The sequence below is a fragment of the Phalangium opilio genome, unplaced genomic scaffold, assembly GCF_054372755.1.
Source record: "Phalangium opilio isolate 3A_F unplaced genomic scaffold, DU_Popi_V2 ptg000032l_1, whole genome shotgun sequence".
Classification (NCBI taxonomy): Eukaryota; Metazoa; Arthropoda; class Arachnida; order Opiliones; family Phalangiidae; genus Phalangium; species Phalangium opilio.
Genome location: NW_028324159.1, coordinates 4,233,284 through 4,305,372, shown reverse-complemented (window position 1 = coordinate 4,305,372; position 72,089 = coordinate 4,233,284). Strand labels below are relative to the sequence as shown.

Sequence of the window (72,089 nt, the reverse complement as noted above, 5' to 3'; positions counted from 1 at the left end):
CAAGGTTAGGCATCATGGTAGGGGCGCCAATGGAGCCGCATGTTGCTTTAAGGGTCTAAACTACGAGAAATAGGCTTGGGATCCTTGGCTAAGAAACCCACATATGGCTTGGGATCCTGTACTAAGAAACCTAAAATTAGGCTTGGGATGCTGTACTAAGAAACCTAAAATTAGGCTTGGGATCCTGTACTAAGAGACCCACTTAAGGCTTGGGATCCTTGACTAAGAGACCCACACAAGGCTTGGGATCCTTGACTAAAGAACCCACATCTGACTTCAAGATTTGAAAAAAAAATGGTAAGTATCATTATTGTAATTGACGGTCATATAAGTTTGGTATTAATCCATTTAAAAATATGGTATATTTTATTAGTAACCTGGAGGATTGGCGTAGTTCATGAGTAGCCTAGAGGATTTGTGTAGCCTAGAGGATTTGTGTAGTTAATGAATACCCTAGAGGACATGCGTAGTTCATGAATGCCCTACAGCATTGGTTTAGTTCATGGGTAACCATGGAGGACAAGGTCAACGAAATTGTAAACAAGGTATGTGATAGTGATAATTAGTTAATGGGGATAATCGTTGAGGTGATTTATTGTGGTTCTTCAGAAAATACGTCGGCAAATATATCTCAAGGCTTATCCTTAGGCTTAATAAAGGTGAAATACAACTCTGAAAACGTTAAAATGGTTGCGTCAGATGACTGAGATCTGGAGCGGCAACTGTGGGTTCTTGTAAAGGCGGACCACTGAACAAAGTGTAAGTGTTGCACCAAGTTTCATAGGTTTCGTGAAGAATGGAGCAATTTTGTATAGCGTACTTTAAAAATGTTTTAGGTATGGCGAAGCGGAAATGACTGAATAATCGGCGACAATTCAACAGTCCTAGTCCAAAATCCCCTTTTTTCGGCAAAACGCGGCCGAGGTGATTTTGAAAATGTTCCTGGCGGCGTTATCTGCCGTTGGTAACACTGCAGCGTCCTCAAAAGTTGGCCAACGCTCAAAGCGGAAGTTGGACTGCGCCGCAATTTATCGACTAGAACTATAGTTCTAGCACGTTCAATGTTATGGGAGCAGCAAGTAGAGCAATACAAGGGCGGGCTGCATAGCGGTCTAGCAGTGGAAATACAGAAAGGAGAAAAACTTAACGCCAAGAGGCAGAGTTTTCCTATTTTGTGGAACTGGAGTCGTCTTGGTCTTTGTTATCAGAAACGTACAGCGCCAATACACTTATGTAATAGTTTCGAAAAAACGAAACTTTATGAACTACGCCTCATCTACTAGGTTATTGCTTTCTTTCGGACGCTATCCACCAAACATTCATCCTTAAACAGTCTGAAGAAGTTTTTAATATTAATAGTCCTAATTTGATTGTGGTTTTTTCCCAAATGGGTTTTCCCAGAGCCTTTTTTCCCACATGCGCTGTGGGTTTTTATGGCTCGAATTAGCTTGTATTATGACATGAATATTTGACATCCATTGCATCGTTCGATAATGCTATTAATAAATTTATTCGTGGATAGCTTAGACGTCAGAGTGAAAAATCAACTCACAATATAAAAATAAGTGTTTTAATATTAATAATTCAACTGTGATTATGGTTTTTTCCCAAATGGGTTTTCCCAGAGCCTTTTTTCCCACATGCGCTGTGGGTTTTTATGGCTCGAATTAGCTTGTATTATGACATGAATATTTGACATCCATTGCATCGTTTGTTAATGCTATTAATCAATTTATTCGTGGATAGCTCAGACGTCAGAGTGGAAAATCAATAATTTAAAAATAAGTGTTTTAATATTAATAATTCAATTGTGATTATGGTTTTTTCCCAAATGGGTTTTCCCAGAACCTTTTTTCCCATATGCGCTGTGGGTTTTTATGGTTCGAATTAGCTTGTATTATGACATGAATATTTGACATCCATTGCATCGTTTGTTAATGCTATTAATCAATTTATTCGTGGATAGCTCAGACGTCAGAGTGGAAAATCAATAATTTAAAAATAAGTGTTTTAATATTAATAATTCAACTGTGATTATGGTTTTGTCCCCAAATGGGTTTTCCCAGAGCCTTTTTTCCCACATGCGCTGTGGGTTTTTATGGTTCGAATTAGCTTGTATTATGACATGAATATTTGACATCCATTGCATCGTTTGTTAATGCTATTAATCAATTTATTCGTGGATAGCTCAGACTTCAGAGTGGAAAATCAATAATTTAAAAATAAGTGTTTCAATATTAATAATCCCAAATGGGTTTTCCCAGAACCTTTTTTCCCATATGCGCTGTGGGTTTTTATGGTTCGAATTTGCTTAATGTTAAATTATACTGAAGGTTCCAATATATAATGTTAAATAACTATTCAATGTTGTATATAGATAGAAACGTTGAAGTATTATAAATACTGTTCTGTTAATGGTTTTTCAAGAACCTTTTGTTCCCATATGTATTGTGGGTTTTATGGTTTTAATTAGGTTATATTTAACTTTTACTGTACAGTTTAATGTATTATGTTATTTATTTCTTTGTATATATTGAAGTATTGTTGAAGTGTTATAAATACTGTCTTCTGAGCCTAATGTAATATTATAAATACTGTCTTCTTAGCCTAATGTACTTTCAGAATGTTATGGTCTTGAATTAAATGAAAAGTAAATAAAGTGAACGTTAAAATATATGACATCGTCCCTATATTATGTAAGATGAACCTCGTTCGGCCGTCGAAGGTAATTTAAGACAAGTAATGATGATAATATACATGTATGAAGTCGATAAGTTTTATAATATAAGGGGGGGTAGAGTTTCCACAGCAAGTGAGAGATATTGAAAAGGCTTGAACAATTGACTATTTTAAAATTGAATTCCTGCACTTGCAAAGAATTAAAAAAAAAAAGCGATAGATGCATATATTTAGGTTGTTTAAGGGGTAGTGATAGTCATCTCCACTCGGAGAGGTAATATTTTGGCTTTCCCAACTTGTTACCTCTCCGAGTGACGATGACGTCACGGAGAGGTATTACACTGGAGTGTCTGTCTGTCTGTGTTTGTCTGTCTGTCTGACCTCACGTGACCGCGTTCGCAGATTACAAATCGGAGCAAACAAATACCCGATTTCCGGAACGCCTGTTCTTGCTGGCTCGTAAGCACCACCATCTTCTGTTCTTCGTCAATCCCACATTGACACCAGCTTCTATGCACCACCATCTTCAGCTCTTTGTCCATTCCACATGGACGCCAGTCAGTACATTCTGGCTTCTTGCTTCTTTTCCTTCGTCATCGTTTTGTTTTAAGATATACGCGGCGATCGGCTAGGGTTACGAGAAACGTCTAGCCTCCCAATGGCAGGGCTTCCACCATCGGTTCACGAGAATGCGTTTTTATCTATTATCATAATGAAAACGAATCGTATATATACCCCAAAATTTGAAGAAAGCGGGCAAGAGGGGTACCCTTCACTTTAAACGTCAATATTAGCAAAGTTTCGAAAGATAATACGAACAACCTAATTTTAAACAATTTAACTATATTTAAAGTTATTTACTGGTGATTAAAATAATTAATAACATTTATATTTAATTAATTGTTTAAGATAAACTTATTTCTATGTAATGACTCAAGTGAGAGTTTATATTGAACGAGTAATGAAGATTGCATCCGAATCGAAACACTACACGCACATCAAAGTTAATATAAAGCGTGTAGGATGATAAGATCTCTTACAAAACGATAACATTTCCTTTTTGCAGAATATTAAATGGAAATATTTTAAATATTTTTCGTCATTACGATTCTTTAAGTAGTTGTGTAGCTATAAAGCTCTGTTTCATCTCAATGTTCCAAGAACATCTTTTGATATTAACATTTCAAATTTGGTGTTTACTTTTTAGTTCAGCTTTACTACATTTATATATAGTGTAAACGCATTTTTTATATTCATTAGATAATATGGATGTTAATTCTTCATCTATCCAGAAGTGTTTAAACTATTGGGTCTGTGAAATAAGATACCCTAGATTTAAACTAGAAATGACCTTGATTCGCCTCCTCTTAAAAGGAGGTGTTGACGGTTCAGAGTGAGCCGAAAGTTAAATACACCCTTCAGTGATACCTTTTAGGTCCTCATTAGAATTATTGAGGATACATAGGAAATTGTTAAACGCTCAAGCCTTTAATATTTCGCCAATTTGAAATATGTATTTCCGGTTTTTCTCATAGGCTGGTGGACCTGTGTTTAGAAAGTAAATTCGTCTCAGCTCGGAGAGGTTTATTTTGGTTTCCCAACTTGTTAACCTCTAGAATGCTTTTCTAAAACATTCGCTCCTTTAGGAACCCCCATAAGTGTTTTTCACCCACTTTAATTCGCTAATTAAGATCAAATGAATTTTATACGATATTTAAAAAATTTTTAACCCTCAGACAAAATAAAAAAAACGCCATTTTCAACTTTAATCGCTTTAATTTTAATGAATAAAGCGTTGAACGCACATAGATCTCCTTAAATAATACGGCATAAAAATTGGTTGTTAAAATCGTTGCCTGGAAACGTTAAAGTACGGAGAAAAAAAATTTAGTGCCGTTTTCCATGGAGTAGTTTTGCTGGGTAGAGAGTGAAAGTTTCCTTGTAAGTGACTTAAAATACAGCTACGTCACCTTAAATAGTGCTCCTTGGTGGAAGATTGCTAGCACCTATTGGAAAACGTCATGAGCTTCATTTTAGGTCCGCTTGAGAGCACCCTAGAGCGTGAGAACGTCCGGGTTGTATCTATATAGGGGTTCGCGATCCGCTCTCGTAGACAGTCTGTACTCCGTCACTCTTAGAGGATTCTTTAGTTGGTGAGGACACGGCTATCTTTTCTTATTCAAATTTACTTAATGGGAAACATGAATGCCCTCAAAATTGATAATCTTGTTGCTGTTCTGCTTACTCTCGAGGGGCTCACTATCGAAAGAGCACTGTTTAAAGTCGAGGAAATCGGGATTAATAGCCTAATTTTTATAAACATTGCGGTAAGTAATTACGAAGAACTTATTTTGAACTTAGTCCATCAAACTTAAAATTTTATTCTCTAAACGTAGACGGTGGAAAACATGGAGGAAAAAGAAAAACACAAGAAAGAGATTCAAAAACTAATTACGCAGTTGCGATCTTTAAGACGAAGCAACGCTATCCAGCACGTTAGGCCACAGCTAGTAGCCAGGACGGTGTCTGGTTTGAAGTCCATTGAGGACTAGAATGACCAGGACCACCTAGGACAACTTATTCGGACCTCAATTTCAAAAAGCCCTAAATAATTTAGAAGAGGCCACCAAGAAATTTGTAAGTATTAATTGTCTGAACAAAGTAATTTTATGAGCCTGTGTTTGGAGAAAATTTAAGAATTTTTTGGGGGGTATGGGATGTCTTTTAATTTAAGAATTTTTGGAGGTATGGGATGTCTTTTAATTTAAGAATTTTTTGGAGGAATGGGATGTCTTTTAATTTAAGAATTTTTTGGAGGTATGGGATGTCTTTTAATTTAAGGATTTTTTGAGGTATGGGATGTCTTTTAATTTTAGAATTTTTTGGAGGTATGGGATATCTTTTAATTTTAGAATTTTTTTGGAGGTATGGGATGTCTTTCAATTTAAGAATTTTTGGAGGTATGAAATGTCTTTTAATTTAAGATTTTTTGGAGGTATGGGATGTCTTTTAATTTAAGAATTTTTTGGAGGTATGGGATGTCTTTTAATTTAAAACATTTTTTGGAGGTATGGGATGTCTTTTAATTTAAGGATTTTTTGAGGTATGGGATGTCTTTTAATTTAAGGACGTTTTATATTACCAATTTACCGGGCGTAAGGTGTTTTGAATGCCATGAGTAAAGGAGTCTCATTATGGGGTGCAAGATATAATTACGGTCCATGTGTAATACATAACGTAAAAGGGCAGACATCAAGAGATAATGGTAAAATATTTTTGCCCACATGACGGAAGAAGAAGAGGAGAGTGAAAGTTATCCTGGCTCGCAGGAAGGTGGTAGGGGAAGAGGGGGAAGGGGCGGAAGATGAAAAAGAGGACGTTTCCAGAGCTACAGGCAAAAATAATTTTTTGGGTATATTTTTAGTAAACTTAAACTTTTTCTTAAATATAATTAAATAAATACGATTAAAATAAAAAGTCTTAACTGCAAATTTTTGTTTCATGATTTTAAAATGATTTGGCATATCTTGGGAACGACGAAACTTCTTACAAAGAAATATGCGTATAGGTAAGGCTGCATACATATATAAGGAACGTCACTTCGTTAATACTGTGTTTTATACGTCATCTAGGTAGGCCATTGAAATATACTAAGGTTTGAAGTTAGGGTCGAGAAGGTAAATAACATCTAAAAACAAGCAAATGAGGTGACTTTTACTCAGTATCATCCCTGAAATAATTAAAAAATTGATTTTACCAACGTGTGAATAAATGGTACCATCCTCGAAGTGTGAAAACTTGGTGTGATTTGCTATTAGGCCTATATCAAATTGAGCAGTTTGAGAATATTTGTTATTTATTGACACCGTCAGGCGGACCAAATACAGCATATGTACAGTCTGTTGTAAAAGTCTTTGCCCGTTGGTTTTTTTTTCGGAATTCGTCCATAACTCAAACACCGTTTATCGCAGTGAATTGAAACTTGAAACTATAATAAATTATGTTGTTTGCCATCAAATAAGACTCAACTTTCTGATAAAAGTTGAAGCACGTGCTTAAAAAGCCACAAATGTCCAAATTCTGAAATGTTTCATCTTTTCAAATATGAACTTTTGGAGAAAATGAATATGATTTTCGACATCAGCGGGGTCGGTTTATATTTAGAAAGTGTCGATATTTTCTTATTATCTTTAATAGTTTACGAGATATTATAGTTTATTAAAAAGCATAACATTAGGATTGTCCGAATTTGCATATTATGTGACAATGCAACATGTTAAACCGGTGACTAGAATTATCCCATGTAGGGGGTTTCCTCCTATTATTTTCTTCATTAATGACACTGCACTCTCACCCTTTTTGCATAAACTTGGGGGGAAAAGAGAGAATTTGAGGCGGGGTTTCAACTTAGCGCTATTTTCAGCGGAAAATTCAGCGTTGAATTCTTCAGCAACCTGCAGGGGAGGCTGGGTGGAAATGGGAACCGTTTATTGGTAGGCCCACCTGTGATGTCTATCCCTTAGTAACATGGGCATTTCTATAAACCAAGTTCATAATTTTAAAATTCAATAACTTTAAATCACGTCTGTCGATACTTATTACAATGGGCACGTTCCATCACACATAACACCTCACGACTAAACCTTTAAAATTCGACAACGGATTACATCAACCACCGTAACCTCGACAACAGCTATCCCTAAGACATAATCGGTAATACCAAAAACGGATTTATGGGATAAGAACGTCGGAGTTAGCGAATTCACTCCCCATCCTCGCATACTTTATTGAGAAACTTCGTCTGCTTATATTTTGACTCCACCCACAAATTCTGTATATAGCTACTTATAGAGATCGAATTTGTGGGTGGAGTCAAAATATAAGCAGACGAAGTTTCTCAATAAAGTATGCGAGGATGGTACTAGAGGCTAAAGCTATGATCCGACGTTCTTATCCCATAAATCCGTTTTTGGTAATACGGGATATATTGTTTAGATAAAAATAAATCGATTGAAAAAGCGCTACTTCACTGTTAAAAAGTGAGGTTCATCTTTGATTGCTTAGGCGTGCATAGCCCCGACACTGTGGTGGTACGCTTTAACATTCAAATATGAATAAATTCTTTGCGTTCAAATTTGAACAGAACACTATTGTTCAAAATTAAACGCTCACGCATTCATATTTGAACGGTGCTAAGAGGTTATAGTATATCGTGTAAATTTAAGCACGAAACCGCTCAAATTAAATTGGAAAATTAAACGTTTAATATTGTATCTTTATGCATTCATTATTGAGCAACATCGGAGAGTTTGATCAAGCGTTCATATTCAATTGCTTGCGTTTAAAATTAAGCAGTTCACCATTTAATAATACATGGTGAACAAGCGTTTGATGAAGCATTGAAATTTGACGTTTAATTTTGAATAGCCTGGAGAAATTTGATTTCAAATTTCATCGCTGAATGCCTTATGGTAAGGCATACTATATTAAATATAGTAAACACACTGATAAGGAAGAAATCTAATGTGCTTAAAGCTTGTACATCTTCTGAGGGCGGGTGAATTTGAAACACATAAACTATAATCGTTGTGTTAAATAATAATTCAGTTGTATGAAGAAAGTCTGCACTTAAGGAAAGCGTTCTTTCCGATTATAACGTTGTAGCAATAAGTTATATTATCAAACTATTTGAAGGACTATGTAAATATAAGGGAAAGGTGAAATACGCAATAATCCGTAACATTTCCTTTGAAATTATTGTATAATGATGTTTATACAGGCAAATATATATTTAATTCAAGGTAAATAAGCAAGTTATAGTAAATTGTTGAGAAGTTATTGTTTTTTAATGAAACCTTTGTTTGTAGTACAAATTAGAGCAGCGGAATCAAGTAATTTTAGGGCAGAATTAATTCTGTTTGGCACACCTTTTGCGATTGAACAATTTCGTTCTCGTGTGAACGCAAATATCGCTCTCGTTTCAACGCCCATATCGCATTCGTTTGAACGCCCATAATGCACTCGTTTGAAAGTCAAAAATTTATTATTTGAACAACTAAAACGCTCTTGTTTTAATACTAATACTAATACAATCCTATTAGAACGCCAAAACGACCGTATGTGAACGCTTCATTAGCCCAAGGCGGTTATTCAAAATTGAAATTGAATGAAATAAAGAATCATTTTTGAATGGTAATGTAAAAGTTGTTCAAAAATGAATGCTTGAGTTAAGTTTTGATCGACATGACGGTAGTTTGATCAAAAATAAATGCTCATGACTGGTTTTGAACGCCTAAAACACCCCTTGTTCAAAATTGAATGTCTCTGGTTAAATGTGAACGCGTCAATAGAGGCTTGTTCAAAATTGAACGGTCACTATCAGTTTTGAATGCCAAAAGCACGCTTATTTTTTACAGTTTTGGCTGCTTTAATTCAATAATTGGTAGCGGAAAAATACGGAAAATGGTCCAGAAAAATAATAAAATATAGCTCGGTCATTTTCCGGAAAATTTTCCGAGCGGAACATCTTCGGCGGAAAAGTTTCCCACTTACAACCCTATTTTACCCCATGCAAAACCGGGGCGGGCCTGCTAGTATGTCAAAGATGAATATGGGAAGCGAAATCTGTGAATTAGTTTTTAATATTTACTTTTGCATTTGTTTCTGTTTAGACACGTGCGTTTTTAATTATTAGTATGTTGGCGTTGCTACTCGGTCTAAAGATACGCTAATTAAACCTACAGTAAAAAACATTGGTTACTCGCTATATAAATGATTGCGCATTGCCCAAAAGTAATCAGTTTCAATAATGCCTCGAATCACGGAAGGACAACGTGTCGAAATTATCACGCTGAGAAGACAAGGATGGACTTGGGATGAAATCGCCAATCGTGTTGGGTGTTCCTGTAGAGGTGCTCGTTACACTTTTTCTCGATATGAAAGGTTCCAAAAGGGTTCAAGTAAGGTTTTGTTTAGAAATGTCGTTGTATTCGATTACGTAAGGTTAGATGAGTCTTAAGGTGATTTGTGTAAAATGAGGACTTGGATAGGACTGGTAGACCAATTGTTGGCAACGCTGGAGAGACTAGGGCTCTAATTCGGGACGCAACTAGCAACAAACATCTTTCAATAAGAACGCTAAGGGATAGGTGGCACAACGACACTGGTGTCAACGTTACACCACGAACCGTTTGGGACAAATTAAAGAAAGCGGGAATAAGGAGACGTCGATCGGCCAATAAGCCATTTCTAACGCCGGAACACAGGCACGCTCGTCGGGAATTTTGCCAGGAAATGTTAACTTGGCCACGGGAAGATCTAGAAAGGTTCATTCTCTTTTCGGATGAAAAAGTAAACATAATTCATTGGTAATACGATTAATTGTAATTTATTTTGCTTTTGCCATTTAATAGTCCTTTCAAAGTTCGTCCTCTTCACCGGTGGTATGGGTCACGAGGAGGGCAAATCAAAGATATGACCCGAATGTCAAAAATCACACTAAAAGGAGCGGACGTTTTAGCGTCAATGTTTGGGGATGCATTGGCGATGGCAGGGTCGGCACATTGCACCCGATTGAGGGACGTCTGAACGGACACACCTATATTGAGGAACGCCGCGATTTATGATGTTGAAGAGCAAAACCGGTAAATATATTTACACTATGCTATGGAACTTGCTGATTAAGCTCCTATTTATATTTCAGCCTGTGGTTCCAACAGGACAACTGTCCGGCGCACAATGCCCGAATTGTGGCCAACTTCCTGGAGAATGAAGGCATCGACGTGTTGGAATGGCCTTCTCACTCGCCGGACCTCAATCCCATTGAAACCATGTGGGCACACATGGTTAAAAACATGGAAAAGAGAATTCCGGCGAGTCAAGAAGATCTTCTCAACATGGTTATGGCTTCCTAAAACGCTTTGCCTCCTGAATTTATTAGAAAGTTATGTCTGTCCTTCAGAAAAAGGTTACAAATGTGTTTGCGCGTTAGGGGCAATTCACTGCCGTATTGAGTTTTCATACGTTTTTTATGTCAATAAATTGATTTTTGGTAAACTCTGTCATTTATTTCGCCACATTATTACTAAATGTCTGTTTCAAACACTCGAATATTTAAAATCTTTCTCGCTTTTGATGTTAACATACTAATAATTAAAAACGCACGTGTCTAAACAGAAACAAATGCAAAAGTAAATATTATAAACTAATTCACAGATTTCGCTTCCCATATTCATCTTTGTCATACTAGCAGGCCCGCCCCGGTTTTGCATGGGGTAAAATAGGGTTGTAAGCGGAAAACTTTTCCGCCGAAGATGTTCCGCTCGGAAAATTTTCCGGAAAATGACCGAGCTATATTTTATTATTTTTCTGGACCATTTTCCGTATTTTTCCGCTACCAATTTTTGAATTAAAGCAGCCAAGTAGCGCTTTTTCAATCGATTTATTTTTATGTAAACAATATATCCCGTATTACCGATTATGTCTTAGGGATAGCTGTTGTCGAGGTTACGGCGGTTGATGTAATCAGTTGTCGAATTTTAAAGGTTTAGTCGTGAGGTGTTATGTGCGATGGAACGTGCCCATTGTAATAAGTATCGACAGACGTGATTTAAAGTTATTGAATTTTAAAATTATGAACTTGGTTTATAGAAATGCCCATGTTACTAAGGGATAGACATCACAGGTGGGCCTACCAATAAACGGTTCACATTTCCACCCAGCCTCCCCTGCAGGTTGCTGAAGAATTCAACGCTTAATTTTCCGCTGAAAATAGCGCATAGTTGAAACTCCGCCTCAAATTCTCTCTTTTCCCCCCAAGTTTATGCAAAAAGGGTGAGAGTGCAGTGTCATTAATGAAGAAAATAATAGGAGGAAACCCCCTACATGGGATAATTCTAGGCACCGGTTTAACATGTTGCATTGTCACATAATATGCAAATTCGGACAATCCTAATGTTATGCTTTTTAATAAACTATAATATCTCGTAAACTATTAAAGATAATAAGAAAATATCGACACTTTCTAAAATAAACCGACCCCGCTGATGTCGAAAATCATATTCATTTTCTCCAAAAGTTCATATTTGAAAAGATGAAACATTTCAGAATTTGGACATTTGTGGCTTTTTAAGCACGTGCTTCAACTTTTATCAGAAAGTTGAGTCTTATTTGATGGCAAACAACATAATTTATGATAGTCTCAAGTTTCAATTCACTTCGATAAACGGTGTTTGAATTATGGACGAATTCCGAAAAAAAAACCAACGGGCAAAGACTTTTATAACAGACTGTACACAACTTCAATCTAGACTTGACCAACCAGATTTTTATGAATACATGGCGATGGAAAGCGTTCTGAGAATGCCTGATAACTGGGATGATTGCACAAAAAGTATCATCGAGAAGCGTGGGATTGACATCCAGTCAATTAAATTAGAGCTAAAGATGCTTTCGAGATTGCTTAAAAATAACGAAAAGATGACCGTCGATGGCTATTGCCAAAAGCTAAATCTTTTCACAATGAGACTAGAAGCTTGTTTCCCAACGTTGAGGGACTGCTAGAAAACCTGATAGTAATCCCAGCTAGTGCTGAACCATCATTTTCTATGTTAAGACGTTTGAAGACATAATTGCGAAGCACCATGACACAAACAAGATTAAACCATCTCTGCGCTTTAAATGTATATCCAAAGCACCTGGACAATATAGATCTAAATGTTGAGATGGAAGAATTTGTAAATAATGAGTTTGCGTGTTTGGTAAAATATATCAATCGAAATAAATAAATAAAATAGTATCAAATTAAACTCAGTCAATTTAGCGTGAAGGGATGAGCATACCGAATAATTTTCTTGTGTAGTAGATGGGAGGGAGGGGCCGAAAAAGGCTATATATTTTATATAAAAATTGGCATATTGATATCAGGGGACCAGTGGGTTGAACTTGTTAACTTGGAAATTGGAATTAAATGGCTAGGGGCATAGGGTATTAGAGGCTGAATGACACCGTACCAAAGTTTGCCACTTCTGCACCCCCCCCCCAAATGAAAAACGTTTCTGCGCGCCTGCTTCCCCGTCTGATCATGATAAGTCAGACGGGATAATCAGAGACAATTGTCCAATTCACCTTCTAGTTCATCAGCTGAACTTCTTCAACCTGAGCTTAATTCTCAATCGATTCGTGAGCCCTCTCGGTCACATTATCGGAGTCCATGAGAACTCCAAGATAGGGTTACTTTACCCGATGCATATTTAAAGACTTTTTGATTGGGATGGCGAAGAGAAGTGTGCAAAAGGGCAACGGTTAGGCCAGGAGGAAATTAATTAGATATATACTATCGACAGTAAAGATTACGGTCGCTATACGAGGTACAGTCCCCGACAAAAGTTTCTGGACATTTTCATTTGGCTGCCATTTAATTTCTATTTGCACTAGAGCAATAAAATAGGACTTTCTAGATAGATCTGCTTCACGAAATTATTTTGCACAGAAATATTGCACAGTTGCATAAATTGGGTGATAGTAATACCGGAAATGGTAAAGACCCCCGATAATGACATGACGAAATAATGCACCAAATGGGTCGACAATGGGGTCATTGCACGCGTCTTGCCACACAGAATCCAAAACTATTTTCATATTGAAAATCGGTTTAGAAAGTCAAAAGTTATGACCCAAAACGCGACGTCCAAAATGATGAAAAATAAGCCTAACGATTATTTTGTTGTATCAGAATCAACTTAACTCTGTAGTAAAGGAAAAGCGGAGATAAACAAGATGGTCAAACCCTACTAAATGTAATTTCACCCTGAAATTCAGAAATATTAAAAGCGATGACTTAACCACGTGACCAGCAAACCCTCAATAATTGGTTCGTGCCAACGGAAAAGAAAAACGCGCCTCGGGAAAATTCGCAAAAATAGAAATAGCACCAACAACGCAAAATCGCGAAATTCGCCAAAAAAGAGGAAAGGTTTTTCCTTTTCCGCAAAATAATGCGAAAAACGCATAAAATTCGCCCAGTGAAAACCGGGTGTTACGAAATAAGGGAAGAGACTAACATGGGAATGAATGTTCAGGGCGGTTTGGAAATTGAGAAATGTTTGAATTACAATTAGAGTTTGCATAAATGGTATTCAGTGAATTAAATATAATACACGAGTTTTGTGATAGGTTAAAAGTGAGAGGATTTTCGAGAAGAAAACGTTTCCAGAATTTTGCATGATGGTATTTGGCGCCTGGGAAAATAAATGTTTGATCGATACTATTTGGGTGGCTTTTCGTTTTATTATTAACACATTTAATTTTCTAAGAAGGAATGGAGAACAGGGTTATTTTGGCGCACGTCATAGTCCACGACCCCCCTTCCCCGCGACAGGGGGGGGGATGAAAGAAGAGGCGAGTCTTATTTTCCTTATAGCGAGTTAGCAACTAAGGCCCATTGGTATTTTTTGCCGTCTCCGTCAGCAGCGTTGGCAAAACATAGTTTAAGTGAGCCATTAAGATAATTTAAACGTTTCATTATGTGTTGAAGGGAGGGGCTCTATACAGGACTTACGAGGTTACCTCCCCCTTTTCGGAGAATTCTTCAGTCAAGGCTACAGAGGCACGTTTACTCACTCTCCTTGTCAGCCACTAACAAAGGCACGCCCGGCTGTCACTCGCTATGGCAGCGCCCTAGAGGAAGCTTCTCGTAAATCACGTATACTGGGCTAGGAGTTGGACTTAAGTTTAATTATACATTTGAAGCGTTTAGAGAATAAATGTTTCGAATGCGGAGCAACGTGTATTGAAGGTTGTGAAACTCTTAAGGAATAGATGTTAGAATGGACTTTAATAGACCAATTCGGAAATTACACACAGATAAAATAACACGCAGGGGCGAGGCTGCCATCGGGGTAAACTGCTTCACGCCAAGAAGCAGGGCTATATTGGGTCCCGAGCTCACGCCATGCAGGAGGCTATTGCCAACTCGCACTGCCTCTAGCGGAGCTTCTTAGAATCACGAGTTTACCCCGATGGCGGGCTTACCCCTTGAGTGTTGGCTTATGCTAAGGAAATTTCAAATTGGTCAATAATAATGTTTGATCGAATTCCAGTGACATAATATCCGAAATAGACGAAAATCGAAAATGAAGAATATAGAAAAAGTGTTACAAATTATGGGGAATGGTTACAAGGGCCCTTCATTTAATACTACGCGTATGTTTATCAATCTCAGGGATTCTAGATGTAAGAGGGATCAGAAACGAATGGCTCCGGCAGCGGTGTGCCATGCGCAGTTGAGCCGTGTTTCACCAGCTTTGGATTTGTTTTCAATTTTTCCTTGAAAGGGACCACTAGCCTTCGCCTCTACTAGTTAAAAGACCCCTCTGCCCGAGCCAGATGTTTAACTTAGGTTATATGTCCGCTTCCGATACCTCTTACATGTAGAATCCCTGATGTAATTCAAATTATTGAAGTATGTTTACGGTTAAGACTACAATTATTCTTATGACAGAAATATATTTATGTGCTTAAGTTTTCTATACTTTCGAGCTTTATCGGCTTAGTTTTGAATTTGCTTAAATCCTGCACATTTGAAAATTAACAACTACCTCTTTAAACTTTCGTTGCCTTTTTTATAATGATACCTAAGATTGAATTTTGGAACGAAATATTTGACAAAAATAAAAAGCCCTACGTAATAGTAGAACGGTTGGTATTCGTGAAATTTACAGAAAATGTCGCTTTCGTATTGTGTTTTCAAGAAGGTAGGTTATTATGTTTTTTAACATTGTAACCGTAGGGTATACCAAGAATCGGACCAAATGATCGTAGTACTACTTTACAACTGCAACCTTAATGGTTTGTTTCAAATAGTACTTGAATTTATATATGTGAATTTTAGACAGATTGTGGCGCAGATATGTGTAAAAACACACAGAAGTAAATCTAATGAAGTTAATATTTACGGTGAAACAATTCAAGATGAATTAAGCATTGTGTATAATCTCGCAAGCATTGTGTATAATCTCGCAAAGTATTTTCCTAAACGTTATCGGAGAGCATATAAAGTTGTAACTTTATTATATGCCTACTTAGGACAATTGTTGTTTTCCCCCAAAGAAAGAAGTAAAGATCATGTGTCAACTCAAAGTTCATAATTTAAGGATCTAGTTTCATTTTATTGGAAATAGTTTTAACATAAATCGAAAATGTGTGGCCGCTGTATTTTCTAAGTATGATGACAGCATTCGAACCAAAACAAAATAATGTTACTTAGCATTGGACATTATAGAAACATAGCTGCATATATTTTATAAATCGGGGTTATTTAACTTGGCATACTTGGAATAAAGAAAAAACAAAAAAATAAATGGGCTTATTGCACAAAACGACGTTTCAATAACGCGACCAATATCCTTGGTTTTCGTAGACCTCTCGAATCCTATTAGGCATCGAGTTGTGGTAGGACTGGAATAACTCCACGTTAAATTTTATATCTCGCCAAGCATTTTGCACAGCTTCCAGTAATTGTTCTGCATTTCTAACCTTGACATGGTCAACGTTTCGGACCATTTCCGCCCAGAGATTTTCTATCGGGTTCATGTCGCACCCTTTTGAAGGCCAGTTCATAACCTTTACGATACATTAACAGAAATAATGTAATGCTATTGTTAATTAAGCTGTGATAGAACATTTAACATCGGTGACAAGACACTTACCCTAAAACCGTGAGTCGCACTAAGCCTCTCCAGCGCTTCTGTGGCCAATCTTGCCGTATGTATTGGAGCGCGGTCGTGCATGAAGGTAAAGTTTCCGTCGGGAAACCTTTCCAATATGCTGGGCAAAGCGTCGTTTTCCAAGAGTTGGACATATCGTTGGGCATTGTTTCGTCCTTCGATATGAACCAAACATCCGGAATTCACCGCCGATAGCCAACCCCAAACGTTTACGGAAAATCGACCACTGCGTTGAACCTCGGTGATGTAGGGCTCTCTGTAGCGCATGCCAACAGGTCTTCTAACCCATATCTTTAAAACGTCAAACATACTTGATTAATGGTGAGCGAGTGTAAAGTAATAAATACTCTAACGATAGGCTTTGTTACTCTATGTCTATCTCCTCATTCAACACACTTCCGAACTAATTAAAATTACCTGGCCATTATGTCCAACGACGAAACTCTTCTCATCCGTAAAGACCACGGTTTCCCACTGCTCCAGTGTCCAATTTAAATGCTCTTGAGCAAATTCGAACCTCGCTTGTCGGTTTGCCGCAGTCAACTTATCTTTTTGGCAAGCGACCCTTCCGTGCAGCCCTTGGCTTGCCAAGGCTCTTCCCACAGTTCTTACACTGGCTTGCAGCTCCAGTTCAGCTCTAACGAGCCTCGCGGTTAAAAAAGGTTGTGCCCTACTCGTCCGACCTATCAGACGGAGGTCTCTGTCCGTTAGGGCCCTTGGTCGTCCGGCTCTCTCCCTATAAGCTCCACCGTTAAATTCATTATTTCTTTGACGATCAATCCATGTAGCCACTGTGGTCGGTGAAACATTTAATTGCCGCGCTATTGCTCTATTGCAAAGACCTTGCTCATGAAGCCGAACTATTTCCAGTCGAATAAAAATTCTGTCAGCCATGTTACTAATTAAACTAATATGACGATAACTTGGTAGAAACATTAGGTTAAGGTTTCTTTTATACTGTAAATTTCAATAGAAAAAATGCTTTTTTTAAATTGCAAATAGGACAACAAGGTGTTCTAACTGATAGGGACGTTTTTTACCTGAGAATTACAGCTTCAAATTGGTGTAAGGACACAAAGAACTTTAACGAGTCATTGCTTTTATATAATTAAGTGTTATTTTTATTCTTAAAAGGTTTTTCAAGTGCTACTATTATTCTTTTTTATTGGGCACGTTTCCGCATATATTTAAATATTTAATAATATCGGGAGAAATGGGTTGGGGAGAACAGGGAATAGGGGAAACTGTTTTGGGTGAATTGCGGAAGAATCAAATTAAATATATGCGGAAACGCGCCCAATAAAAAAGAATAATAGTAGCACTTGAAAAACACCAATTTGAAGCTGTAATTCTCAGGTAAAAAACGTCCGTATCAGTTAGAACACCTTGTTGTCCTATTTGCAATTTAAAAAAAGCATTTTTTCTATTGAAATTTACAGTATAAAAGAAACCTTAACCTAATGTTTTTACCAAGTTATCGTCATATTAGTTTAATTAGTAACATGGCTGACAGAATTTTTATTCGACTGGAAATAGTTCGGCTTCATGAGCAAGGTCTTTGCAATAGAGCAATAGCGCGGCAATTAAATGTTTCACCGACCACAGTGGCTACATGGATTGATCGTCAAAGAAATAATGAATTTAACGGTGGAGCTTATAGGGAGAGAGCCGGACGACCAAGGGCCCTAACGGACAGAGACCTCCGTCTGATAGGTCGGATGAGTAGGGCACAACCTTTTTTAACCGCGAGGCTCGTTAGAGCTGCAAGCCAGTGTAAGAACTGTGGGAAGAGCCATGGCAAGCCAAGGGCTGCACGGAAGGGTCGCTTGCCAAAAAGATAAGTTGACTGCGGCAAACCGACAAGCGAGGTTCGAATTTGCTCAAGAGCATTTAAATTGGACACTGGAGCAGTGGGAAACCGTGGTCTTTACGGATGAGAAGAGTTTCGTCGTTGGACATAATGGCCAGGTAATTTTAATTAGTTCGGAAGTGTGTTAAATGAGGAGATAGACATAGAGTAACAAAGCCTATCGTTAGAGTATTTATTACTTTACACTCGCTCACCATTAATCAAGTATGTTTGACGTTTTAAAGATATGGGATAGAAGACCTGTTGGCATGCGCTACAGAGGGCCCTACATCACCGAGGTTCAACGCAGTGGTCGATTTTCCGTAAACGTTTGGGGTTGGCTATCGGCGGTGAATTCCGGATGTTTGGTTCATATCGAAGGACGAAACAATGCCCAACGATATGTTCAACTCTTGGAAAACGACGCTTTGCCCAGCATATTGGAAAGGTTTCCTGACGGAAACTTTACCTTCATGCACGACCGCGCTCCAATACATACGGCAAGATTGGCCACAGAAGCGCTGGAGAGGCTTAGTGCGACTCACGGTTTTAGGGTAAGTGTCTTATCACCGATGTTAAATGTTCTATCACAGCTTAATTAACAATGGCATTACATTATTTCTGTTAATATATCGTAAAGGTTATGAACTGGCCTTCAAAAGGGTGCGACATGAACCCGATAGAAAATCTCTGGGCGGAAATGGTCCGAAACGTTGACCATGTCAAGGTTAGAAATGCAGAACAATTACTGAAAGCTGTGCAAAATGCTTGGCGAGATATAAAATTTAACGTGGAGTTATTCCAGTCCTACCACAACTCGATGCCTAATAGGATTCGAGAGGTCTACGAAAACCAAGGATATTGGTCGCGTTATTGAAACGTCGTTTTGTGCAATAAGCCCATTTATTTTTTTGTTTTTTCTTTATTCCAAGTATGCCAAGTTAAATAACCCCGATTTATAAAATATATGCAGCTATGTTTCTATAATGTCCAATGCTAAGTAACATTATTTTCTTTTGGTTCGAATGCTGTCATCATACTTAGAAAAATACAGCGGCCACACATTTTCGATTTATGTTAAAACTATTTCCAATAAAATGAAACTAGATCCTTAAATTATGAACTTTGAGTTGACACATGATCTTTTCTTCTTTCTTTGGGGGAAAACAACAATTGTCCTAAGTAGGCATATAATAAAGTTACAACTTTATTATGCTCTCCGATAACGTTTAGGAAAATACTTTGCGAGATTATACACAATGCTTAATTCATCTTGAATTGTTTCACCGTAAATATTAACTTCATTAGATTTACTTCTGTGTGTTTTTACACATTTCTGCGCCACAATCTGTCTAAAATTCACATATATAAATTCAAATACTATTTGAAACAAACCATTAAGGTTGCAGTTGTAAAGTAGTACTACGATTATTTGGTCCGATTCTTGGTATACCCTACGGTTACAATGTTAAAAAACATAATAACCTACCTTCTTGAAAACACAATACGAAAGAGACATTTTCTGTAAATTTCCGCTAGAGGCAGTGCGAGTTGGCAATAGCCTCCTGCATGGCGTGAGCTCGGGACCCAATATAGCCCTGCTTCTTGGCGTGAAGCAGTTTACCCCGATGGCAGCCTCGCCCCTGCGTGTTATTTTATCTGTGTGTAATTTCCGAATTGGTCTATTAAAGTCCATTCTAACATCTATTCCTTAAGAGTTTCACAACCTTCAATACACGTTGCTCCGCATTCGAAACATTTATTCTCTAAACGCTTCAAATGTATAATTAAACTTAAGTCCAACTCCTAGCCCAGTATACGTGATTTACGAGAAGCTTCCTCTAGGGCGCTGCCATAGCGAGTGACAGCCGGGCGTGCCTTTGTTAGTGGCTGACAAGGAGAGTGAGTAAACGTGCCTCTGTAGCCTTGACTGAAGAATTCTCCGAAAAGGGGGAGGTAACCTCGTAAGTCCTGTATAGAGCCCCTCCCTTCAACACATAATGAAACGTTTAAATTATCTTAATGGCTCACTTAAACTATGTTTTGCCAACGCTGCTGACGGAGACGGCAAAAAATACCAATGGGCCTTAGTTGCTAACTCGCTATAAGGAAAATAAGACTCGCCTCTTCTTTCATCCCCCCCGTCACGGGGAAGGGGGGTCGTGGACTATGACGTGCGCCAAAATAACCCTGTTCTCCATTCCTTCTTAGAAAATTAAATGTGTTAATAATAAAACGAAAAGCCACCCAAATAGTATCGATCAAACATTTATTTTCCCAGGCGCCAAATACCATCATGCAAAATTCTGGAAACGTTTTCTTCTCGAAAATCCTCTCACTTTTAACCTATCACAAAACTAGTGTATTATATTTAATTCACTGAATACCATTTATGCAAACTCTAATTGTAATTCAAACATTTCTCAATTTCCAAACCGCCCTGAACATTCATTCCCATGTTAGTCTCTTCCCTTATTTCGTAACACCCGGTTTTCACTGGGCGAATTTTATGCGTTTTTCGCATTATTTTGCGGAAAAGGAAAAACCTTTCCTCTTTTTTTTTGGCGAATTTCGCGATTTTGCGTTGTGGGTGCTATTTCTATTTTTGCGAATTTTCCCGAGGCGCGTTTTTCTTTTCCGTTGGCACGAACCAATTATTGAGGGTTTGCTGGTCACGTGGTTAAGTCATCGCTTTTAATATTTCTGAATTTCAGGGTGAAATTACATTTAGTAGGGTTTGACCATCATGTTTATCTCCGCTTTTCCTTTACTACAGAGTTAAGTTGATTCTGATACAACAAAATAATCGTTAGGCTTATTTTTCATCATTTTGGACGTCGCGTTTTGGGTCATAACTTTTGACTTTCTAAACCGATTTTCAATATGAAAATAGTTTTGGATTCTGTGTGGCAAGACGCGTGCAATGACCCCATTGTCGACCCATTTGGTGCATTATTTCGTCATGTCATTATCGGGGGTCTTTACCATTTCCGGTATTACTATCACCCAAATTATGCAACTGTGCAATATTTCTGTGCAAAATAATTTCGTGAAGCAGATCTATCTAGAAAGTCCTATTTTTTTGCACTAGTGCAAATAGAAATTAAATGGCAGCCAAATGAAAATGTCCAGAAACTTTTGTCGGGGACTTTACAAGTTTACCTCCAGACAAATAAGATAACAAACCTAACCAGAGAACATTTCTCTTTTACCCGAGAGCCAATCTCAGTTTTCCCTTGGGAATTTATCTCCCAAGCTCATAAGAAAAATTATTAATAATGTACACTTTTAGATGGCGAAAAAACCATATGCCTTTCCATGGTTATTTGAAATGCCTAAAGGAGTTAAGCAAAAGGCGTGTATGACGACAAAAAATATGAGTAAGACTGAGAATTCTGTCGAAATATTGGAGTATTGTCCAGTGCACGAACGGAAACACGAAAAATGTCGAAATTATGACGACATAGGCCACAAAGCCCAAGATTGCTATATGCCCAATCGTTACTTCAAATCCAACTAATCGTGCCCTCAATGTTATTCGAAGGGGGCATTCAGCGGATAGCTGTCCTTTTGAAGATGAGGAATCGTAGGTTGTAGATGTCCCACAGGAAGAATTGAGAGAATTGATCAATCCTGCCGGGGATGTCCCTACGGGTGTACACTCTCCTCTTTCCAGTCAGGACTTACATTCTGGGTTAACAGATGCAGTCCCTCAAAAGCAAGTGGCTTTAGACCCATTTTCCTTAACTCCCTACCTGTCGCAGCCTCCTCGCCAACCGAGCGTACTTGAAAGAATTACGGCATATCGAAAATTTCGGGCGTTAGTCCTCGAAAATCCGACTCCAATTAGTGAAAATCCCGTTCAAATCAATGAATCTCCAAATCCTCTCCCACTCGCTTCTTCTGATCAATGGAGACCCTTGTAGACTATTGATACGACCATGATAATTGGGAACGTTTATGATCCCAAAAAAAATCCCTAAACTTCTAACCCCTTCTAAGATCCCCGAAGTGAAGCATCCATTAATTTGGAGTACTGTAGTGTGTTGGAGATGTCAAAAAACAGGGCACCACGTAGTGTCGGATTGCCCAGGAAAGAGAAGCGGGGAATCGGAACAACGAAGGGAAGCCCGTAGGGTTTTTTGATTGGCACAGACAGAAAATATAGAATTAAGAGAATAGAAAAAAAACCTTCTTGTCAAACCCCTGCTAAAACTTTAGCGTTCCTCGGGGTGTAGAATTACGGAAACTAGGGAATCTTTTACAGTTCTTAAGGTGGCTTGTTATAACCGACCGTATAGATCGCGTTTTAATCCAGTGGGACGAGCTTAAATTATACTTTGCGATATTTGTTACCCAAGATAAGGATTACGATGCGCGAGCGATACATGGTATGTTCAGCGACCCGTTAACTCAACTATATTTGGACTTATTGCAACGTATTTTAATATAGTTGAAAAGACTGACATAGTTTTTGCAAATAGAAAACCATTGCAAATATTTACCGAATTTCAGAACTTCTATAGCATTTTCTTGTCACGAATTTAAAACCAGGAATTTTTAGAACGAATTTAGAAAACAAAACTTTGCACAGTTTAGATTTAAAGAATCTGAAAACTATATTCCTATACGTGAACAACTGTGACTTGGGCCCGATTTTCCTTGAAAACCTTTAAAATCTAATTTCTCCAAATCTTTGGCATTTCTTGAACCAATCTCGAATTTATATTCGTTCTCGACGTCAATTGCGCGATAAGCCAATGTATGCGCCGTACGACATTCGACATTAGGAGGGAAAATCGTTATTACTTGATCGCAAACTGACCTACGATAATGACAATGTACCTCGTTATGATGAGCAAAAACTAAATTAGTAATGGGTGATAAACGTTAAGTACCTATTGAAAACAATGTTCAAGAGTATTAGCCCCGGACGTTTTTTGGTGTATTCGACTAATGTCGATGTTTTACCGGATCCGGCATAAACAACAATTTTAACGATTTGATTTGGAGCTACTTTGTGGTTTATGATACGGATCTGTTGACTGTTTAGATGCGTTCTCCCATCTCTAATACATTGGAATTCATAATATATTTATGGGGTAATTTGCAGACTCGGTAACTAGGGGTATCGATGCGTCAGACAATGTCATAATTGTGAACAGATTACCATCTTATCTTACAAGATTTATAGCTTTGCCCTCGCATATAACAACACCCACTTAGCCTTTTTACATATTCATAGATTTGATTGCATGGGGGATAATAGACCTTTTCAACGTAAAAAGGAGGGTTGCCAAAGTTACCAACCCTTGGGATCGGGACGTACAAACCTTCAGTCTCCGCGCAATCTCATGATACAAAGAGACTAAAGCGCAGGCGCCAAAAAGCAAGATGGGAGGCAGTTTTACTCCTAGTCTTTTCACTTCAATACCCCTAGTCCTAAGACAACAAGTTAAAATAGCCGTATTTATCAATGCATTGCTGTCCATTATTACTCCGTCTCGCAATTTGCATATCATTCTTGGTTCCAAACCACGAATTTTCGTAATGATATAAGGCATAATACAGCCTGTAATGAATGTTAAAATCGATGGAAAATTTCATTTTAGGTTAAATTTACCCCAGAAATAAAAATCGTAATCTTACCCTTTCCCGACTTTGTGTTTCAACGTGGCGAAATAATAAATGCACGCCAAGTAATAGAAGCATTCCAATAGGTCATTTAGATAACAGGAAGACTTTGAGTGCGTTAGCATTATTAATATTCTGCTTATATCTTCGAAAGTTTCTGATATCGCTACAATAGCCGCGATAATCGCGTAAGGATTGACGTCATTGTCTGATTCGACCTCTGGGACCTGCTTTTTAACAAGCGTTAACGCTCCAGGGAATTTGCGGTGATTTTTAAGATAACCCATCATTTCTACGTTAGTTTCACGTTTGGCTCGAGTATTTTTCTTTTGAAAAATAGCGATATATTGAATGATTCCAAAAATAAGCTCTTCTGGGCTAAAAAGTTCGAGATCCTCTAAATACAGGATTACTATTATTTTAACTGATATATATGTTATTTTAATTTTCTTCATTTCGATGTGATGCTACTAAGACAGAAGAAATGTAAGTTTAAATATCTTAAATGAGACTTTAGCGCGGAACAGGTAGCTTAATATTTCCCAATTGCTTCTTTTGTTGCATGTGAGTTGAAGTACCATTATTAAGTTTAAGATATGGATTAAGAAATAAATACCAATCATAATTTTATCAGATCCTCTCCGATGAGTCTCTGGGTTACTACTTTCAGATTCTGAAGAGAAATTGTAACTTCTCTTTCTATTCTTGGGTTTTGAGATGCCCCCTTTTTTATCAAATGGAAATAAATTATTATGGAAGTTTCTTTTTATTCTTAAATGCAATGAAAATTATTGATATAATTTACTAGAGTTTAAATCATGACCCTTACCCCCTTTTTTCTTAATATATTCAATGCCCGAAGACTGTTCTTCGCTACTGGTTTTATCTACCACATCATCCAAAACGTTTGCCTCAAAATTGGCTTTGACATTGAAAAAACTCGATTTTAGTGGATCTGTTCTCGGGTTTTTCTTATTGAGTTTAAGGTTTTTTCTGCTTCCACTTGACTTTTGATTATTTCCTGATTCTTTTTCTCTGCAATCATCTGAAAAAAATCATGGTTAGTAATTGTTTGCACTTCTATTATTGGCAGATTATCTTGCCACTTTCTTCTAATACTATATGTGTATTCCTTATTCTCGGACTTTCTAACGGTTTGAAAGTGACTTTTGTACCTTAAGACCGAATAGAAATTAAAAATAAAAAAAGTGCACATGTACAAGTTTTTTCGTTTTTATTTGGTTGGACTTTCGAATAGAGAATCATCAGATTGAAAAGAATTTCCTTCTGACTCAGCTGACTTTTCTTCCGGCGGATCTACATTTTTCGAAAAATATATATAACAATGTGGCCCATCTTATAATTATGCACTGGAAGTTACTTCTTTTGGGATTGTTTCTAATTCTTTTTTATTCCAGGCCACAAATATCAAAATTATTTAACATTTATGTTATTTTCCAAAAAGTTAGTGTGCTGTTTTTCTAATAATCCAATATCTTCGTCCGCCACTTCAAATCCGTTTTTATCTTAAATGTTGAAAATATAATACAGAAAGCTTTTTGCAAATATATGTCGCACACTTAGCGAAATTATGCTATTCTCTGGGTGGCTGCAATCGCATAAAAAAATTAAATTAATTAAAACATTTTTAGGAAATTCTCGGGGATCTGGAAGAATTATACTTGTTTCTTTTTTTCACTGTCTTTGCCATGAAGCCATCTTATCAAACACGGAATCTCAAAATTTGAAAACGTAAGTGTCAATATAATGTTGAACTAATTCATGTCAGAGTGTTCAAAGTTAGGCAGTCCGTAGGTCTACTTAACTATGCATTGACATTTCTCCTGTTTCAAGGTTTATACATAGACTTATCAAATAGCATCCGCTATTACTAAAAAAGCTTCATCACTACGGCATGGATGGAAATATGTTATGTTGGGTGAGGAACTACCTAACCGATAGACACAACCAGCTAAAGTGTAATGGGGAAATAACCTCCGTAAAGTACAAAGTGTCATGTGGAATACCACAAGAATCATCCCTGGGTCCTCTTCTATTTAATATCTACATTGCAGATCTGCCAAATAATATTTCATGCTCACTATATCAATTTGCCGATGACCACAAATTAGCCAAAACTATATCAAATCTGAAAGACTGCTATAGCCTACAAAATGATCTAAACATTTTAGTCGATTGGTGTCAAAGGAGTAATATACCAATAAACCTAGATAAAACGGTTATTATCTCATTTACAAGGAAAATTAGATCGGCATTATTTAACTATACATTAAATGGGAAACCCATAAAGAGAGAAACATCCATTAAAGACCTAGGAGTGATTTTCGACTGCAAACTACGATTTAAACCACATCGATCATACATAACACAGAAATGTAAAAGGACACTTGGATGTATCCTAAAGATCACAAAACCCTTAAATTCAGCAACGGCTTTTCATCGTCTCTACCTCTCTTTAGTCAAATCATGTCTTATATATGCAGCAACTACCTATAATGACAATGTAAAAACCAACATAAAGTCCATAGAAGCAGTCCAAAGGAAATATATTGAACATTATCATACCCAATTTATCAAGGATGCATCCTATGACTACGAACTAATATTGAAGGAACTTAATATGGACTCAATCGCAGAAACATTTATAAAATTAGACATCATCTTGTTACACAAGATAATAACTTACAAACTCAAATGCCCCTCAATACTATCTAGCCTAAACTTCAATACCACAACCGACAAAAGCAGAGAAAGAAGTTTATTTCAGCGGCAACCACACGACATATCACCCATATCAAGAATAGTTCACAATTATCACACCTATGGAAAGTACATTGACATTTTTAATAAAAAAAACCCTTCTTCTTAAAGAATTGACGTTAACATAAAGAAATTAAAATTAAATAGGGAATTTCCTCCCTTAAAAATAATTTATTCCACTATTGCTTAAAATTTTTAAAATAAGTCACGCCCTAATTTTAAATTAAATTAAATTAACGACTAGACTGACGAATGTGTTATAACTAGTTGGCACGAATGTACTGTTTTATAACACAATAATCATTATTATTATATTCATTTTCACAGCAAAAAGCACTGAAGTTGTCAAGGGGACCATATTTAAGCACATCTATGTACAGATGTGATAAACTGTGGACGTTCATAACCACAAATGTTTCGCCGTACAGTTTAGGGGATTCTTCAACAAACAAGTCGATAAGTTGTCTCGCGTAGTCATTATGCGATTTACAAATGCTTTGGTTGGAAAATATATACACAACACAATGAAAAAGTCTAAAATGTTTCATAACATTTGTGCTCAAAACTCCCATTAATATAAAAGGGCCTGTGTACAACAAGAACTGCCTTAACTCTGTTCCTTTCCACCTTGAGGGCTTTTGGTTTTCGGGCAAATTCACAGGGAATAAATTTACGAATATTTTTCAGTTTTTCCGATATTAGTGAAACATTCTTCTGCCCTAAGCGAACTGCAAATGGTCCTTTATTCATCCAAAAATAAATAATCCTACGCATTACTCCTAAACAAACAAGATGCAAGTAGTCGAAAGGAAACTGGGTTACCCATTCCTATATCAAGAGCTATTAGGGGAGAGTTTTACCCTACAGAATGATGATCTTCATCTAATTTATTTATGAAAGATTCATCAGTTCGCATTTCGGAATTAAACCCAAGAAAAACGGTACGATTATCTACACTTTCACCTTCTACTCTACATTTATCACATGAGCTATATACTCCACCAAGTAGAGGTATAAAATGTCGTCAGATGTTCTTTCCCTCCCTGAAACCGACGTCATTTTATACCTCTACTTGGGGGAGCGTTTGTAGGCGTGACACTGAAAATCCCCCGTTAGGGGGATGGAATCGAGGTAAGAGATATAAGCCTATGACGTGGCAAGAATGGGTTTTCCCTCTCCCTACAATGCGGTCTGTTTAATTATTGTAATACCTTATCTACAGTAATCTAAATTGTAAAATATTATACGTAATTATAAATAAAATAAAATAAAAATTGAAAACATTAGTAAAAATCTATTTAATTTTTTTTGATGATTAGTTTATTCTGTGTAATTGATTTTATTTCATTTTATTTTTAAATTTTAACTGTGACTAGCAGGCTTTGAGAAACCCGTTTTTGGTCATTTTTCGTTATTTCGGAGAATGTTAGGTCACCTACGTTTTTCGGACACCGAACCGACTATCTTAACACCACGTGATTGAGAAATTTTATTGAAGTTCGTCTCTCCTTTAGTCGGGCATTTGTTGTATGTCCAACTCCAGGCGGCAAAGAGTCTATTGCCGACTGTTAACGGATTCCGACTTGAAACCGACTGTACCGACAATGAACCGACTACAAAACGGACGGTTAATGCTACTGGGGATATATCCAATTTGATGGATTATTGTGGTGGAGTTTATTAAATTCAATGTCATTGAAGTGGGTATATATTCTGATTAAATAAAGACATGATATTGTGGTGGAGTGATACCCTAGTTGGGTAGGGGTAGAAAGTAACTCCGCAGTCTTGAAAAATGAGAGAAGTTTTTTACATTCTTCCCTCTCCGCATCCTCAACACCTAGGACTCTTTTCTAGATTAAGATTTAATATAATTATAGAAAAATATCTTACTTTAAAATGTTTGGATAGAGACCCAATTCTATCAAATATTTTTCTATGGATACGTTTGTCGCCAAATGAACGTCAATGTACTCCTTATCCTTCTCAACTACAAGCGTGCGGCAGTACCAATTACTGAACTTTTTAACAATTATTTCCATCATCCTGAAGGAAAACGGCGGTAAGTTGGGCTCCTCAAGGGCTCCGGTACTTATCAGTGAAAACCGGACTACGACTGCTGTCACACTCATATCGACTGCATTAGTTTCCATCATGATTCTCGTTGAGTGGTGTATAATATGAGGATAATGAAATATGTAGTCTAAACCTCTCTTTTTAGTAAAAAAAAAGCCCTTCAGAAAAATGAAGAACGTATTATTTACTTGCGTTTTTCAAATTCGTTTTCACTCTAATATATTGGTTTTCTGATAGTGGAAGCTTAAGGGCCATTTATTTTGAATTAATTCATCTTAAAAACAAGATACATTAGAGCCATTTCCATCGTATTTCGGTTTGAGTTGAGAGACTTCCCCCACCAAGTCTATTTTATTTACAAATTTTGTTCAGCATTACAAACGATTTGCTCATCATAGACTTACAAAATTCGACACTTAAAAAGGTGCTTATTGTTAATATCTTATTTATGGCTACATAATCTAGGTTATTTATCGCGGTGTCAAAGTTCATTTAACTACTATTTCCCAGTCATTTAAATAATCGTGTTGAATTTGGGAAGGGTGTTCAACATTACAACCGAAACAACATCTACGGATGCTTGTTTTCAAGTGTTCTACTATACAATTTTTTAAAAACGTATGCACCCGATTCGCCTCCTTGAGAAATGTCAATCCGTTTTATACGTGTCCATTAACGTCTTGGTAACGAGGTATCCAACAGTAAAACCCTTTTTGGTTGGGTAGAACTTGCCCTACATTTTTTTGCTCCGTTTATTGTCGAGCTAGGGCTCCAAATGGAAAGGTACAGAAATAGTGGTGGTGTAACAAATATACAAAAATACAATTTTTTTAAATAGGAACTTTAGCACTGGGATTAATATTGTCACGGGAGGTATCACATGGTTACATGTTTAACATTTTAGCAAAATCACAAGAGTTTTAAACTCAATTAACTGTTTAGGTAGGTTCGAAGTTTTCCCTTTAAATAATTTATTGAGCGAGTTGACACCAAGTCCTCAGGAAGGGCATTCCATAGCGGAACCGTTCGACGGAAGAAGGAGTCGTGCAGGAGATTGGTACGCGAATGGTTAATAAATAGCCTGCGACTATCTCCCCGGGTATTTATAGTGTTGGCATGGACGGTAAAGAATGTCTGGGAAGGTTGACAGAGAATCTTGAAAAGGCTAAGAAGGTCAAGGTTTTTGAGGCGAGTTGCAAGGGGTTTCAACCCAAGGGAGGGAATACGGCTAGCCCGTCCAAGCATGTCCTCAAGTAAGTTAATGTCCCGATTAGAGCTAGGGTTCCAGACTTGACTGACGAACTCAAGAACTGGACGTACGTAACATTGGAACAACCGGGTTAAGAGAGGCTCGGAGATTTTAGGGAAGTTAGCTTTGATAACTGACAATAGCCCTTTGGCTCTTCCACAGGAACTCAAAATGTGATTGTGGAAGGATAGGTTGTGGTTGACTGTCAGGCCTAAGTCGCGACATTCGTTAACCCGCTTTATATTATTTCCATTGAGGTAATAGTGGGAGGGGGCACTAAGATCTGCAGGACGACGCTGCAAGGTGAGGACCAGAGACTTGTCACAATTGTAGGCTAGGCCATTTGAACGAGACCAGGACGCAAGACTCGTGAGACCTTGCAACATAGAAATATCCTCGTAAGAGTTGATAACTCTCCAGATTTTAAGGTCATCAGCATAGAGTTCAAGGGGGAGGATAGTGAATTCGGCAAGTCGTCAATGTAGAGGACAAATAACAGGGGGCCAAGTACACTCCCCTGTGGGACACCACTCGTAACTGGAAGGAAAATACTCAAGGAGCTACCACCCGCACCACCTGAGAGCGCCCTGACAAATAACTAGCCAACCAACCTAGTAAGTTAGGGGAGAGCCCATAGGCTGTAAGCTTAAAAAGTAAACGGCCATGAGGAACCGAATCGAAAGCTTTGGCAATGTCTAGGTAAATGACATCGATCCTTTTTCCAGATTCAAGGGCGGTAGATCACTCATGGAATGCCGACAAGAGGTTGGTTTCAACTGACCGATTGTGGAGAAATCCGTGCTGGTTGGGGGGGTGACATGTTGTAGCACAGCCCAACGGGGCAACGAATACATTTTTCAAATACTTTACAGACCGATGAGGTTAAGCTGAATGGTCCATAATTTTCAGGTGCTGATTTGGCACCTTTGCCCTTAGAAATTGGAGTCACAGTTGCAGTTCGCCACTCCTCGGGCACAGATTTCTCCATTAGAGAGGTGGTAAACAGCTTAAGTAGGGGGAGGGCTAAAGAGGGACTGCAGTTTTTTTAATAACCGGTTAGTAAGGCCATCAGGGCCAGAAGCACTTTTGACATCTATTAATTGGAGAGTTTTCTTAACTTCAAAAAAGGTGGGCAAGTATTCATCCATTGTTGGAAAATGAGAAAAGATCGAATTATCTGGTGAGTGACAAAAATTTGCATTATAGTTTTTGACTAAGGAGTGGTTTAAACATTGAGCCATATCAAAGTCAAAATCAGATTTATTGCCATTTAGGAGACGGATACCCAGTCGACTTGGCAAGGCACGTATTCTCGAACGAACAAAGCGGTAAAAGGCTCTAGGATTATGTTTTATATTTGACGTTTGACGCCATTGCATCCGCGCACGACACTGGGAAAAATTTCACCGAAGAAGCGAGAGTTGAGCCTTATATTGGTTACGGAGCTCATTGTAGTGGGAGTTATCACCCGTAGTAGGGGCAGACCGAAGCTTTTTCCAGAGGCAATCTTTTTTCCGTAAGGAGCGTTTGGCCAAGCGCGAGACCCAAGGGCGAGTAGTGTGTGGCTGATGGGAAAACAATGGGACAGTGAGAGTAATGCACTTGAATAACTGCTCTTTGAAGTAATGCCAGGATTTTTCAATTGGTAAATGATCGAGGGGGGACCAATTAACGTTATACAATAGTGAATTGAGGGCGTGAAAATCCGCACGGGTATAGTCAAAGTCATGGACAAAGTGACGAGGGGGAACAGTAGCACCCATTAGGGGGTAAAGTGAACAAATAATCACATGGTCACTGCCCCCAAGGGGTGGAAGTTCCCGAATCTCAGGTTTTAAGAAGTAAGGTGTTATGACAAAGTCAAGAATATTTCTACCCGGTACTCGTGTCTGGCTAAAACGAGTTGGGAATCTGACGTGTTGATGAAGGTCCAAGGTTGTTATTAATTGCAGTAGTGAGTCATGGTCGCTCGAGGCTTGTGGTTTAGAAGAGAGACTATCCCAGAAAATGAGCGGAAGGTTAATTTCATCCATTATGATTAATTCTGTCCTAGAAGAGGCGATAGAACGAATATTGTCGAATAGGACTGAGGTTAGGTCTCGAGAAGTGTTAGGAGCCCGGTAAATATAACCAAGGGTGATCCAAGTTTTGGACAAGGGCGACTTAATCTCAAGCCACAGTGATTCTTCAAATTGGTCAGGTAGGGGAAGTTCATGGAAGAGCAGCGAACTTTAAATATAAACGATAATTCCGCCACCTGAGCGGTCGGGACTATCTTTTCGAATAAATGAGTAATTTGGGAGGTTAAAAACCGCGTCATCAAATTTACCCGAGGCCCAGGTTTCGCAAATACATATGCAGTCCGCGTCACGCGCAGACACAAGAGAAAATAGTTCATCGCGTTTACCGTAAAGACCCTGAGAGTTTAACGATAAAATTGTTAGACTAGAGACGCATGAGGTTGAGGTGGGCGAGACGGCGGAGGGTATACGAAATTTGGTACAAAATTAGGATTAGGTAGTACCGACGTTTCGGGACAGTACGGATCAGGACCATGGTTAACAGGGTTGAGATATTGACCACTATGGTTCCCGAGAGAAACTGACTGTCGGGTGGTAGGCGTTGAGACGAATTGAGAGACCACATGGTCGTTCGTAGAGTAATGCACCAGTTTACCCTGACGGATACAAAGATCTGTTTGTCCTTGGGCCCTTCGATCATTGATTTCGGCCACAAGGGACCGGTGAACCTCGCGTTGCTCGGGACTACGATCATGAGACACGGGGAATTCAAAGTTATTATACCGACTCCATTCGCGAACGGTTTGCACAAAATATTGGCGGTGACCGACAGACCGAAAAGAAAATCGGAGAGGGCGGGCATGACCATTGTAGTAAGTTCCAATTCGAAGTACTCTTATAGAGTTACACTCAGGGCTACTAAAGAACATATCCCGCAAGATATTATTGGCAAATATTAAGTCTTCTCTAGAATCATTGTGATCAGGCACTTGGTGAAGTAAGGCGTTGAATTTGCGAGAGTAAGAAGAAGGTTTCTCATGGTTACGGCGGGGTTGTTGTGACTCAGTGCTTCCTGAGGGAGGATTGTTGGCAGCAGCGGTACTTCCTCTTGCCGAAGGCACATTAGTCTTGGGCAAAACGGTAGGAGATTGTTTCTCAGGGACAGGTGAGTGAGGCTGACAGGGCGTGTTAGTGGCTGAAGTAGCGGGGTTTGTAATGGTACCAGTAGTAGGGTTGACGTTAACCATAGGAGTAGCATCAGGAACGGCAGTGGTGTCTAGAGAAGTACCGGTGGAGGGGCTGTCTTTGACCATTAGCTTAGGTGTTGTGTCAGCAGTAAAATAAATAAATTCAGCGGGCGAGACCGTGGAGAGTTTAAAAGCCTTCACAGTGGACGATGAAGCGGGGATGGAGAGGGGGGCGAGCAGCTTCTAATTTGTCATTGAGGGTGTCAACTCGGTCCAAAAGCACTATGTGACTCGCGCGATTACGTATAATTTCAGCCCGTAAAGTGGAGATTTGGGAAGAAACATGAGCAAGATCCTCTCTCAACGTTTCGAGTTCACACTGTTGGGCAGTAGTTACGGCCAAGAGAAAATCTACATGAGAACCCTGAACTGGGGTTGACTCGAATGGTGGGGAGGGTTGAATCGGAGCTTATTTGACTGTGGAAGGAGAGATCGAGTCCAGAGAGAATGGTTTAAGGTGTTGGCTAGGAAGTTGATCACGTAGGAGGGAAACCTCTAGTTTAAGCGCGTTATAATCCGTAAAGTGTTGAGCTAGCGAGCGAAGTACCGCAGGGCCATGGGTAGCACAGGCGGGACAGAAGAATGTAAAGTTATCACAGGTTTGTTTGGTGTGAAAATTGTAAAATTCTTCAGGAACATTGACAAAGGCGATATGACACCATGCTAGACAGATATCACATTGAAAAGCCTTATGTGTGGCTTCAACTTGTAGGCGACATGAAGAGCAGGGATGCTTTGGACGTTTAGAGATAGTTTTCTTTGAGCGTAATGGCGTTTTGACTTTGGTACAAAGGCGAGAACGTTTAGTACGACGAGTTGGCACAGGTGTACGTTTTAGTTTGTGGTCGTTAAAAGGATCAGCGTGAGGAGATAGGGGGTCTTTTAGAGAACTTTTATCACTTGAGTTGTCACAGGTTGCATCAGTTGGCTCGCTACTGGGTTTTTTGCGTGAGCCATTGCTAAGTTTATCACTGGTTGCATTAATGAGTTTGTCACTTGGATCTTTAATGAGCTAACCTCCTGAATTGGAAATGAGTTTATCACTTGGATCATGGGGTTTCTCACTTTGATCATTAAGAGTGTAATAGTTATGGGATTTCAGCGAGGTTTATCTCCAGGTAGTCGTAAGTCTGTTATTTTAAAGATTGTCTTGTGAGAGGTGAACGCTTTCTCAAAAGAATTTATTGCAACGTGGAGCTAAGCCTTTTAGGGATTTTTGTGCTTTTCCCTTGACATAACTTCCCCTAAATTATGGGATTCCAACGAAGCTTATCTCCACGTAGTCATAAGTCTGTTTATTTTAAGATTATAAGGAGAGAGGTAGTGGCCATTGTGTTCTTTCCTATTACCGGTTATTGTTAATAGTCTCAGCTATTGATTGAATACATTTTTAAAGATAAATATGAGTTTTTCTAAGAAATAGTTCGTTTTTCGAAGAATTGTTTGTTGATGAAATGGGAAATTTCGTTGACATAAAAAACAATAACGAGACTAGTAACGTTGAACGAGTTTTAACGTTAATGAGTCGGGAGTTGTTACGAATCTTTTTAACATTGTTGAAACTGAAGAGAAGAATTCAAAAGCAAATTTTGTGATCAATGAAGGTGGGTTTATTGAAAACCAAAACAAAACTGTATATTGGGAATGCAGTGATATTTGTAATGTTCGAACTCGAGCCATTGCAAAAGTACTAGCTTTCGTAAACACAGTTGCCAATGCGAATGAAAAATCTTTGACTAAAATGTTTGAGTCTGATTTGGACCTTTGCGAATTTAGAAAAGAATTTTGCAAAAATCAAACGTGTTTATACCACCAGATGGAGCCGAAGTAATGTTGAGAATAGTTCCGTTCCTAGGACACACCTCTTACTGCGCTGATAGCGAAGAGTGTCAAAGTCATTTGCGTTCTTTCGCTGAAATGGCTCCACATTATTCGGGAATTAGAACTATTCTGAATAAGATGTATCAAGTCAAAGCGTTGCTCAACGCGTTAACTAAAATTTCAACTGAAATTGAATGTGGTGATTACGATTCTCTGACGAATGTCATCGTGCAATCGAGAAAAATCCTAGCCACACGTGGGAAAAATTTAAATAAGGAACAAAACAATGCTCCCACAGGAAGCGTTAACGCTCCTCGGCCCACTCTCAATGAAAGTGAAATCTTGAGTCTTTACGAGAATCAATTCGCTCGGGCAATGCTAAAAACCAACGAGTTTCACGACACGCCCTGCGACTGCTGTTTTAGATTACTGAAAAAAAACTGATTTAAGAGCTGTAGAAAAACTAGTTAACAGTGCTGTTTTTGATAACGAGGCCTATCTGATTTTAAGAGCTGGCTGGATAATGAATAATTCGGACTTTAGAAAAGCAGAGATGCTTCTATGTCGTTACTGCGCTACGGATTAGGGAAAGGGTAAAGTTCCCATTAGATGTTTTCTGAACAACTTGGCGGTTGACAATCCTCCGCCAGATGTCACCAATTTAATCATGTTCGAGAAAGTTTTAATTCAGCTTGTGAAGCCCTTCCACACTGTGGTGCGGTTAGGCACTAAAACCAATTCCAACGTGAAGTTTGGTACGGTTAAAGCTTTAAAGGGAAGAGTAATTTATCTTCCAATTCCAGTGGAAAAAAATTTGAAGATGATTCCCAAGACGTTGCCCAAAAATCACGAACTGCATATCTTGGTTAATGGCGTTCCCACTGCGGACAAAAAGGTTTGGCAGCAGATTGTTTGCCTCGAAGAAGTGTTGAAAGCTTTCAGTGTGCTGAAAAAAATTAATTCTTTTTACAAACACATTGATATTTCGACAATGAACGAGGATTATATTTGTGGGACGCAAAATATCGATGGCGAGGAAAATTCATTGATTTCCAATGAATTACTGAGCGTACCAGATCCACTTGCGCTGATCAACGATGGCTGTGATGCGGTGCCACGTGGTTCCGCTGTGCTTTCAGTGGATTGCAGTCATGACATGCAAGTTGACCAAAACGCTTCAAATATGAGCGTTTAGGGTGAAAATCAGTTGACCAATGCAGCAGATGACTACGCAATTATAACGCAACCCGAGGCTTTGTTGCGAAAACTTTCTGAAGGCGAAGCCAATGATCCGTACGATCATTACTCTATTCATCCGGTGAACGTCCAACCACCGAAGGATTTATTGGGTGCTTACCAAATGAAGCGCGTCGAGGCCGAGCCGGTTAGCCATTGGGACAAAAAACTGGAATACATGAGCTTCGCTCATTTGTTCCCTCGGGGTCGCTTTGGCAAGCACGATGATAGACCATTTGGGAAAATAACGGAAACCGAGTATCGTTTATCCCGTCTTTTGAACAAAAGTCCAATTTTTAGACGAGATTACGCCTATTTGTTCCATTCTTGTCAAGAATGCGAAATGAAAGCGATTTCTAGCAGTTTGAAATACGTTCTTCGTGTTAAAAAACCCATGCCAATTGGGGTTGAAAATTTGCTCAGTCGAGTTGAATCTGGCGATAAAGAACTTGAGAGTAATTTAGCTACTTTCTTGGGTCATATTCGAGGAACTAAGGGCTACTGGTATAAAGTTCTTAGAAACGTTTTAGCGATGATTCGGGAATTTGGTCCTCCCACCTGGCTTCTAACTTTTAATCCGGCCGAGTACGATGATATGGAACTGCACGATCACTTGAGAAAAGTCAATTCATACGTTCCAGGAGTAGAGTCGATGACGGTGGCTGAATTGTTGAATTTCGACCCACTTAGCGTCAATTTGCACTTTCACAACAAAGTGCGGTCGCTGTTAAACAACTTTGTCTTGTGTAAGCAAAATCCAGTTCTTGGCATGATAGAACATCATTTTTGGAGGGTTGAATACCAATCTCGAGGTTTACCTCACTACCATATGCTTTTGTGGGCCAAGGACGCTCCAAAGATTGGAACTTCTTAGACCGAGACTATTTTGGATTACGTTCAAAAACACGTCACGTGTTCGATGCCAAGAGCATCGGTAAGTCCGGAACTGCAACGGCTGGTAAAAAAATTCCAAACTCACAAATGCACCTCTAGTTGTTATAAGAAGGTGAAAAATTCTAAAAAAGGATTGAAAGTGTGTCGTTACGGTTTCCCTCGAAACGTAACAAACATTGCTACTATGAATTCTGTTAGATCAGTTACTCGTCACCGTAAAATGAAAAAGGTGCAGAAACGACTGTACGACTTGCCGAGAAAACAGCACGAAGTTTTAATTAATGATTACAATCCCACGCTACTTTTGGCTTCCAAAGCCAACATGGATTTGCAATTTGTCGCTGACAAATCGGGAATAGTGCCAAACTATGTCACGGCTTACGTGACAAAGGGAGACCGGGCTGACATGGACCAAACTTTTGCCGAGTTAGGGAACGAAAGTTTGTCCAAAAAGCTATTTGCCTATAGATTGAAATCTTTGACGTGCAAGCAAATAGGAATTTATGAAGCTCTCGATATGATGCTGGGCCAAGACCTTTACAACAAGTCCGACAGCACTAAATTTATTAACACTAACTTAAAAGAAAACCGAACGAGAGTTTTGAAAGGTTACAAGGAAATCGCGCGTTTGAGGGAAACTGACCCCGAAAGCAAGGACACTTGCCAAAAAGGGTTCGTCGACGACAAATATCCGAATCGTCCTGACAGCTTGGAAAATCTTAGTTTGCGGGAATTTGGTCAGTTTTACGATTATGCGATGCGCTCTGAGGGTGTCGAGAAAAATGCGAATGTAATCGAGTTGAAAAACAATCTGGGTTTCATGAGAAAGAGAATTAAGCCCTACATAATAGAGCACTTTATTCACGACCCGATAGAGGAGAAAGAACAGTATTGTCACGCTCTATTGATCCTCTTCAAACCGTGGCGAGACGAAACTGAGCTATTGGGCGCTTTTGAAACATACGCCGATGCTTTCGAAAACTCACTTTCGGTGTTGAAGGACATGAGAGAATATCACGAGAAACTCTCGGTTTCCAAAGAAGTTGAAAAGAAACGGAAGGCTTCTAAAAAGGCGAAAGAGCCAGAAACCGTTATTTCGGAGGCAGAAAGTGAGGACGATGAAAATGCGCTGCAAGGGAAAGAAATTGTTATCGAAACCGAACACGCGATGGCTGATGTGGAAGCTGCCATGGAAATGAATTTCGAGACTGATGTTGACAATGTGGCGTCACTAAACTCGGATCAAAAGATAATTTATGATCAGATCATGAATCACTTCTCCCAAGAGGGAGAAAAATCTAGAAACAAGTGCCTTTTTGTGTCGGGACCTGGTGGAACTGGCAAATCGTTTCTTATCGACACTCTCGCCAGCGCTGTAAGGCGACGCTTTCAAAATCCTGCTAGCGTGGCCATTGCCGCGCCAACGGGTTTGGCAGCGTTGAATGTTAATGGCGTAACGTTACACAGATTACTAATGTTGCCGGTAGATCATGGGCGTATTGCCGAATACCATTCCCTGAGTTCTGAGAATATAAGCATTATGAAAGAAACTTTGGGTAATTTAAAACTGTTAATTATTGATGAAATTTCTATGGTCTCATCGGTTTTACTGACTCACGTTCACTTGAGGCTGAACGAATTTTGGGAAATGAACCAACCATTTGGTGGAGTTGTATTTATTCTTGTTTTGGGAGACTTTTTCCAATTGCCACCGGTTCAAGGAAATCCCGCGTTTATCAAAATCACTTCCGAAGAAGCCAGACTTAGATTCAATTGCATCGGAGGAAGTGATCTTTGGAAGTTTTTTAAATACGATGAACTAACGCAAAATGTTAGACAAGCCAACGACCAAAGTTACGGCGACATTCTAAGCAGAGTTAGAATTGGAAATATTTCCGAAGCTGATGTTGCAACCTTAAAAAGTAGATTGGTTGCTGACGGACAACGCATCGAGGTGGCTATGGACATTTTCATTAAGCTGTCCAATGAAGGGTTTCACCCAATTTGTTTGATGCCTAAATTAGCCATGTGCGTAAAATTCAACTTTGATATGCTGCGTAAAAACGGCGAGAAAGTTGAAGTCACTCTTTGTCAGGATAGACTCGCTGACTATGGCAGAAAAATGAATAAAAACATTCTCAGGAGACTGCAAGGGCTACAAAAGGAACCGTCCAAAACAGGCGGTTTGGAGAGCGAGTTAGTTCTTTGCGTTGGATGCCGAATAATGGTCAGAAGGAATATCAGTTTTGAAAAAGGCGTTGTAAATGGTACGATGGGTTTCGTAACTGGGTTCAAGAAGGACGAACATGGAAACGTTACTGGGATTTTTCTAAGAGTAGATCGCGAACCGAATAACGACGACGCTAACACTGACTTTTTAGTTGAGAAAATTTGCGTCAAATTTTTGCTCATGGCAAACATTTACGTTAAAAGCTCCCAGTTTCCCGTCATCCTGGCGTACGCTATTACGATACACAAAAGCCAAGGCATGAGTTTAAAATGCGCCATTATGGATTTGGGTCCAAATTTATTCGGAACGGGCATGGCGTATGTGGCTTTATCGAGAGTGACGTCCTTGGCGGACTCCATCTATTACAGTTCGATCCGACTAAAATTAAGGCGGATGGACGAGCCATTATAGAGTATAACAGTCTTCGCAAAAAATATAGGCCAGATCTGAATCTTTTGGAAATAACGGAGTCGAAAGAAAGTCGAGGTGGCAAAAGAAGTGCGCCTACACTATCTAAAAGCCCTTTAGAAGGCGAGGAAGAGAGATGTGCAGAAACACCGAAGAAGAAAACGAAAGCCCAACAGAGTTCGGATAGTTTGCCCTTGAAGGGTTTAGCTAACGATGACCAAGGAACATGCTATTCTAATAGCGTTTTGCAACTACTCTTATTAGTGCCGGAATTAAGAGAATTGGTTAAATCTTACATTGGATCATTCGTTGAAAAACCAGTTTTACGTTGCCTCCATAACACGATAAACGACATCGAGAGTTCTCAAGGAAGTTTCAGTCGTAATGGGTTGGAACTGAGAATGGCTGTCGGAAATCATTTTACGCAAAACGATCAACAAGACGCCAGTGAATTTTTGATGGTGCTCTTGACGACACTAAGTCAAGAAATGGAAGCCAATTACTCTAAGGCTCTAAAAGATCTTTTTTGATCAAAGTCGCGAAACGTTACCAAATGCCCCCAATGTCAAGTTGAACAAAATTCGGAGAATATTGTTGAAAGCAACATTTTCAATCTTCCACTAGAAAACCGAGATAAAATTGATTGGAAATCTCTAGAAAAAAGGATGAGATTAACAGAGGTGCCATGCGTATTTTGTAACAACCCAAAAATACAAGAGCGTGATATATTGATATCCAGCGGGAAGTACGTATTTTTGTGTCTTCTCCGTGGCGATTACAAAGATGGTCGACCAATTAAGATTTCGACCAAAATATCAAGTTTTGAAAATCAATATGTCACTATGAGTAAGATGCTTTTAAAAACTGAAGGGGTGATTATTCATAAAGGAGTATCGTTGGCCGAGGGACATTTTATGTGAACTTTGTGAGAAAAGACAACGGCTGGTACGAGGTCAGTGATACAATGATCAGAAAAAGGGAGAGATTCGTCAGTAACTTGACTGTCGTCACTGTTCTGCTCTTGGAAAGAGTTTAGACATATTAAAGGGAATCTAACGTGCTTGAAGAATCCATATCAAATTTACCCCGAGTAAAGCCTAAAATTTCAATATTCGTACCAGAAAGGAGCATCATATCTATCAAAGATATACTAATAGTTTCTGTTTAAAGTAATTTATGACTGGGTAAGATTGTTAATCCTGGAGCAGGTTTAAGGTTAACGGTGGTTCTGGAGTAATTTAGATGTTGCCTACTATAATAAGCGTGAAAGGGAGAGGAGGGAGGATTGTAGGGCCATGCTATTTTACGAAAAAAAGGCGATGATTCTTGAATTAATTTTAGAATTTTCAAGTGAAGGGTTAACTTTTTAGTACTCTGTATTAGTCTTGCCCCAATGGTGTTTTATGTAAAAAACACGTTAAAAGTGTAACCCCTGTTGGTAATGCTATGTGATTAAATATAATTCATTAATAAGCTGGTGAAACTATTGAGACTAACTCATCCTATTAGTTAACATTGAACAGATTATTTGAACTGAGATTTAGACACTCGTATCCAAATTTTAAATAAATACTGATTAAAATTAATATATTCAAAGAGTTTTCTAAATATCAGATTCGCGTCTTCCATTTTTTTCTCTTTTAAGCGCGCTATTTTTTTTAAATTAAGACGCCAATAATTTTTTTACATTAACAATTTAAAACCATTCAAAAACATTAAATTAAATCGAGGGAATTAGGGACTTGTCAGCATGCCTACCCTACAGAAACTGACTACCCCGTGTCCGCGGATGGTGAAATACCCCTTATCTCCCCTCCTTCACCACTCGATTAAACGTCAAGTACTTCACTCGTTACTCTAAAAAACCAACTGTGATTAACCTTGGACTTCAATTTCAATTTACATCAAAACGTCTTATGAACGTTATTTAATGGGCGTTAGCCAAATAAAACAAGGCCGATGAAACCAGTAAAAAAAGCTGACAATTAATGACGTAAAGCAATAATGCTATCTGAATTCAATAGTAATAAATATAAGAAAATAAAACTAAAATCAACTGGATTGGAGATGTCGCTACCAAACACAGGGCAACTCATTAACTCTCTGAACTGAACTGCAGATTCTACATCAACAAAAAAAAATCAAGCGCGATGGAACCAGTAAAAAAAAGCTACAAGCCGGGAGTGTGGCGCACTCCTGTAAGCCAAGCGTCTGGGCGGCAAAGTTTGAGGGAATAAGACACATGTCGGCGATCCTACCCTATAGGTGCCGACTGCCCCGTGTCCGCCGGAGGTGACTTGACCCCCACACCCGGTCTGTCACCTCCCAAGTAAACCTCATTTCCTTCCACTGCTTACACACATACTGAACCCTGAATAATCGCATCCTTGCCGCGGACGTAAGAGCCCAATTCGCATTGAAACCTCAAAAAAAAAACCTACAATGACATTAACTACTTGCGCCATCTGAGATCAATAGTAATAAATATAAAAAAAACTAAAATCAACTGGATTGGAGATATCACTAACGAAATACAAGGCACCTCATTAAATCTCTGAACTAAACTTAAGATCCTACACCAACAAATCACTACCCTTTTAAAAAGCATCTTTATGTATATTAGGAGTAATTTAACAAACTCCCCTTCCCCTTTTTTATACCTTAAAAATTTAATATAAAAACCCATGCTTACTATTTTTCTGGCAATTATATAGTCTCAATTTGACAGTCATAGGATTAAATGTGTATAAATATTTTTTTCATCATTGAATTGTTCACTTCAGAGATTAACAAAATGATTATGGGCATTCAAACGTTAATGTTAAATTCTTTCATACTTTTTAAATCCAACCTTCACGTATGACTGTCTTTGAACATTTTTTTAATCCCTCTCATGCATTCATTAAAATTAATTATAGTTACTTTTAGCTTTTCCCTGTTAAGGTCTATTTTTTTCCCAGCAGGACGCAATCGCTAATTATCCTCTAAAGCCATTCTGGTGTCAAAAACAATTTGCATTGGAAAGTTATGAATCAAACCCATTAAAATATGCAACTTTTAGCTTTAAACGTAAAATACAAAATTTTTATTTACTGGAATAATATTATAATGCTTACCATAATTAAATAACAACCAGGGAAATTAAGCCCAAATTACATGCTGTAAATAAAAGTGGCAAGTATCAAACTAAATGTTAATTTTAAAAATCTTTTGTGCCATCCAATATCATAATCATGCGTGTTTAAAACCTTAAAATATCAAACAAAAACATTCCATTTATTGAACAGCCATTACTTAAAAACATTCCTATTTGTATTTTAACTATTATATGAAAAAAATAATATTATTAACCCTAACTTTTGTCATCAATAAATTACCGTAACTCTCATTTAACTTTAATTATTAAAGGTAAAATACTTTACAGCCCATAAAATTGCCATTAATTTCGTGAGTACAAATAAATAATTTTTTAATCCTGTTATTACCTATATTCAATAAAAAATCGAAGTTCCATTACCTGACCTCCTAGAATGATGGCAAATAATTTAAATACGAACTCTAATTTCCCAAAGGCTGAATCCAATTAGAATTGTACTTAATGGCGGAGTTAATAATAAAATATTTCAAGCTTACCACACTAAACATTATAGAAAATATCTTTAATAGGCGCCAAAGGAGCGCCACTTTACGTTAAAACTGAGTGACTGAATGTGTGCCTGTTATTGTATTTCTTTCCCAAAATATTACTAAATTGGATTTGTTTTCACCCCAAAATATTGCTAAATTGTTGCTACTCAACTCATTTAATGCCATTTTTGACGAAAAATTACTATCTTAGTTCCTTAAACTAGGTTACAGTTAGAGCGTCACAAAACATGGGATATATATATATTCTACAGGGCCGGTAGGCCCTTGTAGATATGACTTGATACCCTTCCGTAATGTTAAAGAAAAAGTCACACCTTTTAGGGTTAGCGTCCCATAGAAAAAGCATTAAAACATTTTCAGTTTTTTAAGGAAATTGTGACAAGCCACACAGAAAAACTACAGCGAAGTTAGTTTTCGGAATACTTCTAAATTAACAAGCATTTATTAAATGGGAAACTTACCTGTTTCGATTTTTAATTAATGAAGTCTAACTATTGTATTTTAACTAATTAACAAAGTACATCAAAAAATTACTTTTCGGTCAGAAGTCAGCCTAACCTTATAGCGCGCTTAAACCTATTTCTTCATTTTGTTCTCGTTGACAATTAGAAGGGCCTAGGTTTGTGGTTGTTAACAAGTTACGTTGACAAATTGCAAATGTTGGCTTTCTTGCTGATTGTCTTAATTTCTTAGCAGTAGACGCTAACAAATTACTTTGGTATTTCATCCGAGCTTGAGCACCTTTATATGTATTTTCTAGTTAACTGTAGTACCCTTAATAAGAAATACGTCGTTATCAGGTCTAATTTTCGTCTAGAAAAGTAATTCAGGTAAATAATTATGGTTAATAGAGGTTTTTATATCATTTAAAGTAAGCTTTTCGACGTTCTTTACGGAAAGGGTTAAGTGGTATTTTAGTAAGTCGCTGTAATATAGTCTTTATATGGTCTTTACAATGTCTTTCCTCTTTCCAGCACTGTTTTGGGAAATTGGCATTCTCTAGAGTCTGCTTCGTTTCATACTAAAAACATATCCTAACCCTAGATTTTACATTGTAGTTATGTTCAATGGCGCTTCAAATTTGAAGTAAAAAATGGCATACTTGTCAAAATTATTAAGGCATAGAACAATCAACAGTAGTGTTTTCACCCTGGGAAGAATGCAACTTGAAAATGCCAGAGGAAAGATGACAATGTGTTTTCGCTGCCACAGTTAAAACAGTGGTGTTTACGTTACTGTAGTTAATTCAACATGCCCACATGAGGTATACAGGGTTTCATTATTTGTTAATCTAACTAAAACTTTACAAATTGTGAAGGCGTGTGACACAATTTCTGAATTTCAAACCAACGTAGAGGACCACATCATTTGTTTTGAACCAGTCAGAGTGATGTTACGTTATCATTTCATAAACTATTTGTTACCAACAGTGATGATACTTAATTCATGACAGCGTCGTTATGTAATTTAATTAGTCAAATAATTTTCATTCTCAGATTCTCTCAATGTAACCACGTTAGAAACGGAGGGCTACGTTGTTTGATATTCCACGCTACACATTGTCGTTTGTTAATTCGTCTAAATTGCTATGAATTGTTTAGGTACTTGATCTAATTATTGGTATTTAATCAACGGTAGTCTATTCACCGTGTGAAAAATTGAAATCGAAATCCTACGGTAAAGCTCAAAGAAAGTTAAATGTGAAAAATCAAGGATCTCTCAATGTAACCACGTTAGAAACGGAGGGTTACGTTGTTTGATATTCCACGCTACACATTGCCGTTTGTTAATTCGTCTAAATTGCTATGAATTGTTTAGGTACTTGATTTAATTATTGGTATTTAATCAACGGTAGTCTATTCACCGTGTGAAAAATTGAAATCGAAATCCTACGGTAAAGCTCAAAGAAAGTTAAATGTGAAAAATCAAGGATGATATTCTCCCCATATCAAAATTTCAACAACGGAAATCTGAGGGAGAACTGCCAGAAAGATCATTGTGTTATTATAATTTTAAACAATTGTAATTAGGAAAAAAATGTAGTTAAAAATAATTTATAATATTAAAAAATTATAGTTTAAAATAATTTATAATATTAAAAAATTATAGTTTAAAATAAAAATTTTCATTTAAAAAAATAAGCTTACGAATTTATCTTGGCCTCCAGTTCATCCAGGGACATGTCGTCCCCGGAGTCCTTCTCCTCCACCGGCTCCTCCCCAACGCCTTCAGGCTGGGCCGGCTGCACTCCAGGGCCCTGAGGAGGGGTAGGCGCCTCCCCACGCGGAACCTCCGCCAACGGAGTTTGTTGGCCATCTTGGACCCCTTTCAACAGAATTGAATAATACTTTGTACATTTTGACATTTAAGTATCAAACGAGTTTTATACCACGAACGCGGCTCCAACAGTCGCGTGCCAAGTGGCCATAGCGATCACAATTATTGCAACGCCGGCCCCTGGCGATGCGACCGCTATGGCCAACACGACCTCCACGGCCTACGTGGCCTTCCACGGCCTCCGCGGCCCCCACGGCCTCCGCGGCCTCCACGGCCCCCATTGCCCCCGTTGAAATACGGCCCCCTCCTCCGCCTTCCTCACGTCCATTGGTGTGAGGGTGCACATGATGCACCGTAACGTTACAGTTCTCGAATATATAAAATAGTCTATCCATTTTCTTAACTACAATTTGAAATAAAAGCATTTATTGTTATGGTACTAATCTTTCTTTCACTCACGGACTATTTTCACATTCATGGAAAAGGATTTTAATAGTAAAAAATGTTAACGGGATTGTAAAACAGGCTGAAGAAAAAGGGTGCACTGGAATAATCTTAAGACTTATTAATTTTAAGAGTCTTGAAACCCTGTTTATCTTAATTACGGGCCTGGCTCTCGAAGTTGGGGACGCAAGCTAGATGGAGTGTTTTCTCTTTCCCCCCTTGCTTTGGCTTCCCGCTCGCGTTCTTAACTTCACACACGCTAGCTTGGGTCCTCAACAATGCGATGTATCACACCTCCTCGGTGGTGAGAGCTGGTAACTACTACGTTGTGTGGGCTAAGCGGATACGCGTCCTTCCCAAGCCAAGGTGTTGAGGTATCGTGCCGAGGGCTGCGTGGTACTGGGGAAGTAAAACTACGGTATCGCTAACGATCCCCTCGGGGCACCAGGCGACACCCCGTTGTATCAGCTACTTACCCCCTTACTCGTGGGATTCTTATGGATTCTAAACACTTACCTAAAACTAAACCAAACAAACCTACGGTGCAGGGGTCTGCTCAGGGCAGAACCCTCACTGATACCACTTTACAAGGGCTTGTATCCAGCGATACTCGTGCCGATTCATCGGTGCGTGCGTCTGGTAAGCCCTCGAAACGTACCGTGCGTCGTCGTCTCAAACGACAGATTGCTCGGCAAAAGGTCAAATCGGGGTCTGAAACGGTCTCCACCCCCGCTGGGGGTGCGGCGGCTCGTGACAACCCAATGAAGAGGCCCAGAGCGGAGGATTCGACTCCCTCACCCAGTATCTCGCAGGCGGCGTCGAAAAAGGCTAAGTCCTATAGTGACGCCGCCAGCTCAGAAAAAATGGCCATTGTCAAAAAAAGCTATCCGACGGCGGTCATCACGGAGGAAGACGTGGGCCCAATTCAGAAGGCGATTCTAGGGGCGCTGGATGGGATACCTTCAGGGAGCCCTCTACCGTGCCTTGCGAACTGTAGCCTGACGACCGGGGCCCTAGTATACTCCTGTGAGGATTCGTTCACTGTGCAATGGTTGAAGGACAACTTAGCCTACTCGGTGGTGTGGGATGCGGTGCTCTCAGTAATGAGAGCAAGCGAACTCCCTAAGCCGTTTAAGGTAATGTTTCGCACCAAGGAGCAGATCACAAAAGAGCCGGCGGTGCTGTTTCGGCACCTAAAGGCCCTTAATGCAGGTTTTGCCACTGAACGTTGGAAATGTATCCGGACGTACGTGGACAGAGCCGTACGGTACTGGGTACTGCTCATTGATGGCTCCTCATTGGAAGCCATTAAGAAAGCTGGTTTCGTGGGCTTTACTGGTGTGGAAAAGGGTTCCTTCTAACTCCTTCAGAACACGGAAACCACCAAAACCACTGTAGCCGAGTCTACGGCAGGGGGTGGGACTAGCGAGATGGGGGATCTCGCTGTAGAGCTCGCTGGTGTCGCTCTAGGCACAGAGGGGGAAGGGGTGGCTCATTCGGAAGCTTGTTCTTCCATGGATGAGTCCACCCTACTGGAAGAATCGTATGGGACCCTTCAGGATCCAGCCCATGTGCGTTCTAGTGGTCCTGGTGAGGGGGAGGATCTAGGGACTGGGAACTTGCCTGTCGGGGGGGGGGAGGTGCCACTAGCCCTCTCGGGACCGATGAGGTGTAGCTAGGTCCTTTCTGAACCCCTCTCTTAAGGACCATGGGGACAATACGTGCAATTCAAATCAATCTGCACCATAGTAAGGCGGCCTCTGCGGTACTCTGCAGGAGGTTCGCTATAGAGGGTCTTCATCTGGCCCTCATACAAGAACCGTGGATTTGCCATGGCAAAATCCTCGGTCTTGACGCGGCGGGGTCACTATTTTATGACCAAACTGCTGCTAGACCTAGGGCGTGTATTCTGGTTCGGAGGGATCTTTGCTGTATCTCTCTACCGCTGTACACGTCCCAGGACACGGCGGCCGTGAAACTAGTCCTGGCCACTGGGCATGCCAAGTTGACTATCACGGCTGCCTCTGCATACTTTGCCCACGACGCGGACTCTCTCCCGTCAATTGAGGTGATCAATTTTGTCGATCAATGTGAAAAGAGAGGGTACAAACTAATCATTGGCTGCGACGCCAATGCTCATCACATCACATGGGGCAGTCCTGACTCCAACAGGAGAGGTGATGATTTACTAGAATATTTAGTTAGTTGTAAACTCCATATTCTTAATCAAAACAATGAACCTACTTTTGTTACTTCTATTAGAAGGGAGGTCATTGACCTCACGCTAGCCACGGAAAACCTCGTGTCTTCCGTGTCTAACTGGCATTTGTCTAATGAGCCGTCTCTGTCGGATCATAGGCACATCTGATTTACTGTCGCGACTACCTCTGTCCCGGCGGGGACGGAGATACGCAATCCAAAACGGACCAATTGGGCCGGCTATAGGGAAGACCTAATCCTACGATACGGAGGGGGTCACACTCCTAAACTTACTTCACCTAAGGATCTTGATAGGGCTACTGGTGACTTACAGTGCTCCATTATGGAGTCTTTCCACCGGAACTGCCCACTTAAGACCGTTAACCGCTCGAGGCTTGTCCCTTGGTGGAACGCGGATCTCAGCCGGCTTCGCAAATGCACGCGCAGGCTCTTAACCAAAGCCAAGCGCACGGGTGACTGGGCTGGATACAGGCAGTCCCTTAACACCTACAACAGGGCCATTAGAGCTGCTAAGAAGGACTCCTGGCGGACCTTCTGTGAGCAAGTCTCCAATGTCCCTGCCACGGCTAGGGTCATGAAGATCCTAGCGCACGACAACACACATCGGCTTAATACTATTAAGCTGCAGGAGGGTGTGTACACTAAGTCTGGGGCTGAGACTCTCAAGCACATGCTGGAGGTCCATATTCCTGACTCTACTTTAATCAATCCAACAAACCCCGGCTCTCTCTACCCTGTCCTGCACAGGGCTAAGAGGGAAGACTGGCTTGTAGCCAGACAGGTTGTCACGATTCCCAAGCTTCGGTGGGCTGTCAACTGTTTTGAGCCCTACAAGTCTCTGGGACCCGATGGGGTCTTCCCTCTGCTTTTGCAGGAGGGCTTAGACCACATCGCCTCTCCGCTTTGCAAAATCTACAGACTCTGCATTGCTCTCGGTCACTTACCTCGTGACTGGAAACGCTCTAGGGTCATCTTTATTCCCAAGCCAAGGAAGGCTTCCTATCTCGAGGCGAAGGCATTTAGGCCCATATGCCTGACCTCCTTCTTCCTCAAAATTCTGGAGAAGCTGGAGGTCAGGTACATAAGAGACGAGGTACTTTCGGTAACTCCTCTCTCTTCTTCACAATTTGCCTACCAAAAAGGCAAATCCACTGGGATGGCCCTTCACGGCCTTACGTATTGCCTGGATAGGGCATTCGAGTTTCAGGAAATTTCACTGGCCGTCTTCCTCAATATTGAAGGGGCCTTTGACAAGGTCTCTAGCTCGGTTATTACTGAAGCTGTCAAGAGATTTGGCATCAGCGACACTCTTAGCCGCTGGATCAAGTCCGTGCTTACCGACCGCGAGGTGTCGGCGTCCCTCCTCGGGGACTCTCTAGGGGTGACTACCAGCAGGGGCTACCCTCAGGGTGAAGTGCTCTAACCCCTGTTGTGGTGCCTGGTGGTGGACGAACTCTTGGGGAGGCTCGGGGATGCTGGCGGCTGTAGCTGCTTCGGGTATGCGGACGATGTAGCGATAGTCTTTACCGGGAAGTTCCCGGATACTGTTACCGCGCTTATGAGATCTGCTCTCTCTAGCGTGGAGCAATGGTGTCAGGCAGTTAACCTCACCGTTAATCCTGATAAAACTGTCCTTGTTCCTTTTACGAGGAAGAATACTAAGGATCGGTTCAATAATATCTCTTTCTTTGGCCAGGTCATGACAAAGTCGTCCGAGGTGAAATACCTGGGGGTGACCTTTGATTGCAGACTCACATGGAAGCCGCATCTTGATCGGTGTATCAAGAAGGCGAAGATGCTCTTCTGGAGGACCAGGAGCTCTGTCGGCCAGACTTGGGGCCTCAACCCCAAGGTTGTACACTGGCTCTATACTGGGATCATCAGACCCATACTATCTTACGGGGCACTTGTCTGGTGGACAAGGGTCCGGCTTAAGACGGTGCATGCTGCCCTGCGCAGGCTTCAAAGGCTTGCCTGCATTGGTGTTACGGGGGCCATGAGATCGACCCCAACTGCTTCCCTGGAGGTGCTCCTTGACATGCTTCCTCTTCATCTCTTCATTGAGGAGGAGGCTGTCATGGGAGCCTACAGGCTCAACATTAGTGGCTGCTGGGTTCCAAGACTTTGGGATTACAACCATACGAAGCTCTTTCGGGAGTACGCCGCATTTGAGCCGTCGCTTACGATGTGCTCTGAAAAAACCGTTACTAGTTTTGATTTCACTAAGCCTTTCAGAATCCACTTTCCCAGTCGGGCAGAGTGGACTAACCTGCTGCCTCTTGGCACTGGGGGTGAAACTATTTGGTTCACCGATGGTTCCAAGACTGATTCCGGCGCTGGCGCCGGCTATTACTGCCAAACCACAAGGGTCGGCTTTTCTGCTGGCCTGGGTACCTTCGATAGTGTTTTCCAGGCGGAAATTGCAGCGATCTGTTATTGCGCAGATTACTGCATTAACAAAGGGTATACCGGACGGACTGTGAGAATTTATTCTGACAGTCAGGCCGTCCTGAACGCGCTGAACCAGTGTCAGATTACCTCTCAACTGGTGCGCAGCTGCCTTGATCTGCTAGCGCGACTGGCATCCTGCAACAGGGTTCTGTTGTACTGGGTGCCAAGGCACAGCGGATATCATGGCAATGAGCAAGCCGATAGATTTGCGAAAAGGGGTGCGGAGGCCAAGCTCTTGGGGCCGGAGCCGGCCGTCCCCATCCCCTACAGGCACGTCAAACGGTGTCTGCATGACAGGTTGACTGTCATACAAAACCAACTCTGGCATAACATGGAGGGCCAGAGACAGACTAAACTTTTTCTCAATGGTCCCTGCAGGTCTCGTGCCAGAGACCTAAATTCGCTCAGCAGATGGGATATTAGGCTGGCCACCGGTCTTTTGACCGGGCACTGTCGGCTTAATAGGCTCCTCCATCTGATGGGTTTTGCCGACGACCCTCTCTGTAGGTCGTGTCAGGAGAGGGAAGAAACATCCGCTCACGTAAAATAATCTAGTGACTATTTATATGCAACTGATTCCAGGGTTGGACTATTAGTTGACCATGTTTCAGTTACATACATGGTCCGTTGGTCTAGGGGTATGATACTCGCTTTGGGTGCGAGCCGTCCCGGGTTCAAATCCCGGACGGACCAGACTTTTCGATGAAGTAATGTAGTGACTATTTTAATGCAACTAATTACAGGATTGGACTATGAGTTGACCATGTTTCAACTACATACATGGTCCGTTGGTCTAGGGGTATGATTCTCGCTTAGGGTGCGAGTGGTCCCGGGTTCAAATCCCGGACGGACCCAACTTTTTCCAGAAATAATCTAGTGACTATTTAAATGCAACTGATTATAGGGTTGGACTATGATTTGACCATGTTTCAGTTACATACATGGTCCGTTGGTCTAGGGGTATGATACTCGCTTTGGGTGAGAGTGTTCCCGGTTTCAAATCCCGGACGGACCCAAATTTTCGATGAAGTAATGTAGTGACTATTTTAATGCAACTGATTACAGGATTGGACTAAGAGTTGACCATGTTTCAACTACATACATGGTCCGTTGGTCTAGGGGTATGATACTCGTTTAGGGTAATAATAATAATAATAATCTAAGCTTTTGCCTACGAAGGGATTTCCACACTAAGCCTGTGGCTTGTTTACTGGTGGGTCCCTTTACAATGCATAGAGGGGTGGTGGCTAGCCCCTATGCCACAGCTAACCGACAGCGCCCTATACTAACTATTACCGTTAACCTCTGCAAGTTTTGATGGAAAGGAGAAACCGGGTTAGACCGCGGAGGAAAACTCCTTTAACAAGCGGGGAGAGAACTTGCAAACTCTACGCAGAAGGATTTGTTCCCAGATTTTCACCCGGTGCCACAGGCCGGGATCGAACCCGGGATCCTCTTGCTGCGAGGCGAAAGCGCTAACCGCTACGCCACCCCACCTTGTGGACCGAGTGGTCCCGGGTTCAAATCCCGGACGGACCCAACTTTTTGCAGAAATAATCTAGTGACTACTTAAATGCAACTGATTATAGGGTTGGACTATGAGTTGACTATGTTTCAGTTACATACATATTCCGTTGGTCTAGGGGTGTGATACTCGCTTAGGTTGCGAGTGGTCCCAGGTTCAAATCACGGACGGACCCAACTTTTTGCAGAAATATTTTAGTGACTATTTAAATACAACTGATTACTGGGTTGGACTATAGAGTAATGTCAGCGCTACGTATAGCAACGTCACTCCATAGCGTAATCTCGGTAGAGAGGGGAAAAACCAGTTTATCCCTCCCTTTAGGCGCGCTTTTGTAAGAGGGAATACTGAGCGCGCTTGTTAGGGGGGATGACACGTAGCTTGGAGATAGAAGGGAGTGACGTTGCTGCACGGAGCGCCGATACTACTCTCCATGCTCCGTGTCATCCCCCCTAACAAGCGCGCTCAGTATTCTCTCTTACAAAAGCGCGTCTAAAGGGAGGGATAACCTGGTTTTTCCCCTCTCTACCGAGATTACTCTATGAGTTGACCATGTTTCAGTTGCATACATGGTCCGCTGGTCTAGGGGAATGATACTCGCTTTGGGTGCGAGTGGTCCCGGGTTCAATTCCCGGACGGACCCAACTTTTCGATGAAGTAATGTAGTGACTATTTTAATACAACTCTTTACAGGGTTGGACTATGAGTTGACCATGTTTCAGTTGCATACATGGTCCGTTGGTCTAGTGGTATGATACTCGTTTAGGGTACGAGTGGTCCCGGGTTCAAATCCCAGACGGACCCAACTTTGTGCAGAAATAGTCTAGTGACTATTTAAATGCAACTGATTACAGGGTTAAACTATGATTTGACCATGTTTCAGTTACATACATGGTCCGTTGGTCTAGGGGTATAATACTCGCTTTGGGTGCGAGTGGTCCCGGGTTCAAATCCCGGACGGACCCAACTTTTTGCAGAAATAATCTAGTGACTACTTAAATGCAACTGATTATAGGGTTGGACTATGAGTTGACTATGTTTCAGTTACATACATATTCCGTTGGTCTAGGGGTGTGATACTCGCTTAGGTTGCGAGTGGTCCCAGGTTCAAATCACGGACGGACCCAACTTTTTGCAGAAATATTTTAGTGACTATTTAAATACAACTGATTACTGGGTTGGACTATAGAGTAATGTCAGCGCTACGTATAGCAACGTCACTCCATAGCGTAATCTCGGTAGAGAGGGGAAAAACCAGTTTATCCCTCCCTTTAGGCGCGCTTTTGTAAGAGGGAATACTGAGCGCGCTTGTTAGGGGGGATGACACGTAGCTTGGAGATAGAAGGGAGTGACGTTGCTGCACGGAGCGCCGATACTACTCTCCATGCTCCGTGTCATCCCCCCTAACAAGCGCGCTCAGTATTCTCTCTTACAAAAGCGCGTCTAAAGGGAGGGATAACCTGGTTTTTCCCCTCTCTACCGAGATTACTCTATGAGTTGACCATGTTTCAGTTGCATACATGGTCCGCTGGTCTAGGGGAATGATACTCGCTTTGGGTGCGAGTGGTCCCGGGTTCAATTCCCGGACGGACCCAACTTTTCGATGAAGTAATGTAGTGACTATTTTAATACAACTCTTTACAGGGTTGGACTATGAGTTGACCATGTTTCAGTTGCATACATGGTCCGTTGGTCTAGGGGTATGATACTCGTTTAGGGTACGAGTGGTCCCGGGTTCAAATCCCAGACGGACCCAACTTTGTGCAGAAATAGTCTAGTGACTATTTAAATGCAACTGATTACAGGGTTGGACTATGATTTGACCATGTTTCAGTTACTTACATGGTCCGTTGGTCTAGGGGTATGATACTCGCTTTGGGTGCGAGTGGTCCCGGGTTCAAATCCCGGACGGACCCAAATTTTTGCAGAAATAATCTTGTGACTATTTAAACGCAACTGATTATAGGGTTGGACTATGAGTTGACTATGTTTCAGTTACATACATAGTCCGTTGGTCTAGGGGTATGATACTCGCTTAGGCTGAGAGTGGTCCCAGGTTCAAATCACGGACGAACCCAACTTTTTGCAGAAATATTTTAGTGACTATTTAAATACAACTGATTACTGGGTTGGACTATGAGTTGACCATGTTTCAGTTGCATACATGGTCCGCTGGTCTAGGGGTATGATACTCGCTTTGGGTGCGAGTGGTCCCAGGTTCAATTCCCGGACGGACCCAACTTTTCGATGAAGTAATGTAGTGACTATTTTAATGCAACTCTTTACAGGGTTGGACTATGAGTTGACCATGTTTCAGTTACATACATGGTCAGTTGGTCTAGGGGTATGATACTCGCTTTGGGTGCGAGTGGTCCCGGGTTCAAATCCCGGACGGACCCAACTTTTTGCAGAAATAATCTAGTGACTATTTAAATGCAACTGATTACAGTGTTGGACTATGTGCTGACCATGTTTCAGTTGCATACATGGTCCGTTGGTCTAGGGGTATGATTCTCGCTTTAAGTGCGAGTGGTCCCGGGTTCAAATCCCGGACGGACCCAACTTTTTGCAGAAATAATCTGAGACTACTTAAATGCAACTGATTACAGGGTTGGACTTTGAGTTGACCATGTTTCAGTTACATACATGGTCCGTTGGTCTAGGGGTGTGATACTCGCTTAGGGTGCGAGTGGTCCCGGGTTCAAATCCCGGACGGACCAAACTTTTTGCAGAAATAATCTAGTGACTATTTAAATGCAACTGATTACAGGGTTGGACTATGAGTTGACCATGTTTCAGTTACATACATGGTCAGTTGTTCTAGGGGTATGATACTCGCTTAGGGTGTGCGTGGTCCCGGGTTCAATCCCGGACGGACCCTACTTTTTGCAGAAATAATCTAGTGACTATTTAAATGCAACTGATTACAGTGTTGGACTATGTGCTGACCATGTTTCAGTTGCATACATGGTCCGTTGGTCTAGGGGTATGATTCTCGCTTTAAGTGCGAGTGGTCCCGGGTTCAAATCCCGGACGGACCCAACTTTTCGATGAAGTAATTTAGTGACTATTTTAATGCAACTGATTACAGGGTTGGACTATGAGTTGACCATGTTTCAGTTACATACATGGTCCGTTGGTCTAGGGGTGTGATACTCGCTTAGGGTGCGAGTGGTCCCGGGTTCAAATCCCGGACGGACCAAACGTTTTGCAGAAATAATCTAGTGACTATTTAAATGCAACTGATTACAGGGTTGGACTATGAGTTGGCCATGTTTCAGTTACATACATGGTCAGTTGTTCTAGGGGTATGATACTCGCTTAGGGTGTGCGTGGTCCCGGGTTCAATCCCGGACGGACCCAACTTTTTGCAGAAATAATCTAGTGACTATTTAAATGCAACTGATTACAGTGTTGGACTATGTGCTGACCATGTTTCAGTTGCATACATGGTCCGTTGGTCTAGGGGTATGATTCTCGCTTTAAGTGCGAGTGGTCCCGGGTTCAAATCCTGGACGGACCCAACTTTTCGATGAAGTAATTTAGTGACTATTTTAATGCAACTGATTACAGGGTTGGACTATGAGTTGACCATGTTTCAGTTACATACATGGTCCGTTGGTCTAGGGGTATGATACTCGCTTAGGGTGCGAGTGGTCCCGGGTTCAAATCCCGGACGGACCCAACTTTTTGCAGAAATTATCTAGTGACTATTTAAATGCAACTGATTACAGGGTTGGACTATGAGTTGACCATGTTTCAGTTATATTCATGGTTCGTTGGTCTAGGGGTATGATACTCGCTTTGGGTGCGAGTGGTCCCGGGTTCAAATCTCGGACGGACCCAACTTTTTACAGAAATAATCTAGTGACTATTTAAATGCAACTGATTACAGGGTTGGACTATGAGTTGACCATGTTTCAGTTACATACATGGTCCGTTGGTCTAGGGGTATGATACTCACGTGATCAGAGTTCAGGGATAAGTTGTGTCGTTCATTTGTGGGTTTCGATTATCGTAGCCAGCTAGAAAGTAAGGTCTCGCAAAGAAGGCAGAAACCATAAGAATCCGTTTTGGATTATATGCTCGAGAAAGAAAGATTATGGAGACAGTTAGATCCGAATATTAACACTGTCAGTCTCGAGGAAAAGGTAGTAGCTGGATGAAGCGAGAAATACTAGAATAGGAGAGATACTAGAACAACTTCCAGACGTACCTGGTCTAACTTCAGTAGTTAAGCATAAGATAACACTCAGTACCAGGGTACCTATTTAATCAAGACCGTATCCGATGGCACCTTTCAAGAAGAAAATTACTGAAGAACAAATTAAGCAGATGCTCAAAAGAAAGATCATTAGGCCTGGTAAGTCTGCTTACCAGTATTAGTAGTCAAAAAGGACTACTACTATCGCTTTTGTGGGGATTATAGAAAGCTGAATGAAATAACGGTAGCTGATGCACACCCCATTCCAAATATTAGAGAGCAAATTAACACCTTAACTGGAGCCAAGTATTTTTCCATATTGGACCTTAAGGATGGATTTTGGCAGATCACGTTAGAGGAAGAAACAAAGCCTTATACAGCGTTCGTGACGCAAAACGGACACTTCGTATTTAATGTTTTATCTTTTGGGCTGAAGAAGTCAACACCGACCTTTCAACGCTGTATCGGTTCAATTTTCCGCGAAGAATTGGGAAAAAGTGTAGTAGTCTACATAGACAATATTTAAGTTTACTTGAAGACCCTTAAAGAGCACCTAGAACACTAAAGTAACGTATTTACAATTTTAAAAGAGGCGGGTTTTACATGAAAGGCCTCAAAGTGCCATTTTCTGAAGGAAGAGTTAAAAGTCCTAGGCCACCTGGTGGGCAAAAAACGGGATAAGTGTCGATGGCGACAAAGTGAAATCCATAACGGATTACCCTAGACCGAAAAACGTGAAGGAGGTCTGAGCCTTTATTGGTCTCGCGGGGTATTATAGGGAGTTCGTCCAGAACTTCTCAGAGGTCGCCTACCCCTTTAACTGAGTTAACTAAGAGCAAAGTAAGTTGGGAGTGGAACGACAAGAGGGAGAAGGCGTTTCTAGAATTGACATGTTGGAAAAACAAAAATATTACCTCTCCGAGTCAAGAGGACTACTACTACATACTTATTAACCTAGATATAGAATTATTTCTCTTTCTTAAAGTAACAATTACGAATTATTAAAGCAGTATTCCAAGCATAGCGAATATACAGTAAATCATACGACATTAATATCCAATAAATGTCTTAGAAACATGGAAATCAGTAAATGAAAAAAAAACCAGGAAATTTATTTTGGAGAAAATAGAAGAGAGTATAATACTTCGTTCAAAATTTAGCTTTAGCCCTGCTTTCCACCTCGTTTGAGGGTCGTCCAGGTTTTTACCCCCCTTAATCTTCAAGTAGCCAATCAGGAGGCTAGAGGTTATATATTGTGTTTTTCGAAAGTAGTGCAGCTCAAGGGATTGAGGGAAAGGGAGTCGCTCCTCGATCGCCGCCTCTAAGCTTAGTTTGCTTCCGACTGGAATCGCCTCGTCAGTGAGATAAGGTTTTAAATTAGCTTCTTTTGTTTATTTTAGATGACAATTCAACTATGCCTCCGATAAAATAAAAAACTAGTGTGTCTAAGCCAATGCTAAAAAAATCAGGTTTCACACTCTAACTTTTTTTTGAAGCAAATTACTCATAAAAGTATTAAGACCGATTGTAATGACCAAGGTTTACCAAAAGTTTCAAAGGAAAATTGCGCTCAAACAGAAATATTTGGGATGTTAGTACCACAATCGGTGTGGAATAATTTAAATGCATTTAGGGGAAGAAACGAAACCGAGATATTGGAACTTCAATCGATGAAGCCCTATTACTTTCGGAAGCATTATCACCACCAACTAAAATAAGAAAAACAGTACAAAATGAAAAATCGGAAGGAGAAATAATTTCTAACCCTGAAGTTCCCGAACAAACATCAGTTCTCTCTCTTTTGGATAATTATCTTTCAACTCTGACTTTTCTTTACTAATTATATCAGAAGTCCATTAAATTAGCCTAGGAAGTGAACAATTACAATGGCTGGTATAGCGTACGTCTCTGCTGGGATAAAAACTCCTTCTAGCTCCCTGGATAGGGGGTTAAATTTTTCCCCCTTTCCTAACACAGTTAGAAATCTCGAGCTCCTCTCTAGGAAGTCTTTCTTGACGTGAACGGGGCGTGACTTCTTCAGCCCATGAACGCTGGATCTCTAAAGGGTAGATTGTTTGCTTTATAAAAAATTAAAAATAGGAACGGCCACGGTTGTTAAAGGGAGAGTGAAGTAGAAAATCAAGTGGTTTTTTATCAATTCTTCTACTAATCATAAAAAGGCAGGGGGTTACGCGATTGGTCGGACGTCCTTATTTCAAATTATCCTTTAAATCTGAACCTAGTTTGAATTTTAAAATCATTCGGAAGTATTTCCTGAATGTGTTCCTATGCAGACTGGTCTTGTAATTGGTAGAAAAATCGATAAAAAATCACTTTATTTTCTACCTCACCCTCCCTTTAAATAGTTTTTTTTCAATAGGTTTATGAAGAATCATAGAAAAACTGAATGACCTTGACTGTTCCAAAATTCACACCCCCATCCCTTCTCCTATGCTAAAGAGGGCTCAGTTTTACAGTGGAAGGGGGCGTTTTCGGCCAATAGTTTTTTCTCTCTCGATAGGGCAAATTTTGGCGTACGAGTCGAACTTAAACCTTCGATTGTTTGCTTTATAAAAAATTAAAAATAGGAACGGCCACGGTTGTTAAAGGGAGGGTGAAGTAGAAAATCAAGTGGTTTTTTTATCGATTCTTCTACTAATTATAAAAAGGCAGGGGGTTACGCGATTGGTCGGACGTCCTTATTTCAAATTATCCTTTAAATCTAAACCTAGTTTGAATTTTAAAATCATTCGGAAGTATTTCCTGAATGTGTTCCTATGCAGACTGGTCTTGTAATTGGTAGAAAAATCGATAAAAAATCACTTTATTTTCTACCTCACCCTCCCTTTAAATAGTTTTTTTTCAATAGGTTTATGAAGAATCATAGAAAAACTGAATGACCTTGACTGTTCCAAAATTCACACCCCCATCCCTTCTCCTATGCTAAAGAGGGCTCAGTTTTACAGTGGAAGGGGGCGTTTTCGGCCAATAGTTTTTTCTCTCTCGATAGGGCAAATTTTGGCGTACAAGTCGAACTTAAACCGGAGATCTGAGAAAAATTACCGCGAGGTGGCGAATGTGTCGCCCTTCTTCAGTATTGCTACACAAGAGAGGGAAGTTGCAAACCCCGCTTTTGGTCACTTCATAGGCTAATTTAATGGACTTCTGATTATATTTAATAGTATTCGATTTTACTTACAACCTTAATTCTTATCATAACAGGAGTTCAACTTTTGCTAAAAAATTTCTTCGGGGAGATTGACCAGCTTGAAGTGATGAGGGAAAACACAGTTGATGTGTCTTTTTAAGGGGAAACTCCCATTAAATTGATAATCCGTAAAGATGGAAAATTGATTATAGCAACTCTATTTCAAAGTGTTATAGAGTTCACTATTATAATGCAGAAACTGAAAATCTTGATTTCGGTGTTATAATGAAAGCTATGGATAAACTGAATGAGTCATTATTTTTGTCCAGGGATCCCCAAAGTATATATTGTTTTATTTATTTATTAATTAGATATTAGACAGATTAAGTTGAGCAAAGAAAAAATTTAACTTCTACCCGTTGATATTAGAAGTTAATTTTTTTGGAGTGACTTGCTGTGTTCTGAAACAACTCTTTTAACTCCGTATTCAAAAACTTCTGTAGGTTGACTGCGCCAATTTATTATCGACCAAGACTCTACTCAGCTTTAACACTCCTTTTGAAAGATATCAATCAATTCATTGTAAAACATGGTTCAGTTCACCACCAAATGTGGCAAAAGTGCAACTTCTGGACGGAACTTATCAATGCCCAGATTGCAGTAGTTTTAATTGGTAACGACTAATGATTCAATTGTTATGTTATTTTTGGAAAGCAATAAATATATTTCGGTGGCCAAGGGCCAGATAACTCATGGTTTTGGCGTGGGCAACAAGTAACAATGTAAAAAATGTAAACATTTTAATCGGAATCTCAAAAATCTAAACTATTTGATTGATATTTGTGTAAACCAAGGAAGTTATCTACCCTTCGATAATGACTAAAACCTTGTTTCAGATTAAGACTAATCAAACTTACTGTGTGATTCCTTAGGTACTTCAAAGATCGAAAGAAAAAAGCTCAGACGTTATCACCAACTCGTAAACTTAAAAGAACGCTTTGTACCTCAAGTTGTCCAATAGGCATGCTAACTCCAAATTCAAGAAAGAAGAGAATCAATAGAAAAAAAGCTTGAGAAGTAGTCAAAAAAAAGCAAATTAAAGAGTTGGAGAAGAAATTAGGGAAAGCTAGAGCTCGGAATTTGTATAACTTTTGTTGCTTAGGTACGATCTCTTGAATATCAATCAGATCTATCCATTCAAATAATTTAAGCTCATCTATATTCTCCAAAAACCTTAATCGAAACCAAAACCATAAATGTGTAATTTTATCCGTTCATGATTACGTAGCGTAATTTTGGATTTGTAAAGGAGTTGACATAAACTTTTGCGTACGTTTTAAGAACATTAATTAAAAGATAAAATAATTAAATAATAATTTTTAAAGTCAATTAAATACGTTTCTTTATTTACAAATAATATTGTTACCGGATAGTTTAATCTGCAATTAAAGTAGGTGTATTTAATTTGATAAAAAACCTAGAACCCTATCTAATCCGATTTTGCAATACTATTTTTTATTCAGAGTTAAGTTAATGCTTTGTATTTATCCATTTTTAACCGTTTCTTAATCCGTTATCTGCAAGCTGATGCATTAACACAGATTTTCAACTGTCAGTTTATAATGATCTGGCGGGTCACTACCGTCACTCGGGTGGACGTGGACAGTGGTACTAATGTTTCGGAATATTAGTGCATGTAGACCTTGGTTAATGGCTACAGGTTGTTCTTCAGAACTCGGTTTACCCGAATCGTCGCAAATTGACGGTGCACCAACGTCAAGTGACTGTAGGCGGCATTTCAACATCTCATATCGAGAGTCTTACCATGGCAAAACAATTCGCAAAATGACTTAACTGTGATAAGTAAGTACCAACATCTTATTTGTTGTATATTATGTGCAAAAATAGTGAATATTTCTTACGAAAGTGCGTCGTATACCCAAGGATCCAAGACCAACTTAAGCACAGGGAACTTAAAATACCACATTGAGAAAAAACATCCCAAATATAACACTGATCGCGATTATCAATGGTGAGTTGCAATAGCTAATACCTATAGATGAATAGAAATCATACTTTTATATACAGGAGAAGTCCATGTCCATGTAGCATAAACAGGTTAAAAAAAAAAGACGTCAGACTTCAAATATGGCATTTTTTCAACAGCCCGCATATTATCTTCACCTGTTTTTTCGTTTCCGTGGTATCCGTTTTGAGGGTCGTTTTGTTTGTACCCAACCGCGTTTCTGCAAAAGCGCCTTCAATGTCGCTGTTTATCAGGATCTCATATCTCTTGATCATGCTTCTTGAGCTATTTTGAAGGTGTGTTCTTTCCCTAGTAGCATTTTTCTATCCGTTTTGCTGTCGGTTTATTGTCGGTACAGGCGGTTAGTTGTCCGAATCGGTTATTTGTCGGTAAACGTTTTCAAACCACCTTAAGTCGGATACATGACTCAAAACACGACGTGGAATGCACCTTGCCTACTAAATGGCTCGGACATGAAGTATTGTAGACCGACAGCCCGATAATTCTTTCGGGCCGATTGATCAGGTTTGGTGTTGGCCCGACTAGTTTTCAACTGGGTTCGGTCAAACTCAGAGCAAAATGTCCTAGAACCTGGCGCCTACAATATTTAATTACAAATATACGGGCACCCAAACATAGGCCCCTAAAACAAGGAAAAAGTTTCAAACTTGCAGTAATACCAGGAATGTATGGAGGGGTTGGATTGGCTAAGGTAAAATCCTAATCGGCGTGAAATGATCTTGGAAACAACTGGCTTGGCTTAATTTACGCTAGTGACGTCATAGCCTGACGTAAAAATCGTATTTACCACTTCAATTATTTTCATTCATTAGCTGCCAAAAAAAAATTTCTTTGCTATAATTATCCACCCTCTATCCTAGGTCCCCTGCCTAGCCTGAGAGAATCGACTATGAACGCGAACAGCAGCGAATCAGCGCATTTAACTTTAAAAAATCTAATGGTCACTTCTGCCATGCCTTTTTTAACGAGTCATGACATTTATCGCCTTCGGGAGACAGCTAAACAGACGTAGGGGGAGGAACTACACTTCTCAAAAAAAAAGGACTCTCCTTATGTTTCCACCATCAAGGGCACAATGAGAGCCCCCTTAGCTCCATCTTGTTTAGAAGAGATGGAAGTCTTTGGAAGATGTTAAAACACTGCAACACTTTCATTTAGCTTCATTTTACCTACTCAAGCACACTGCAATCGATTTATTTCTACAAGATAAAGGTTCAATAACATTGTAGCGAGAGGGGAAAAACGTGACGCTGCTCTTTATAACTACTAGAAAAGGCGCGGTTAAAACAAAGACTAGTTTGCAGTGGCCCGCTGTAGCGCAAAAGGTACTATCGAAGTGCTGTATTTCTTCTAAATCAGAAGGACAGGATGAAGTCTTGCTTCACGTGTGGGACTATTTCCATATTTTAAGGGTCATTGTTTGGGAGCCCATATATCCGTAACTATATAGTGTAGACCCCATATTTTTGACAAATTCCACTTCGTTTTATCCAGAAAAATGTCCCATTCATTAGAAACTAGACTATTCAACACTCTTAGTTCACACTACAGTAATAGTATGTTTTACAAGTGTTAGCAATTACAGTGGACAATGCCTCTGATAACAAAAGGTTTAAGAAGAAGCTTGACCAGAGAAGGCCACACTTAGGACTTAGATTCCGAACTGGAAATCGAATTAGTTGCATTGTTCACATGACCACCCTAAATCCCAGCCTTCTTGCAATAGTGAAGAAGAGTGTGATCCTGAAGACATTGTGATTTCAAACTTGGAATCAAGCATTGGCAATACTGTAGCTAAAGTAAAATGCAACTATAATCTTCTCGGTGTCCACTCTGTACCAATAGAATTTGTTTTTTGACATTTGACCATAGTGACGTGTACATGAGTTGAGCTCTATGTTCCTTTGTATCTTTGATTTACCAATGTAGTGGGCTATTAGCATATCATATTCTCTGTCGGTTGCTTAAGTGCTATGTACCCCCATCTACCTAACATATTAAGAGACTAACCTTTATCTCCGCGAATCGATTGCAGAAGAACATAACCTCTTAAAGTTCGGATATTAAAGTTATTCTAGGCTGTCGTCTTTAGTTGAAAAAGTTGAGCTAGTGCTGGGATTAAGATACTTAAAGATTACATATAGAGGCATAATCTACTCAGTCTCTTTTTAATATATATGTTATACACGTCTTTAACGGTGCCGGCTGGCCTGCATTGGGGCACGGGGGCCGTGAGATCGACCCTGGAGATACTCCTTGATAAGCTTCCTCTTCATCTGTTCGTTGAGGAGGAGGCCGTCATGGGGGCCTACATGCTCTGCAATAATGGCTGTTGGGTACCCAGACTTTGTAGCGGGCAATCGCGTATTGAGCAGTGCGAGGTAGTTATTTGCCGTAAGACTACAGAATTGAGTACAACCGCACGTTGAGTATAAAAGAAACATAAATTTATTTACATGAGAAATGCAACAAAAAAACATTTGATCCTCTCTCAACCTTATCTTGGCTAGAACTGTCCTTTCTACCTTTCCTCTCCCTCAACCCCGGCTCTTAACGGCTCTCTCGCGGACAAAAGGGGTTTTGTGTGGAACCATAGGTAAAAACTTTCCATCGTGGTCAGCGCGCCCGTGGGTTTTTTCGGGCATCTCTCTTGAGATGAGTAAGAGGTATTTTTCTTATTGGAAAAATACTGTTTCAATACTTTTCCATTGCTTAGGGAGGGGAGACAAAGACGGGTGTTACAACTTTGGGATCACAGCCATACCAAGCTCTTTTGGGAGCATGCCGCACTTCAGCCGTCGCTGACGATGCGCTCCGACAAAACCGTTACCAGTTTTGATTTTACAAAGCCATTCAGCACCCACTTTCCCAGTCGGGCCGAGTGGACTGACCTGCTGCTTCTTGGTACCGGGGTTCTAAGACTGATTTCGGGGCTGTAGTCGGTTACTCCTGCCAAACCACAAAGGTCGGTTTTTCTGAGAGTCTGGGCACCTATGCAAGTGTGTTCCAGGCGGGGATTGCCTCGATCTCTTATTGCGCGGACTATTGCGTCAATAAAGGTTATACCGGACAGACTGTAATAATTTATTCATGCCGCCTTGGAAACGCTGTACCAGTGTCAGATCACTTCTCAACTGGTGCGCAGTTGCCTTGATCTGCTTGCGCTACTGGCAGCCCGCGAAAGGGTTCAGCTGTACTGGGTGCCGGTCACAGCGGTTATCAAGGCCATGAGCAAGCCGATAGGTTTGGTAAAAGGGGGGAGGAGGCCAAGTTCTTGGGACAGGCGCAGTTCTTCCACATCCCGTACAGGTACGCTAGACGGAGTGTGCATGACAGGTTGACCGTCATTAAGAGTCAGCTCTGGCATAATATGGAGGGCCAGAGACAGACGAAACTGCTTATCAATGGCCCCTGTGGGTCTCGGGCTAGAAACCTAATTGTGCTCAGCAAATAGGATATTAGGCTGGCCACCTGTCTCTTAAGTTAAGAAATTCAAAATTTCATACTCTGAACGATTTTAACGAATACTATGATTGCAGTGAAGCGTCCACAATGGATATTCACGGAGCTTTCGCTGGCATTGACGACTTGTAAAGCGTCCATCCGAAAGATCTCGAAGGATAATCAAAGGCTCAGTGCTTCTCAAGTATTACAAGCATGAACAGCTTCCTTCTCACACCGACAAACTCGAATGGTGGAGGGTATAAACCTGGTTAAGGTTAGTATTGTCGTGGAATAATATCATAACAAGCTGTACCATTACAGGTCAATAAAGAAGTTTACCAACGGTTAGCAAAATGGCAAACGAATTTTTTTCACTAAAGGGTCGTCAGTTGCTTTTGAGGGACATTTTTCTGGTGACACATATCGAATTCCAAAGAAGCGTTTAACTATGACACCAGACAGAATTTTGTATTTCACTTGTATATAATAGTGGTGGAAACAGGGTATTTTTATTAATATTTTATTAATATATTACTAATGTGAACAACCAACAATGTTTTTTCATAATAAATATGTATAAATTCAATGGATATTCGCGCAATTACATTGTTAATTAGCAATGAAGAGCAACCAGAAATGGAACTAACGAGGCATTGTCTGCACAATTTTGACTTCGAGGGACATGTACAAGTAACTTAAGAGGACTATTAAGTACGTCTGTAATTGAGAATAGTACTTTACTCGTCCTTTATAACTTCAGATTCTAACCATGAACAAGGACACAAAGTTCAAATATCGTAAAGTTATAACTGTACTGTATACTTATTTTAACATAAGATATTGAAACCAGGTTCATAATTGTTTAACAGGCAAACAGACTTATCTCAATTATATTAATGCTTTGCAGTGTTTTAGTTTAAACGAACGCTGTACATTAACTAGTTTTGATGTTCAGTTAAGAAAAATTACCCTATTACGTAATTTGTAAGCTTATCTATACGTAATGTAACTTACTCAACGTTTACAGTTGATTGATATGGGCTTGCAAACAGTACATTTTTCAACCTACAACCGCATAGGCCAACCTATAAAACAGAAGCTACTATATTTTATATCTGGGTAAATTAACCGCGAACAATTTGTCGACATAAACGTGAATAACAAACGATAATGGATATCCGATTCCGAGCTCTAGGGAAAGCTAGGCTTGAACTGTCAGAAATGCAAAACTATGAACTTAGTTCATTGGTCTCCGAATTTAATAAGAACGGAGCGGAAGAACTGAAAAAAATTCTTCAAGAAGCAGCCGCTAAAAGTCCTTCAATTGATCATGCTATGAAAAAATCATGTGAAATGGATTCTGGGACCCTATTCTCTAAGGTCATTTGGAGGAATTTCGATCCGAATCTTTTCATTCGGAGTCAATTTCTCCGAATGAAAATAAAACGTATTCTGTAAGCCCCTTATCCTAATCATACGGTGATAACCTCTCCGAATCATTCGGCGGCCGTAAGCGACGGCCGAATCGGGCATTCGGAGTTTTTACCGCCTCTCTTCCCTCCATCAATCTTAAGGCTCGTTTACATGTGCACGAGAAATGGTCAAAGTCGAAGCGTAAAGCTGAGAGATGAGGCTTATTGGGGTTTGCGTTCTCAAAACGTACCGTTTACAAACAAGCGAGAACTTTTTAAGTCGCGCTTTTTGCTCATAGATGAAGCGGGTGTTCCGAATAAGCTCCGATCTGCCGTGGTAGATTTTTCAGCTCATGTTTGCTTGTCGCAAAGAGTCACATGATTTTCCAAGCCAATAATAGCTAAGAACCGAATATCGTTTGATATTTTTGCGTTTGTTTATCTCGCGAAATAGGCCTAGGCACCACCATTGAGAATGTGTTTAAATGAAAGAAAAGAACAAGATAAAATTTTTGAAATGCATTGCCTCATCCTTTCAAGCTAGACAATTAAATCAAAATTATTCACAAGCTCAAGTAGAGAAATTATACGCACCTTGACAAATTATATCAAGTAACGTTCCAAAAGGCGAAAATAGCCTTCTTTGTTTTTATTTCTCCATATAGGATGTACCCACCAACGACGTTCATTCTAATTTTCTATTTTTTTTTAGTTATAAATGTAGAATGTTTTTCAAAAGCAATAGTTTATTTTTAAGCAGAAGCAAACTAACGACAGTCGACGCCATTTTAGTTGTTTACCTCCAACTGAAAGGCACCTCTGCAATCTAGGCTCAGGCTACCGCCAGCTCGTATGTAAACGAAGGAGCGGGTGGAGCAGCGGGAACAAACGCTTTTGGCAGACGCGATTTTTTAAGGCGCGAGAAAAATATTCGACTTTCAACTTCTACTCTCCTCTTTAAGCTTAATTCTCGCTCACATGTAAACGAGCCTTTAGATTCGCTGAACGTTCGCCGGAGTTTTCTAGTATTTTTCTCCGTACCTTTTTGCTGGCACCTTGGCTGCAGTTCATATTTTTATTTATTATGGCTGCTTTGTTTTTTCAACTCAAGCGATTTGAACATGGTAATCGCATTGCTGAACTTAAGTACCCCCCGTTTAATCGGGTTATTTTATAATTTTTATTATTTCTTTGTGAAACAGAATCCTTAGGATTCCTTAGTATCTATAGTTGTAAGGTAGCGAACGTACGTTTACATTTCGTAATTATTTAGTTGTGATAATTATTTTAGAATTAAAATATTATGTTCTTTGGCAACCATTAAACCTTGCTGTTTATCTTTTCTAATTTTATTAAGCAACGAAAATCCCCTAGAAAACGACTTATTCTCTCTCAAATCCGCAAATCCCTATAGTGAAAACTTAGCAGTCAACCGGACATTTTGAAGTAACCTTTGTAAGGAGACCACCAGCCTTTGCGTGGATATATTTTAAAAACCACCAACCAACTAGAAAAACATTTTCTTCCATAACAAAATTGGGGGTCCGTCCGGGATTTCTCATTGTTAGTGAAATGAATAGTTATTTTATTTCCCTGAATAAGCCTATTTTTAATATCTTTATGAAACTGTGTTAGGTAGTCTCAAATATCCATGGTTTGCCTTTATGCAATATTGTTTCCAATTATTAATTTTTCTCTCCTAAAGGCTTCGCCCTTTTTATTTTAGGGCCAACCCCTTATTTTTTGTTTATTTTGCATTCTGGCCTCCCATGGGATAAGGAACGAAGTTATTTTTACTGTATAATATTATTTTGATTCCTTTGCTGTTCATTTCTGGATTAAGGATTTAGTTTATTATATTTTTGAATCAGTTGCCTTCAGGGTTCGAATTAAAAAAGACCAGCCCAAAAAAACCAACGGGTTTTATTGGGTTCTACGCACCATAAAAACCCACTAAAACCCAATTTAGTAATACCCAACACTAGGATCAACAATTTTGATTAATTTGTATGCTATAATAATTTAATTTAAAGATATTTGTTGTTTCCACTTCAAAAGTACCATTTAATTATTATTTTTTATGAGGCATTTTAAGACTTTTTCATTTAGCAGTTACGTTTGAATGACAATTTCTACCATGCACACAGCTGCTAAAGATAAAAAACCCAAAAAACAAGTACCAATAAAACCCAGAAAAACCCAAAAAAACCCAGTGGGCTGGGCTTTTTTTGCGTTACCCTTATGAGTTACAGACCAGATCCTACGTATGATGCCCATTGTAATCAATTACGTAAAGCGCGATTAGAAAGAAGAGAAACCCTGCCCAAATACCAACCCAAAAAGCGTGCTCCTGTCTCTAAAAGATCAAAACCCTGCCCAAAGACCAACCCAAAAAGCGTGCTCCTGTCTCTAAAAGATCAAAACCCAAAACCCAAACCAGTACAAATGGCTACCCATAGTAATTGCTCTTCTCGCGCTACGTCACCCGCGGGGCGCTTCAATCCCAATCCAGTTTTACCAGGATTTTCTTTAGCGGGAAATACTAGCACAAGTAACCCGCCAGTTTTTACGCACCCTCCTAGTGCTAATGCTACGGCATCTGCATCGGGGACAACAATGATCTCCGTTCCAGGTGATTTTCTAACCCAAATAATGAATCAATTGTCCTTTTTATCAACACAATACCAACAGGTGGAAAGTACTTTAACAACATTGCAAACGCAAAATATAGCTAACCAAAGCGTACCCCCAGCGTTTCCCGTGCCGCAAATCAAACCACCACATAATTATAATATCTCAAACAATAATCAGGCACCTATTACTAGCCAAACCTCTTTACCCGCTGGAAGAAGCTTAGCAAGCGCCTCTACATTTTCTCAGGCCCCTTATCACCCCCCTCCAACGCCTTTTATGTACACAAATCCTTTACCAGCTCCCACCTATGCAGGTAACCCCACGGACCCTGGAGCGAAACTATTTCTTAGGAGGGTTAATCAAATGAGGCTAACATCTAATGTCTCCGAGGCAACCTTTGTTCAGCAGTGGGTCCCGACCCTTTTAACCGGTCCAGCCCAAGAATGGTTTTTCACCCAACCAGATTTTCCCAGTTTTGCTTAATTTGAACAGGCCCTTCGAACCAGGTTCGAAAGGCGCGAGAATGACGAGCATATCAAAAATGAAATATACGATAGTATTCAAAGGGCGCACGAATCAGTGCATGAATATGCCGAAGCCAAACTTAAATTGTTTAACCAGCTTATAAAGCCCCTAACTGAGAAAAAGCAGGTTAAAAACGTTTTCAAAAACGTTTTCAAAAACCTAAGAGATGACATAAAACCCTATCTTGAAACTAAGACCTATGACACCCTACGAGATTTAGTAGCTGACAATTCCAGTATCGAAAGATCTCTGAATAAACAAAAGCGAAGCGATATTAAGACCCCTAGCGCTAATGTAGTACAAAATACCACCCTCAGAAGACTGAGCCCAAGCTGAATTCCAATATATGGAACCTGAAACCTCCTTTTAGTTCAAATAGTTCCAATAACCAGTCAATTCAGCCTAGCCAATCTAGAGTTAAGTATGGTAATGTTCCAAATTCCAATCAAACGTCCCAAGCCGCTAGTAATACGAGTTCTCGCTTTGTCCGTACTTGCCACACCTGTGGAAGAGTGGTCATATCAGCCCAGGTTGTCCCAACCGAAATAACCGGTCCTTTGGACCCTCCCTTACCAATAACACTGTAAATCCAGCCCGTAACCATGCTTCTCCGTCAAATTCTGGAAACTTGATTCAGGCGGCTCCCAGCGCACTCATAACCAACCCCTTTGAAGTAAATACGAATCCCACTCATGAATCTTTAGCATCTCCCCCGGTATCTCAAGACTTTTTGGATATATTTTTAGGAACATTACCTTGTTCAGCTCTTATGGACCCGGTTCAACCCAAACTATTTTACACACCAATTTACAACCCATTTTAGAAGAATTGGGTTTTACAACTATTACTACAGGGTTGTTAGCTCTTGACCAGCCTGACGGCACTCTTTAAACCACTCATGGAGCGGTTTCTCTACCGTTATGTCTTCCTCGTAAGCAAGTAACCTTTCAGGCAGTTTATGTTTCTGGTCTAAATTACCCATGTATTTTAGGTAGGCATGTTAGTTGATTATGGTAGCAATAGTTTTTGTTATAAACATTCTCTTGATCGTCAATTTTATTTTTCTCATGGTTTTGCCGCCAAAAATCACGGTAGTGTATGCAGGTTAGCAGCAATCAATAGGTTAATGCTAGAAGAATCCGTCCACGCGGATCCAAATTGTTTAACTGACCACGAGGGTATCACTGAAACCTTAAAAATGACGTCGTTAAAAATGTATGCAGTCTTTAGAACAACTGGTATACAAATACAATACTATATTGTAATCGAGATATAGTCGTTCGAGACCGGCCCACTACGTTACTGTAACCTTTTTTTTCACTTTTATTTAAAAACATTAAATTAAATCTTGGTATGAGAGAACGTTCGTTTTAACTTTAATTACATAAGTTATCAATCTGGTCTTTTGTCCATCCCACATGGACACCAGTCCGTACATACTGGCTTCTATCTCCATCATCATCGATTACTTTAAGACATACGCGACGATCGGCTAGGGTTACGAGAAACGTGGGGCTTCCACCGAAGGTTCACGCAATTGGGCTGTTATTATTCAAAGCTAAGATTTGAAACCTTTATATACTTACTAGGATCTTCCAAACAAGAACATGGCGTCAAGATAATATGGGAGAGGTTCAAATTTATAGCATTGTATAGTAATTATAGGACCGCTGGGCTCCCTGCAATATAAAAAGAGTCCTTTTGGTTCGGAAAAAGACTCCTGGAGAATTTGGTCTCTCGGACCTCCTATTTGTAGTCACTGATTGGCGTTTCTAAGCGAAGCCAAGTGGTTGGTATTAAAAAATCCAGCCTGAAAACATTTGTGCACCTCCGTTCTGAATATAGTCTTGCTACTTCCATAAATAGTAGAAATTTTTTATTAGGATTTTAGGATATATATGCTATATCGATTTTAATACAGACTTAATCGTAAATAGTGAAATAGACAAAAATAACTCCATTATTTTAACAACAAAAGCCCATTAATATTTTCATTATAGGGTCAAAAAATGGCCGACTCACAGTGGCACCCAATTAAACGATCCGGTGGCAGCCGAAGAGGGTGTTGGCGATCTGGTGGCAGCCGAAGAGGGTGTTGGCGATCGGATGGCAGGTGAAGAGGGTGCTGGCGATCCGGTGGCAGGCGCAGAGGGTGCTTGCTTGAGTGTTCTTTTCGCCTCGCGCCGTTTCTCACTGCCGCATCTCTTTTTTGGCTTGTTCAGCAGTTGCTGAAATTCTCCTTCACAGGGCGGACCTCCGGG

General features: G+C 39.9%; 1 protein-coding gene and 9 non-coding genes across 10 annotated transcripts; all 10 read left to right on the top strand.

Annotated features, from left to right (window-relative positions):
• Positions 1-17,905: 17,905 nt before the first annotated feature.
• LOC149685344 (uncharacterized) lies at positions 17,906-18,401 on the top strand. Its single transcript, XM_089871010.1, has 2 exons — positions 17,906-18,116; positions 18,163-18,401. Exons 1-2 carry the CDS (start codon positions 17,906-17,908, stop codon positions 18,399-18,401), a joined length of 450 nt encoding a protein of 149 aa, XP_089727136.1.
• Positions 18,402-51,510: 33,109 nt separating this feature from the next.
• TRNAP-UGG (transfer RNA proline (anticodon UGG)) lies at positions 51,511-51,582 on the top strand. The gene has a single exon. It is a non-coding gene; the product is annotated as a tRNA-Pro (tRNA).
• An 89-nt stretch (positions 51,583-51,671) lies between these two features.
• Positions 51,672-51,743, top strand: TRNAP-AGG (transfer RNA proline (anticodon AGG)). Its single transcript has one exon. It is a non-coding gene; the product is annotated as a tRNA-Pro (tRNA).
• Positions 51,744-53,146: 1,403 nt separating this feature from the next.
• Positions 53,147-53,218, top strand: TRNAP-AGG (transfer RNA proline (anticodon AGG)). Its single transcript has one exon. It is a non-coding gene; the product is annotated as a tRNA-Pro (tRNA).
• An 89-nt stretch (positions 53,219-53,307) lies between these two features.
• TRNAP-UGG (transfer RNA proline (anticodon UGG)) lies at positions 53,308-53,379 on the top strand. Its single transcript has one exon. It is a non-coding gene; the product is annotated as a tRNA-Pro (tRNA).
• A 718-nt stretch (positions 53,380-54,097) lies between these two features.
• Positions 54,098-54,169, top strand: TRNAP-AGG (transfer RNA proline (anticodon AGG)). The gene has a single exon. It is a non-coding gene; the product is annotated as a tRNA-Pro (tRNA).
• Positions 54,170-54,258: 89 nt separating this feature from the next.
• TRNAP-UGG (transfer RNA proline (anticodon UGG)) lies at positions 54,259-54,330 on the top strand. The gene has a single exon. It is a non-coding gene; the product is annotated as a tRNA-Pro (tRNA).
• A 732-nt stretch (positions 54,331-55,062) lies between these two features.
• Positions 55,063-55,134, top strand: TRNAP-AGG (transfer RNA proline (anticodon AGG)). Its single transcript has one exon. It is a non-coding gene; the product is annotated as a tRNA-Pro (tRNA).
• A 410-nt stretch (positions 55,135-55,544) lies between these two features.
• On the top strand, positions 55,545-55,616 carry TRNAP-AGG (transfer RNA proline (anticodon AGG)). Its single transcript has one exon. It is a non-coding gene; the product is annotated as a tRNA-Pro (tRNA).
• A 410-nt stretch (positions 55,617-56,026) lies between these two features.
• TRNAP-AGG (transfer RNA proline (anticodon AGG)) lies at positions 56,027-56,098 on the top strand. Its single transcript has one exon. It is a non-coding gene; the product is annotated as a tRNA-Pro (tRNA).
• Positions 56,099-72,089: the final 15,991 nt, after the last annotated feature.

Excerpts from the sequence above, each read along its gene's own strand:
- LOC149685344 (XM_089871010.1), top strand. The coding sequence starts at position 17,906 with ATGGCTGACAGAATTTTTATTCGACTGGAAATAGTTCGGCTTCATGAG. Across the intron at positions 18,117-18,162 it reads CAGAGACCTCCGTCTGATAG|AGCTGCAAGCCAGTGTAAGA; the intron begins GTCGGATGAGTA and ends GAGGCTCGTTAG.